The 72,089-nt window shown below is 42.7% G+C and overlaps 1 protein-coding gene across 1 annotated transcript; it reads left to right on the top strand.

The window, feature by feature from the left end:
- Positions 1-14,421: 14,421 nt before the first annotated feature.
- On the top strand, positions 14,422-39,604 carry BAG3 (BAG cochaperone 3). The gene is made up of 4 exons (XM_073354216.2): positions 14,422-14,717; positions 32,417-32,773; positions 34,765-35,151; positions 38,308-39,604. Exons 1-4 carry the CDS (start codon positions 14,541-14,543, stop codon positions 39,076-39,078), a joined length of 1,692 nt encoding a protein of 563 aa, XP_073210317.1. The 5' UTR covers positions 14,422-14,540; the 3' UTR covers positions 39,079-39,604.
- Positions 39,605-72,089: the final 32,485 nt, after the last annotated feature.

Raw genomic sequence — 72,089 nt, 5'->3', positions numbered from 1 at the left:
ACAGTCTCACAGCACATGATCCCCTGAAAATCTTCCAAGCAGACACCTGCTTGGTTCTCAGTAGCACGCCTGCAGAAATATTACTACAGATCTATTTCCAACTAATGGAATATGCACCAGATCCAGAATAAAATCTCTTATTGCAGTGTACAGCTACTAAAATCCTAATGGAATGGGCCAATTCTAGTATGCTCAGAGCTTAGATGTAGACCTCATGTAACCTGTAACCTCATGTTCTTGACTCTAGTTCCAAGTAATCCTTGCCAAATGTGCCAACATCTGGCATATTATTTCTCCAAGTCTGATCATAAAATGTACATCTTATATAACCCCAATCCCTTTGAAAATCTCCTGACACTTGGTCTGGATATTGATCTTCTCAGCCCTTCTCTTCAATATTTCCCCATATCTTTGGATTGATTGTTCCATTGATTTTTAAGAACTCTCCATTGAAGTCAATAGTATGATATGGCATTGTAATCAGATATTCTCTTATTTGATTTTATTACACTGTTCAGGACCATTCCCCAAACTCCCAGGTTTACACCAAGATAAGTTTAAAAAGAGACGTGTATAATACGTAATACTTATCAAATGGATTTGTTTCTATCATGTGTGTTTCATATTTGTTCTTGCCATTTTTGTTAATTGTGAAAAATGTTTGTAGCATCCAATGTGCTGTACTCAGTTCAAATGACTTAGTTATACTCCTTCCTGATTATTCCTGCAGTTAAAAAGTAATGGGTGATCCTGTTATTCCCACAACGGCAGGTACTGTAATATTATAAATGCAGCATATTGGGCCAGATCCTCAGCTGGCATAAATCAGACATGATTCCCAAAAATCATGCTGAGGAACTGGCCTTGTGATCTCAGTGCTGGATCAGGCAGAAGGAAAAGCCGGGCTGTGAGGAAAAAGGCTTTAAAATGTACATAACACAATGGCTTACAAAATAGAAATGACAGGTTTCAGAGTAGAAGCCGTGTTAGTCTGTATTCGCAAAAAGAAAAGGAGTACTTGTGGCACCTTAGAGACTAACAAATTTATTTGAGCATAAGCTTTCGTGAGCTACAGCTCACTTCAATGGGAGCTCAAAACATTTCTGGCATTGTTCTGTGTATGCTATAAAAGCAGCTTATGTTAAGAAAGCATGAAGGTTTCATAGCACTTGAAAGTCAAGGAAAGCCACAACTTTTAGTTATCCATGTGTCGCATTTTTACTGCTCCCTGAAGAGGCACACGGGTAAAGTTACATGGAACAGCTATAGGATTGGGGCCTCAAAGGCTTGATCCTGTTCCCATTGAAGTCAATGGCAAAACTCTCATGGATTCAAAGGCAAAATCGGGGCTTTAATGCGTAGTTTTCAATAGTGGAAGCTAATATTTCAGTCAGTGCACCCCTTAGGAAATGCACAGTTATAGAGTCTGCCTTCTGTGAATAATTGTGTGCGTGCAGCTAAATTAGCCAACACGTGCACACACAGCACCCTTTCCTTCCTAGTGCTCACCATTACAAATATCACTGTCATAAAAAATGACGGGGCATGCAATTTTCAAAGGCTTATAATTCAGTTGTATTACAGCCCACGTCTGCGTCACACTGGGTTATTTCTCTGCCAAACTTAATTTTCTTCCCAGCCATTTTGGTGCAAGAGCTTTTTTTTTTTAAAAAAAATCACCATTTTTATTTATTTATAACAAGGAAGATTATTTTGTAACTTCTTACACAAAAAACAGCTGAATCTTTTTGGATCCAACTTTAAATACAAAAATTCACCTTCAGGCAGGGATAAAATTTGGTAAATTTCAATCTGCTGGTCAGAAGTTTTGGGAAATTATGAATGACTGAAAAGATACAATGGATATATTTTGCAGCTTTAACTATTGATGTTACTAGGGCTACAACTATAACAAATATTCTCTTATTTTTCCTCTTAAACTTGCCCTTTTGTGGAAGTTCCTCTTAAATATATTTTGGGTTCCTTCCCTTATCATTGACTAAGGCCATGTCTACACTGAAGGGAAAAGTCGATCTAAGCTATGCAATTTGAGTTACGTGAATAGTTTAACTCAAATCAACGTAGCTTAGATCTACTTACCACAGGGTCCACACTATGCGACGTCGACTGGAGACACTCTCCCATTGACTCCCCTTACTTTTCTCGATCAGGTGGTGTACAAGAGTCGATGGGAGAGCAATTGGCAGTCGATTTATCAGGTCTCCCGCTAAATCGACCACCGATGCATTGATCGCCGCAGTGTCGATCCTCTGGTAAGTGTAGACAAGCCCTAAGAAACTGAAACTGGTGGGACAAGCAATGTTGAATATATTCTAGGGCAGATCCTCACCTGGCGGGAAATCAGTGTGCTGCCATTTTGTTCAATACAACAAAGTTGATTTACCCCAACTCTATGAGGATTGGGTTCTATGTGAGTGAGCTGTGCACTGCTGTACAGAGTTTTTAAACATATTTTCTGAGAAAGGGGCAATTCAAGAGGAGGATAAAGCAGTGAAAAAAATTAATGAATGTTTGCATTAGTCAAAATGATCTTGACAAACTGAAGACATCGCCTGAAATAAACAGGATGAAATTCAATACAGACAGATGAAAAGTACTACACTTAGGAAGGAATAATCAATTGTAAAAATACAAAATGGGAAATGACTGCCTAGAAAACAGTATTGCAGAAAAGGATCTGGGGCTTATACTGGATTACAAACTAAATATGAATCAACAATGTAATACTGTTGCAAAAAAAAGTGAACATCATTCTCTGGGATGTATTAGCATGAGTTTTGTAAGCAAGACACAAGAGGTAATTCTTCCACTCTCCTCAGCACTGATAAGTCCTCAACTGGAGCATTGTGTCCGGTTCTGGAAACCCCACTTTGGGAAAGATGTGGAGAAATGGGAGAAAGTCCAGAAGAGAGCAGCACAAATGATTAAAGGTCTAGAAAACATGACCTACAAGGAAAGACTGAAAAAATTGGGTTGGTTTAGTCTGAAGAAGAGAAGACTGAGGGGGAACATGATAACAGTCTTCAAGTATGGAAAAGGTTGTTATGAAGAGGGTGATTTTTTTTTTCCTAACCACTGAGGGCAGGACAAGAAGTAATTGGCTCAAACTGCAGCAAGGGAGTGTGATACCATATAAAAAGGAAGTTGACCATTTACACTAGTATTGTTACCACTATTACACAATTGCATTAAATCTTGTACTAAATATGCCATATAAGATATCACTGGAAAAGTTGTGATCTGCTGAACAGTGATATCTTGTTGAAATGGGTATATCATCACTGGGTATGAAGTGATCAAATTTTACTGTATGCTTGTTACCAAACATGTTGTATTCGTGGGTATCCCCACAAGACAGATTTACATCAAGACTAGCCAGCCATGTGTTGATGGGCCATTCAGGAGAATCAACTCTTCCAGTGGGCCCCTCCCAAAGACACCTCAGGCCACCTCTATACACACAGCGCTGCTGCAGGGCAGCTGTACCAGTACAGCTGGACCATGTGTGGTGAAGACGCTCTATGCCGACAGGAGAGAGCTCTCCTGTCAGCATAAAAAAACATTTCCGCCAGTGCCAGAAGCTATATCAGTGGGAGAAGCTCTCCTGCCAACATAGTGCTGTGCACATGAGCGCTTATGCTGGTGTAATTTATGTTGTGTGACAGTACTCCGATACTACCGTGATGGGAAGCCGTACACAACCTTGAGACTCTTAGCATATGTGCAACATGCCTGTGGTGGTCGCCAGCTGAGGAGGTGCCCAGGACGCAACTTGTGGTAGGAAGTGACCCAGGGAAGGTAGTAGAAGCTGATGCCTGAACCCCTAGCATGGAGTTCCCTGACTTCATAGGGCCCTGGGTTGGAACCTGGTGGAGAGGACGGGGCAGGGTTTCCTTACCACTCCACAGGCCACCAGCCGTGACTGCTGTCTGCTTTACGTCCCAGCTCTGAGGCATAGGGGCTATAGACTGTTTGTTTTGCCCTGCCCAGGGGCTACAAATGGATCATTGTTCTGCCCCATCCAGTTGTGGATGTTGATCCCAGCCCAGAGGCTCAAGGGTCATGGACTATTTGTTTATATGGCCCCACCTGGGGACAGGAGCCCACCTGGCTGCAACTCACTGTAGTAGCAGGAAAACCCGACGACAGTGTGTACCAACCCCACACTAGGCCAACGGGGACAGCCTGGCTCGGCACCCAGAGCCCGTCACATGCTGGTCTGCATTTTTTTCTGGATCAGCCTTTTCTAGAAGCACCACTTTTTATCCATTCACAAAAAGAAGTCACTGTTTACAACTGTGCCAAAGCAGCAAAGCAGAGGCCAGAGCAATAGCAGTGACACTGAAAAAAGATTTTTAAAATTTACTGCAGTAATAAGTAGACGAGGATTTTGAACTTGGTGGAAAAGTTGAGAGAAAGACACATACATTACTGTTGGGTCTTGTGCTTCCACATGTGGCCTCCTGCTGTCACTACTTTTAATGATGCTGAAAGAAACCTCTCCCTTTCCCTTTTCAACTGGTTTTCATTTAGGATCTGCGTCTTTCTTAAAGCAGTGACATCACCACGATTGGGCATGCTGAGCTCCTACAATAGTTCTTTTGCTTTGGCTGGGACAATCCAAATTTGCTGTAGTCTCCTGGGATGGCAAAACCGATTCCTAATTATTGTAGCCAGTTGCAGTATGAGTATAGAATAGCAATCTATCCACTAGGTGGAGGCCTGTAACACTAACCCGACGCTGAGAATCTGCTCCCTACATCTCCTAATTTCTTATGAAAGACGGCAGATTTTCCTGATCTCTTTGTAGGCACAAATACTTCCTCCTAAGCCAATAGTTGACTGAGAGAGAGCAACCCAAATTATCCAAGATGAAAGGGACATGGTCAACCTAAAATTAATACATTTTAAATAAACACATGAATTTACCTCTGTTATTAATAACACCTTACATTAGTAAAATGAAAGAATTTCAAAAATCCAGAGTACTTTTCACTGCCATTGTTGTTTGTTTACTTTTTGCATTTTTCTGAGTTTGGACAGTCAGCTTCACTTTGACTTCAGAAATCAGTCAGTTTTACTTTGTTCGCAGGTTCACTTTCGGTGTCTGAGTGCTATGGTGAGTGGGCTGCAAACGCTGCAACGCCACGTTTGTTTGTTTTTTAAAATGCAATGGAAACAAACATAGGAAATATTTTGTATAGCTCTTTGGATACTTTCTACTGGAAAAGACTGATTATACAAAAATCTGAAATTTGGGGCTAAATTTGAGCTGACTGTGTCCCTTGTGAATCCCCATATGCTCTTATTAGGGGAAGCTGTGTACGTGCACTGTGATTACAACATGCAGGCCTGAACAGCTTTGTTCCTGTGTAGTATGTATACTTGGGTGTCTATTCCCCCTTTAGTGTTTATGCAGTTCCCATTAAAGTTAATGGGAGTTCTGTTCAGGCATTAATTCTTTTACAGCTTTACTCTTGTGAACTGGGAGCATGATTAGAAGTACTAGTATTTCAAATGAGGGGCGCCATATACATATTGCAACAGAATACCATGGTAACAACAGACCCTCTAAAGGTAGTGATTTATATTCGTAATTATTCAGCATTGCAGTGGTTGTTTGTAAAAATAAACAACTAAAGCCAAATTGTGCTGCTCTTAGGAACACTACTAAGAACGATGGGGTTACCTGGGGTGTAAATGGGGCAAAATGTGACCTTTACTGTAGACCAGGAAGACAGTTAGAACAGTTATGCATCTTTTAAGCTATTTAAAAGGCGGGGACAAATCAGCTTGATGTCCCTTTAAAAGGAATTGTAAGAATAACCTGTATATTGTAGAGCTGGATTCCCCCTTAAAACTCCGTAGAAGGGGATTAAGGGGGTTGAAATCTCCAGGAAGACCCTTCATGTATTTCCTTCTCAAATATTATGTTGGGAAGTAGGGTTTGCCGCCATGGAATGAACCACAGAGCCAGCCCTTAAATCAGCAAGAGCCAGGGCTGTTCCTGCAAATGCCCCACCTTTCTGCACTGGCTTTGCACTATCCCACTCTCTGACAATGTGCCTCTAATGGAACCATGTGTCTACAGTATCCCTCTGTCAATAGCTGCTGCTTGGACCCTCTTAAAGTGCTCATATATCTTGATTTATCATATGTAGTTCCTAATGTCTCAGGAACTTTTTTCAGGACAGAATTTGTTGTGTCTGTACCAGGAACAAGCTGTGCAGAAGAATGAGTGTTCAGTGTGATGAAAAGTGTTTGAAGTGAAGGAGGCTGCCCAGAGAATAGGTTACAAGAGTTGAAGCAATAGAGATTAGCAAAGTAATAAAACTAGCTTTGACATGTTCTGTGTATGTTTTATGAAGCTATTTTTAAATAGATTCAATTTTCTCAGTGGCCTGTTTATAAGGTACACTGAGTGAAGTATTATCTGTAGAACCCTATGGTTCAAAACAATGCTACAAATGAGACTGATGGGGCACAACCTTAAGTCTATTCTCCCCATGATGAGTGGGTAACTCTTACTAGCATCAATATATGGTATTCCTGGGGTTGGAAAATATGCCTAGATATAGACAATGCAGTGGTATCCTGATTAGCTAAAGGTTTCAGGGGACAACCAAAACCATCAGATAACTAGTGGTTCAGTTAATCCAGGAAGCCTACCTGGAGTTCCCCTCAGTTCCAGGAAGCACAGCAACTCCTCTTTAGCTGTCCACCCTTGGGGCTAGGAGTACTGTCCCCCTTCCTCTTCAGTTGGCCAGCACAGTAAGCCTTTGGGGACATACTAGATTGTATGGGGAAACTTTGGCAAACCAGTAAAGTGCCTGAAACCACTATAGCTTATTGCTAAAAGCAGCCAAGTCAGCAGGCTGTAAATTGGCCATTCAGCAGTCTCAGTTTAACCAAGGCAGGAGGGGAGGGGGTTTTTCGGTGCCACAGAGAGGGAAGCTTGACCCCGCATCCTTCCTGATAAGAATTGTGTTGAAGTTGCTGATACATGCATCTTAGAAGAACAGGATGTGCCCCATGAATGCGCCTCAAGGCTGCAAACTCTGAAAAAACCCACACCTGGTTAATCGATAATCAGAAGGAGCCCCTTGCTTGCCCATTGGAACTGCTTGCTTAACAAGTTTTCTTTAAGGGACATGTCATTCTATTACTAATGTATAAATAAGGGGGGAAAGTTTGAGGTGGTGGGACTCTTCAGGACTGGACTCTCTCTCTGGATGCATCTTGTGTTTCCCACCGGCAGCTGTGCCACTCGAGAGCCACACTTAGCTTTGGTGATTATCAAGGGTTGGAGGTGTTTTACTAACCTGTTGTGGACGTGTATATAGGTGCTTGAGACTAAGTAAAGTTTAGCTTTAAGTGAAAGCACTCTTGTGTTGTCCTGTTTGTGCCAGCCATCTATCGGTCAGACGGCCGTGTCTCCCCTGATATATTTCCTGACACCACCTCGCACAGAGTAAAAGTTACGAAGAGCTTTGAGTTGAAAGAACCCCAGGTAACAAGATCATCAGACTGATACCAGTTCAGATTAATCTTCCAAACCTGATTCCAAGCTACAAGGAGCTTTCTTTAGTTAGCAAAGGACAAAACCCACCAATATAATGAATATGGCTTCATCTTCCCCTTCCATCTGTTCTGTTTTTTCTCTCTCTCGCTTTTCCAGTTCTCATTCACATGCTTCTCTGCTGCAGGGCCTCCTCTCTTCTTGCACTTGTTGCCTGACCTCTTGTCTCCTTTCTCCCCTGCTTTCTTCCCCATGCTGCCTGGCAGCTTGTTCCCCTTCTCTTCTGAATGTGTTCTTATGCTCTCCTTTTCCCGTCGATGGTGCTTCTCTTTGATCTGGTCCCCTCCTCCCTTGCACTTATTGCCCAGTTCCTTTCTTTCCTGAATATTTCTTTCCCACTGGCAGTTGCTGATGGTGGCTGGCAGCTCAAGTGCCAGCCATGGGTCTGTCCCTGGAAAGGACTCTTTTCTCCTTTGTCTCCTTCTCTTATATAGCAGCAACCCCTAGGACTTCCACTGGCTCCTCCTCCTCCTCCTCATTTCCAGCTGTGAAAGCAATAGAGATTAGTAATGTAATAAAACTAGATACCTGGATACATGTAGAAGCAGAAGGAAAGAAGGGGAAGCCAACATCATGTGATCTGAACTGCCTAATGAGTCACCAAAAGGCTTGGCCTATTGACTTTACTCCTTCCTGAATCATCTTCCTGTGACAGTATTGCCAAACCCAAGCATGGGGCCACATTTTACTTTTGGTTACACTAGCATAAGAGCCTGGTTCTGCAAATATTTTAAAGGCAGGTTATTTACTTTATAGTAAGAGGAGTTTTTCATTATTCCTTAGTCTGCACAAATTTGACTGAATATGTGTGCACCTCACGAGAACAAGCTGGGAGTCTTTCAGCCAGTAGCATCCATTGGGGCTATACATGTGCCCTGCACCCCTTTCAGAGAAGGTATAAAAGGCATCTAGAAGAACTTGTAACTGTAAGGTAAGTAACCTATTTTTCTTCTTCAAGCATTTCTCCGCATGGACCCACTGTAGGTAAGTGGCTAGCAACTACCTTCTAAGGAGGTAGCTGATTGAATCCCTATTAAAATAATGACTATACAACAGCTTTGCAAAAGTGAGCATCTGATCTACAAGATGTGACAATGGAGTACTGACAGGAAAACATAGGTACCTAACTCCAGGTAGCTGCTCTACAGATTTCAGGAATAGTAACCTCTCTTCAACAAGCCACGGTTGTTGACTGGTGTCATAAATATAAAGGGAAGGGTAACCACCTTTCAGTATACAATGCTGTAAAATCTCTCCTGGCCAGAGGCAAAACCCTTTCACCTGTAAAGGGTTAAGAAGCTAAGGTAACCTCGCTGGCACCTGACACAAGATGACCAATGAGGAGACAACATACTTTCCAATCTGGAGGGAGGGGGGAACAAAGGGTTCTGTCTGTCTGTGTGATGCTTTTACCGGGAATAGATCAGAAATGCAAGCCTTCCAACTCCTGTTAAGTTACTAAGTAATCTAGCTAGAAAACACATTAGATTTTCTTTTGTTTAATGGCTGGTAAAATAAGCTGTGCTGGAGGGAATGTATATTCCTGTTTTTGTGTCTTTTTGTAACTTAAAGTTTTGCCTAGAGGGATTCTCTATGTTTTGAATCTGATTACCCTGTAAGGTATTTACCATCCTGATCTTATAGAGGTGATTCTTTTGCCTTTTCTTTAATTAAAATTCTTATTTTAAGAACCTGATTGATTTTTCATTGTTCTTAAGATCCAAGGGTTTGGGTCTGTGTTCACCTGAACCAATTGGTGAGGATTCTTATCAAGCCTTCCCCAGGAAAGGGGGTGTAGGGCTTGGGGGGATATTTTGGGGGAAGATGTCTCCAAGTGGTCTCTTTCCCTGTTCTTTGTTTAAAATGCTTCGTGGTGGAAGCATAGGGTTCAAGGACAAGGCAAAGTTTGTACCTTGGGGAAGTTTTTAACCTAAGCTGGTAAGAATAAGCTTAGGGGCTCTTTCATGCAGGTCCCCACATCTGTACCCTAGAGTTCAGAGTGGGGAAGGAACCTTGACAACTGGTACCTAGTAGAATGAGCCCTAACTTGGAATAGGAAGTTTGTACAGAAAGTAGGCAATCTTTAATGCAGCCTGTAATCCATTTAGAAAGTATTTTGAGAGGAAACAGCTTGCCCTTTAGACTTATTAGTAAGAGTCACAAAAAGTCTAGGTGATTTATGAAAATACTTCATCCTAGAAAGATAAAAGGACATAGCCCTGTATACATCTGATCTGTGGAGTTTAATCTCCCCAGGAGAATCGTGAGATTTAAGCGAAATCACTGGTCGGTGTATAAACTGATTCATATGAAAGTCCAAGACTATTTTTGCCAAAAAGCATTGGTTATGGTTTGAGTGTGACTTTGCCTTTTTGAAAGACAATATATGATGGCCCTGCCATTAATGCTTGAATTTCTCCCACTCTGTGGGCCAATAGCTACTAGAAACACTGTCTTAACAAAAGAAATAAAGAACATGTTGCCATTGTCTCAAATGGAGGGTCCATCAACAATGTGAGTATTACATTCAAGTCCCAAAGGGGCAATGATTCCTTAACTGGTGGAAACCATGAATCAGACCTTTTATAAATCTATATACTGCAGGGTGAGAAAAAATTGAGTGACTATCTGCAAGTGGATGATATGCTGATATAGCAGCTAAGTGGATCCCGCTGAAAGTCGAAAGACAATAACACAAGAGGAAGTTTAAAGACAATAAATAGTCCAAGATGACTCATATAGAAAAGTCCAAGGATTCTTGGATGATTCTGAATAGACCATGAAGAGAAATGTGTTCACTTCAATTAATATGTCTTTCTAGTAGAGGTCTTTCTCATGGGCAGTGCGTAATGGAGGCAGGAAAACTCATGCCATCGGGGGAGGGGGACAGTGGTGGATTTGGAGCCCCTGGAAAAATATCCCCCCACCATGGCCCTGAGGCTGGAGAAGCTCTTGGGGCTCCAGTGGGAGCAGCGAACTTTTCCAGTCTTGGGGCCACAGCGGCGGAGGGATGGATGGAGTGAGTGGGGGCGGAGCCTCAGGGGGAAGAGGCGAAGTGCGGGCGGAATGGGGGCATAGGTGCAGGGGAAGGGGCAAAACAGAAGTGGAGCCACGAGGGAAGGGGTGGAATGGGGTGGGTCCACGGGTGGGTCTGTGGGCAGAAGGGGCGGAATGGGGGAGCGGCTCGGGATTTGGAGCTCCAGCCAGGGCCAAGGCTGAGAGCTCAGTCCTGGCTGGGGCAGAGGTCTTAACCCTCTCTGTTTATACAGAGCATAAGAGTCATATTGTCCATCAGAATATGAACAGTGATATCCTCAAAGAGGGAAAGGAAGGACCCTGAGCTCCTAGTATATCTATGTGCAATTGAGACTGTGCTCAGGACCACATGCCTTGAATTCAGAGAGAGTCCAAGTGAGCATCCGAACCTATCTTGGACACATCTGTCTCCAGAGTCCTTGAGGGGGCAGTGGATGAAACAGAACATGTTGGCAGACATTTAAAAGATCTGTCTACCAAATGAGACGTGATAGCATGTGGTGAGAAACTTCCATTGGTAGGTTCCATGTTACATATTTTTGGCTGATAAACTGTCGTCAAACAGTCCAGAAAATTTGGTGCTGCAGGTTTTTTTATTGAGGCGCAGACATGCCCTAAAGTTTCCTAGGCCTGGCCTACAGCTCTTCCACTTTCTCTTTTCCTACAGAAAGGTTCCTTCCTGTACCTTTGTACCCTCTGAGCAGGGGCGGCAGGTTTGTAGAAATTTTGGTGGTGCCCAGAACACCCAGAACCGTCCCCCCTGCAAACTCCCCCCACACACCTGCCTACAGCTCTGGGAGGGAGTTTGGGTGGGGGAGGGGGTCTGGGGTTCAGGCAATTGGGATGCACAAGGGAGTGGGGATGCAGGCTCTGGGAGGGAGTTTGGGTGCAAGGGGTGTGAGGGGTCGGGCTCTGGGAAGGAGTTTGGTAGGGGATGGGGTGTGGGGTGCAGGCTCTGGGATGGAGTTTGGGGGTGAGAGGGGGTGCAGGGGTGGGGGTGCAGGAGGAAATCTGGGGGCCGAAGGGTGTGTTTGCGGAGGGGGTATGGGTGCAGGCTCTGGAAATGGATGGGGGGTTCGATGCTCACCTGGGGCACCCCCTCCGGCAGTGGCTCCTAGGCAGGGCAGTCTGGGGGGTCTCCTCATGCTGCTGTCTCCAGGCACTGCCCCAGCAGCTTCCCATTGGCCGCAGGGGCGTTACAGACAGGGACAGTGTGCAGCAGCACAACCCCCTCACATAGTCTGCAAGGACCTGCTGGCAACCACGTGGAACAAGCATGCAGGAAGCTGCTCGGCCCTGCTGCGCGGCTGGGTGGTGGTGGGAGCCCCCGGGCTGTTTTAAATCGCCTGGGGGCGGCAGGTGGGTCCGGGGGAAGCGCAGGGGGAGTGTGTGGGAAACTTTGCTGGAGCCGGGCCCCTGGGACAGGAATATTCCTGGTGCCCGGGCACCACGGACCCATAGAACTTGCCGCCCATGCCTCTGAATTCATGAGGTAAATAGCTTTTAACTCTCTCCAGTTTATCCTCAATCTATCAATTTGGCACAGTTCCCATATTCAGGTGTGAGTGCTGGATCACCTGCTGTTGTCCAATGCTCTGTCACAATGTTGATATGAGAAAGATGGAGGCTTCTGCCTAGAAAGTGAATAAGATCTTGCTTTCTTCCTCTTATGGACCAAGAGACCAGAGCATCACCCTGGAATCCTTCAGACCATAGCGTGCCTCATCCATCTGAGAATTAAACAGATCTTAATCATAAAAGGTAGGTGTCCAAATAGTGGCCCAAACCTCTTTAGGAATTCCTGATGACTGCAACGAAGATGTTCTTCTCATAGAGACTGCAGTGGCATTGATCTGGCTGCGGTGTCAGAGGCATCCAATGAGGTCTTCAAAGCATTTTTTGTCACAAGTTGGTCTTCTGAAGCCTCTTCTCTCAGTTCACCTCTGGTCTCCTCAGGAAGTTCCTTAGATAGTTGCAGAACTTTGTCCCCATTCAGTGCCAAGCCCAAGCCCATCAGTAGAGCTCTGTTCCTTCCTGCCTTGGGTAGCAGGAGCAACTCACTGACCTGAGGAGGACTGAGTAGGAATGAGCAGGCTCTGAGTGTTTGCCAGCAGCAGATGCTCTCTTAAAAACAGATCTCATGTCCTGGAGTGACATCTCTTAAAGTTAGGTCACTTGAAGAAACTGGCTTCACAGCAAGAAATGGTTGCTCTTGAGGAGGGTACTGTGGAGTCAGACATATTTCACATAGATTTCTATATAAAAAATTACTGTAGAAAGGCATCACAAGTACTCTGTGTGCACTCAGAAAAAGAGCAAAAACTGGCTCACTTATTAGGTATGTGTGATTCTCCCAAACAACAATAAACACTTTCTTAAAATGTACATCATTAGCAGACACAGCAATCTCAGAGGCAGGACAGATTTTGAAGTCCAAAGACCTGCTCTGCACCATCAGACCTATTTCTTGGTGCCAAGGCAAGACTAAAAAGGTTTTATGTTTTTAGCCAATGTGCTTAAATAAAACCTATCAAAATCTACACTAAGCTATTTTACTAACTATAGTCCTAAACTACCTAAGAGCTACAAGGAAGCAGGAGGACACTGTGGGCTCCGACTTGCTACCGTGGTTGGTGAGAAGGAACTGAGTGGGGGTTAAGGCTGCTACACAATTTATACCTTCGCTACAGTGGGTGCAAGAGTGTGCAGGGTGTATGTATGCACAGCCCCAATGGACAGAGCTGGCTAAAACATTCCAGGCTTCCAGCATGCATGAGGTACTTACACCTACAGCGGACAAAGGCATCTCAGAGTAAATTTAAGCATAGACATAAGCATTTCCATGATTAGGGTCTGAGTAGTTCCTCTGAAGTGAATGGAGTTACACCTTGTAAATGAGAGAAGAATCAGGCCAAGTACCTTCATCCTTTGTGCACTGGCCACAATGAAGTTGCTCTAAGGATGAAGTAGGTGCAGGCAGTGGGGTTGCATGGGTGTGATTCAGAGGAGAATATGGCTGTTTAGGTGTCTTAGACGTGTAAGATTTTATCAATCAGAAACTGCTGGTTTATTGCTGTATGCAAAGGTACCCAGCACCCAGATTATTAATCATTTACATTATGGTAAAACCCAAAGACCAGTGCCAGTGTTAGGCATAAGCAGACCAATCAACGGTTAGGGCCCGGGCAGCTCAAATAGGGGTCCCTCTATTTGCTTTTTATTAAGGCTAGGAGTGGATCACAGCAGTCAGGGATTCTGGGATTTTTACATAATCTCCATGACTTCAGCCCCAGCCGGCAGGGCTCTGGCTGTCCGGGGAGGGGGGCCAAAGATTCCTGCTTAGGGCCCCCAATAGGCTAGCGCCACCTCTGCCAAAGCCCCTGATCCGGATTGTGCTAGGCACTGGTTAATCACAGAATTTAAGAGCCTGTCCGCAGAGGAAAGGATGGGATGTAAACATCTGTTAACCCATGAACAAGAAGTTACAAGTGTGGGGAAAGCCTTTCGGCCCCTGGCTCTGCCCCCGCGCCCCCCGGAGAGCGCAGCAGGCGGGTCCGGGGTGGCGGCCAGCGCTGAGGGGCGGCTTTGGCCGCGCATTAACAACAACGACGGTGCCCGGGGGTGACTCAGGCGGGCTCTCTCCGCCCAGCCGCCGCAACCAAGTTGTGCTCGACACAACCAGAAGTTTCCAGCCGAGCCGGCCAGTTGCGCCGTCTCTCCACCTCTTTCTCCTCCCCCAGTTCAGCTCCTCCTCCGCCTGGCCCCTTTGCAGCTATTTCCAGACACTTCCAGCCCCTTCGCTGCCCCCTCCCTCCGCCCATTGATTGATAAAGGTGCCGGCCTGGCCGGCTTCCCCGCCTGACGCCACAGCGCACTGCACGGCGGCCGCTGCGGGAGCCGGAGCATGAGCGCCGCCGCTCACTCGCCCGTGGGGCAGATGGAGGGCAGCGCCGAGCGAGAGCCCCTGCCGCCGGGCTGGGAGGTGAAGATCGACCCGCAGACCGGCTGGCCCTTCTTTGTGGATCACAACAGCCGCACCACCACCTGGAGCGACCCGCGGCTGCTGGCGGAGCCGCACAAGGTGCCCGCTGGGGAGCCACGGGGGGGCGGCGGGAGGGGGCTCCGCGCCGGGAACTTTGTAGTGAAGGGCCCGGAGCTCGTCCTCTGCGCAGCGCCGGGCACGGCAGGGGGCAGAGCAGAGCCCCGGGGGGGGTGGGGGGTGCGTGAAGGGACGGGCTTCTGAGCCCCCCCTCGGTACATGGTCATTGTGGGGGGAACCCCCCCTCGGTACATGTCAATTGCGGGGGGGGGACAGCCTCCCCCCCGGTACATGGAAAATGGGGTGGGGGGAGGCGTAGCCGGGCCTCCCCTCGATACATGGTAAAGGGAGGGGGGCAACAGGCCCTCCCCTCAGTACATGGCAAATTCGGGGAGGGGGAGCAGCCGTCCCTCCTCTCCCTACATGGCAAATGTGGCGGGGGGTCGGCCAGCTGGCCCTCCTCTGGGTACATGCTAATTTCCGGGGGGAGATCGAGGGTCAGTGGCAGAGCCGCCTGCCCTCTCCTCAGTACATGGTAGTGCGGGGGGGGGGGGGGTGAGGGGCAGTGGCAGGGCCATCTGCCCTCTTCTCTCCTCAGTACATGGCAATGTAGTGAGGCCAGGAGCTGCCTTTTGTCTCTGACGCACTGCAGTCCTTTTTTTGTGCATTAAATCATTTGATACCTTAGCCCTGTAATGTTTATTTAAAGGTGGTTAAGTCCACTCAGCCTGTCTGGGGAGACACAAACTCTGATTTATTTTTCAGATGTGTATAGTTTAAACAATGGACATCACTAAAAAAAAACCTTCCTCGTCAAGGTTTTTTTTTTCCTGACTAACTGTCTCAGTAATTTTGCTCTCTGGTTTGGTTTTGTTTTAAAGTATGCTTATGGGAAACCCATCTCTCACTCCAAATATGTCCATGTAAAGAGAAGTAGCTGAGAGGTAGAGAGTAGTCATGATTTTTCTAGGTGCCTTCATAAATGGATCTTTAAAGTAAACCTGTCTTAGTTTAAAGAAATGCTGAATTTATAGTGTCCCTACATTTAATCAAAATAAGTGTTTTTTGTTAGATTTAGGCAATAACCAGGAGAGAAGGAGCTGGAAACTCCCTAGATGAACTAGGAAGTTTTTTTAGAACCTAGTGGAAAATAAGAAGTTTATTGGCAGATGTTTGTTTACTTTGTTTTAAGTGCTGGTATGCTAAACTTTGTCCCTGCCTTTATTTTTGAAACCATATTACTGATGGTCATAAAGCATTACTGTCATAGGACTAACACAGGGACCAATTCTGCTATCTTTACACCCTGAGTTCCCGGCCTACATAGAAGAGGGCTGTACAGAACTCTGCAGCACATCAGAGGAAAGAAAGCTCCCAATAAAATATGGAAGGTGCTGTTCAGGCCAGTGCTGAAAGAAGTTTGGGTGAGCTCTATGTTTCTGTATATTGGACTGGTAGTCTGAACACCTGATTGCTTCAGCTGCGAGGGAAGGTTCCTGACACTTTAGAAATCAGCCAAAACTTCCAACTGTTGCCTTAAAAATGATGCAGTGCTGGTGGTCTGAGGCTTGTAAAGGTAGCAGGTTATTGTAGAGCTCCAAAGTAGTTAGATCATCAGGACAACATTCAGTTCAAACTAATCCTGTAGATAACTATTGTTTCACCATTTTATCAGCACACTGGAAGGACTTAGGGCCTGTTAGTGGACAGTATTGTTGTCTGTGTTGATATATAAGCAGAAGCCTACTGTAACAACGTTTATTTGTTTTTGAATTATGTTTGAAATACTGTAAAATAGACAATTCTGTAGAGGTCTGGAGTGCATTTTTATAAATCAGCCCATGCAAAGTGATTTTTTTTTTTTTTGACTAATGACAACCATTTTTTGTGCAATTCTGACACTTGTAACCTTATTCATTAGTGTAAATATTGGAGCTTCAAACACTAAATGTAACAGGGAATACTTTTTTAAATTCCTCAGTTTTAGAATGATGATTGAATAAAATTTGTTATTACTCATTTTGTGAATGCAGGTCACTCAGAGTACAAGCAATACAGTACATAAGGGAAGCCAGAGGGACTGATTTTTCTTCACACTGGTGTGAATCAGGAGTAACTCCACAGAAGTCAATTGAACTACATGGGTATAGAACCAGTGTGAAAGGAGATTTTCTGTATTTAATCCAGATTTTACAAAACAGTTTTTTCATTTCTATTTTCATTTTTGTAAATGTTCTTCTCAAATGCTTTGATAGGCACTGTTTAACTTAATGACAAAGTAAATTATGTAATTTTGGTGCTATGGTGAAGATCTCAGAAAAATATAAATCGGTCAGTATTAAATAAACACTATATAAACAGCTTTAGTTCATCTTCAGACAGATTGTCTGCATAGTGTAATGGGGTCCCAGACAGCATTGACACTACTATAAACAAATAATAAATATTGATCGGTGTTTTAGGTAACCATAACACTTTCTTGAAGAATAAAGAGTGCAATTTTTGAATTACCTGTTATAAATTTGCCATCTCTTGGGAAATTAACAAATGTCTCCTCTAATTTGTTTAAGATAAAAAGTCAGATTTAAGCAGCTTTTGATAATCATCTGAAAACAGGAAAATTTTGAATTATGGTGGATCAGAGTTCTTCCTTTGTGATTGAAACAAAATAAATTCCAGCCTGATCTGATGTGAAATCTGTAGTAATGGAAAGTAACTCCTTTCCTGTCAGGTTTTAGGGATTATTTTACAAATCCGTTTGGAAGTAGTTTGAAGGGAAAATGTACACGCTTCTATATAAAAACAAGAAACAATTGCACCTACCTTTGAAGAGATATTATGAAATAAATTTTCCTAATAGGAAAACTTGGAAAATACTCTCAAAAACAGGCATTTATATGAACAGCTTATCAAGATAAAGGTTAGTGCTTCCTGAGAAGGAAAGGAAAATTGTTGATTTAATGCTCTATTCTGTTACTGACATCAGACACAAACTCCAGTTGATTTCACTACCAGTTTTGCATGAATGGCCTGCTAGGGCCTTTAGAGTTTGGGCCTGAATTTAGAATCACCTATTCAAATTAGGGAGCAGATTCTGGCACCTTCACTCTGGTTTAAGTAGCATTATATTTCACTAGTAGTCCTATTGACTTCACTGGAACTATTTGTGGAGTAAGGTCATAAAGGTTTTAAATTCTGGCCCTCGAGATATTGTGTGTCCCCCTAAATAAGAATTCTGAGCTGTCAAATTTTGCTACTTAATTGGCATACTTTAACAAACAGAACAAAAAATTAATCTCTGGCTTCACATTCAACTGTAAATACAAAAATATTTCTGAAGGGGCATTCATTATGACGCTTGTGTTAATGAATGGCGGAGATCAGATTTTGTATGCAGTCAAAAGGAGGAAAACTTTCAAACAGCTTCCTTGTTTTCTCACTCCTGTACCTAGTACAACTCAAACAGAAGAGGAAGTTTTTGTTTTGATCTCAAGGATGAGCTGAGGAGTAGAAGAACTAAAATTTTCATTCTTTACCCTGCTACACTTGGATAGTTCAAAAGAGACCAAATGTTTTCTGAGATTTCAGTAATGCCCTGTTCTTTTGGAAAGCTCATAAATGCAGCTAGTGAAACCACTGACGGTGGACCACCCTGGTATTGGTGCTAAAACACCAGTTTCAAATTATCTACATCCTCTTGGTAATTCATCCTTTTGAGTGACCTGTGCAGTGAAATTAACTTACAAGGACTACAGCAGTGAAATGAAACGCAAAGTGAGAAGTCATTTTCTAGCTAACTGAATAATAACTTTTGTGAGACCATTAGTGATAATGAAGCCCCCTTATTTCGGTCATGTTGGGCATGATTCTCCTTTCATTTATTCTGGTTTTACACTGGTGTTACTTCATTGATTTCAATGGTATACTAGACCTATTATCCCTTAAACCCCTAATCCAAGCCCCGTTTAAGTCAATGGAACCAGGCCCTCAATTACCAGTTAACTGTGGAGTACAATACATAGCAGCAACCACGTGAAGATGTTCTGGTTATTTTTTGTTATTTACTGTTGCCCACTTCCCCCACATATATGAAGAGCAGACACAATACGTTTATGCAGTTTATTAGGTTTTGTGGGAGGAGTGGTGGTTGTAGGTAAGTCTCTCAACTTTAACAGTTTATGGCCCAGTTATTTGTATGGAATGAAATGGAATGTCAGAATGGATTTACGGACATTGTCCGGAGATTAAGGAGTGTAAAATCTCCAACTAGACTGAAGTGAACAGAAATAATGTTTTTGGTAATGACTGAAAAGCATTTAGAGTATGAAGGCAAGTTCTTTAATAGTTATTTTCTCCCAGGATACGAACTACTAATTTATTGAATGACTTGCTGGCACTTTCAATACTGTGGACCACATAACTTATTACATTTCTATTAGAGAAGTGTTTTCCAGCAAATACCATTGCTTTTCCTTTAGTTTCTTTGTTAATAACCATCTTCCCTTGGGCATGTATGCCATTTGTTTTCCTGAGTAATTAATGTCATAACTCAGCATGGCTTTTGCCAAGATTATTTGAAATGGTGGGTCAGTCTACTAAGTTGTTCAGTGGGAGCCCCCGAACTTTTGAAAATGGAAATGGACCAAATTTAGCTAGGGAGGATGGTTTCAGGGAAGGGCTTGAATGGTTTCAGGAAAGGGAACACATCGACAAGGCTTAAATAAGTGTTAACTAATGTCCCACTCATATGTATTCTTTTTACATGGACTACTCCCCTTTGATGTTTATTCTAACTAAAGATGGGTCACAGGTGTTAACTGCAGAGAGAGATTCACTGAATAGATGTGATGGTCATCAATGGCTCAGAGGCATAGTAGGTTGGGGATCTTAGTTGTGAATCCCTAGACTCCTCATAGATCATAGAATATCAGGGTTGGAAGGGACGGGACCTCAGGAGGTCATCTAGTCCAGCCCCCTGCTCAAAGCAGGACCAATCCCCAACTAAATCATCAGCCAGGGCTTTGTCAAGTCTGACCTTAAAAACTTCTAAGGAAGGAGATTCCACCACCTCCCTAGGTAACGCATTCCAGTGTTTCGCCACCCTCCTTGTGAAAAAGTTTTTCCTAATATCCAACCTAAACCTCCCTCACTGCAACTTGAGACCATTACTCCTCGTTCTGTCATCTGCTACCACCGAGAATAGTCTAGATCCATCCTCTTTGGAACCCCCCTTTAGGTAGCTGAAAGCAGCTATCAAATCCCCCCTCATTCTTCTCTTCCGCAGACTAAACAATCCCAGTTCCCTCAGCCTCTCCTCATAAGTCATGTGTTCCAGTCCCCTAATCATTTTTGTTGCTCTCCACTGGATGTTTTCCAATTTTTCCACATCCTTCTTGTAGTGTAGGGCCCAAAACTGAACACTGTACTCCAGATGAGGCCTCACCAGTGTCGAATAGAGGGGAACGATCAAGTCCCTTGATCTGCTGGCAATGCCCCTACTTATACATCCCAAAATGCCCTTGGCCTTCTTGGCAACAATGGCACACTGTTGACTCATATCCAGCTTTTCGTCCACTGTAACTCCTAGGTCCTTTTCTCCAGAACTGCTGCCTAGCCATTTGGTCCCTAGTCTGTAGCGGTGCATGGGATTCTTCGGTCCTAAGTGCAGGACTCTGCACTTGTCCTTGTTGAACCTCATCAGATTTCTTTTGGCCCAATCCTCTAATTTGTCTAGGTCCCTCTGTATCCTATCCCTACCCTCTGGCGTATCTACCTCTCCTCCCAGTTTAGTGTCATCTGCAAACTTGCTGAGGGTGCAATCCACACCATCCTCCAGATCATTTATGAAGATATTGAACAAAACCGGCCCCAGGACCGACCCTTGGGGCACTCCACTTGATACCGGCTGCCAACTAGACATTGAGCCATTGGTCACTACCTTTTGAGCCCGACAATCTAGCCAGCTTTCTGTCCACCTTATAGTCCATTCATCCAGCCCATACTTCTTTAACTTGCTGGCAAGAATACTGTGGGAGACAGTGTCAAAAGCTTTGCTAAAGTCAAGGAACAGCACATCCACTGCTTTCCCCTCATCCACAGAACCAGTTATCTCGTCATAGAAGGCAATTAGATTAGTCAGGCATGACTTTCCCTTGGTGAATCCATGCTGACTGTTCCTGATCACTTTCCTCTCCTCTAAGTGCTTCAGAATTGATTCCTTGAGGACCTGCTCCATGATTTTTCCAGGGACTGAGGTGAGGCTGACTGGCCTGTAGTTCCCAGGATCTTCCTTCTTCCCTTTTTTAAATTTGGGCACTACATTAGCCTTTTTCCAGTTGTCCGGGACCTCCCCCGATCGCCACGAGTTTTCAAAGATAATCCTGTCGCATTGAATGGCATCTGCCATGAAAGTAACACTTCTGAAAGCGGCCCTTCTAGCAAAGATCTCACATCACTGGACAATGCTGATTGCCTTGAAGTGATGCAAACAAACTGTCTGCATTGCTTAGAAAGACCGATAGGTGTATGCAACTATGCCCCAGGTGCTCGAATTTCCAAAGTCTCCCACCCCACCACTATAATTCATTTCTGACTGTATTTACATTTGTCCCTTCAATTCCTCATCAAACTCCAATCTTGGTTCACTAGACCCACACATGGGTGGTTTTTTCAAAAATGCTCAGCATTGACCTAACCCTTCTCCCATTCAAGTCAATGGTAAAATTCCCACTGACTCAAATAAGAGAAGAATTTGGCCAGTGGTAAACAGTTTTGAAAATCCCACCCACTGGTTCTGCTTCTCTGTTACCTTGCACCTCATACCATCTCTTACTCCAGTCAAGGTAAGTGCACAGTGGTTGTAACATGCTACCAGATTTTATTTCGCAAACGTTTTATACTCGGTTTGCACTGGTGTGAGTGACTACACAAGGCAGTGGAGAATTAGGGCAATCAAGGTCCACAGATTCACACTTTCATGGGCATAGAAGCTGTATTTTTTTTTAACTCCCTAAATTATACATTTTGGAACTGGATTAGTCGTGATACACCCTCTTACCTACAGGTGGAGGAAAGATTTGTGCCAGTGTTCCTCCTAGTGAGGAGTCTTTAACACCTACAACTGATGCACAAACATGACTGTTCATTATGCCCATGTGATAAATAGCATTGTATTTGATTAGACAATAGTAAACCAGGTGCAGAAAAGTTTGGGCTGGAAGGGACCTTGTGAGATTAATTAGTCTATCGCCTCATGCTGAGGCAGGACCGAGTATACCTAGACCGTCCCTGACATTCCTATGTTTCTTTCAAACATAGATACCTATCGGAAATGAGTTTCAGTGGACTAACAGTACCATTCTTCTATGCTGTGAACTCCTCTTCACTCCTCTTCTGTGGCATCAGTACTACGTTCTTGCCCTGTTTTTACCCCAAATTATACCTCCTGATTCTGCTTCCAAAGAAAATATAAAAGTAAAAGGGGCTGCAAGCCCGAGAGGTGGCTAAAGAGAGGCTTTTTTTGCAACTGGTGCTAGGGAAATCTTATCAGTAAATAGGGTGCGGCATAAGTGTTTTTACAGTGTGGAAAAATTAATCTATGTGGATGAAATGCTATTTTAGGGAGTGATGCCAGAGGACTACCCTATGCACAATTAAATCAAGATGAGAATTCAGGCAGCAGAGATGTCCTGTGAAGTGAATGACTGATCACTTGTTCGCTATTTGCTTTTCTTTCATGAGTGGCAGCATGTTGCTGCGGCTTGAGATTCATCCCGTCTCCTATGCTCTGAGTTCATGGGACACAGCCAGTATTTGGTTAGTCTCTAAGGTGCCACAAGTCCTCCTTTTCTTTTTGAGAAGACAGACTGGCCACCTGCTGCTTAAGGAAAATCACGTAATGAACAGAAGTAGCTTGGTATAGCACGTTGTTATTAGGATCCTTGGCAAGATAACTCCTGTTGGCAGAGTCTTAGTAGGCTTTACTTCAAGTTTATCCCTCTTAGAGACCGTCTCTCTTTGTGGATGTCATTGTTTTCTCAGAACATGTTCAATTCAGCCCAACTGATGCAATCTTCATGTGGGCCAGCTTCTACTTATTGACATAAAGGGCAAGTGTCTTCATGTTTTGTGGAAGGCCAGGATGTGATAGCCTAAGAGGAATCTGCTTGGTGAGCAAGAAAATTATAGCTATAATTCATAAAACAAGATTAGGTCATAGTACAGCCAAGTTGTGACTTTACAGCTAGAAGCATGGATCTCTGCTTTTGAACTACATAGAACTTACCCGTGGTTAGATTCTTTCCTTGCTTTTTTGGTCCACATCAGCATATTGTCACTATCCATCAGATAGAGTATGCATTAATGGAATATTTGCAAGGTATATATTAACTACTTTGGTTAACAGAAAAGCAAACCATAAGCCTTATTTGCCTGCATATGTGAAAGGCATGAAATAAAACCCCAGCATTAAACAAATAAAACATCAAAAGCAAGCAGCCTGTTGTACAAATAATGATGTGACAGATTAGATGCCTTATTAAGACAAATTCATGAGACTAAATATGTTCATGAGTTATCCTATCTTTCTTCAGTCATTAGTTAATGATGCCTCACTCAATATATATGAACACTGACTGTAAGTGAGTGAGAGAATATGAATATGAAAATCCTGAGTAGGTGAACTTTTGAATTACAGCAGTAGAAGCAGTATGGTCCAGTGGACTGAGCACTGGACTGGGACCTAGGAGATGGTAATTCTGCCCTTAAGTGGCTATATGACCTTGGTGAAGTCAACTAACCTCTGCCCCTCTTACCCACCTTTTGTAAAATGCTTTGAGAACTATGAATAAAAAGCACTTTGTAAGCACTTATTATTAATCCATGAAAACATAGCATCGCTGAGGGAACTGGTTAGATTAAAACTTTTAATTAATATTTTTAAGTAAATTACTGTTGACCAGTGGTGCCTAAACTTTTCCTTCATGGGGGCTGACCCAGGCCCCACTGCACCCGTTAGGGTGGCGCACCCCACAGTTTGGGAACCACTGGTATAGGCAGTCTGGGGTGTGCTGATTTTTACTTTTAATAAAGCCTCTTAATACTGATTAGTTAGCTAGCTAGATCAATTGTTATACATTTTTTGGGGGGGGGGATATTGGTTTGGCTGTAACTGAATTCCAAGAGGGCAAGCAGTCAGAATTTTTTGAGTTGCAGACACTTTTGGTTTCCTATAAAGTAAAAAATATTCTCATGTAAATGGAACTGGTGCATCCTTCTTAGTTCAGAAATATGAGCTACTATTATACTATCCTATAATGACACTTCTGTTTGAAAGTGGAATAGATATATGTGCAAAGAATACTACGTTACTAAAATGTCTCAATCAATTTTGGCAGGCACTTTTCCGTTTATTTTATGTTGGTCTCCTGACCTGTGGGACTCCTTGCTCCCTGAAAACATGGGACCAGATCCTGCAACTCTCACTCATGTGAAATAGAGCTTAATCCTGCCTTCATGGACTTCAGTGGGTGCAGAGTCAAATCCATAGCCTCCCTGAAGCTAGTGGCGAGGGTTACCAGAGTGAATTCAAGTTCTGCAACGTAACTTAAAACTTCCTCCTTTGGTGACCCTATAAGAGAAATCCCAAGGGTTTCTGTGAATGTTCATATAACACAGGCACATACAGTACGTACATTTGCCCTTAGTGCCTATCTGTTTCGATCTCTCTGTAAGAGCTATGGAAAAGCTAAGTATTATAATTAATATGTAAATCTTAGAAAGTCTCCCTTCTTTGGGTAGTGTAATTATACTGAACACAGCTTAATAAAATGTTACTGGCCACGTGTTCTGCAAGAAGCAAAAATGTTGCTTTTCAACTTTTTTCCTGTAGATCCTTGTAGTATTGTATATTTTGGAGTTCAGTCCTACTCTTCTTACTCATGCAAATTGTCTCCAATTTAAGAGACCTGCTGTAATGATGTGCATTCTAGTTTGCATCTAGCATGTTCTGGAAAATTTCAACATCTGTTGATAGAACAATATGGAAGAGTTAGAAGTGACTGAAAGCTCAGGCATGACCTCAGGATTTGACTAATTATAATAATTTTGGCCTCTGAAGAATGCCTGAGCAATCAGCTCGATGTGTTGGCCTTACCTCATCCTCCACACCAGGATGAGAATGCTAGTGTGCACAGGCTGTCGTCATAAGGATTCCTTCCCTTTCATCATGCCCTGCTTGCTGAGGGAACTCATTTAAAAGCTGTGAGTAAGGTTGAGAATCTTGATGTCCCTCCTCATCTGAAGCCAAGAGTAGGCTGTGGTGCCATGAAGCATTTGTGCTGGCTGCACTTTTGTTTGTCCTGGTGATGACCTCACAACAGCAGCATATGCCCTCTTCGCCAAGAGGGGTGATCATTGAAATGGCCCTTTAGCAGAGCTACGAGCACTGTGCATCTCTTTCACTTGCAGCTTGTTTGAAATGCAGCCACGCATTTTCCTCCCTGATTCGTGCAAGCATAATATGATCCGATTGCTCACTGTTCTTTAATGTGGTTGCCTATAAAGTGGTGGACTGGCTTTAAATTGCCACTGTTGATTTTAAAGCCATTTATGATGTAGGCTATATTTAAAACCTCTGAACAACTTTCTGAAGGGTTTCTGCATTCACATTCCACCTGCTTTTCAGGTCCCTCCCATCACATATAAGAGAACAGATGATCAGGTTTATCCTATGCCTTTAAGACCACTGTTGGACCTTACTTTTAACCTTCCCTTTTATTCATTTATCTTGGACTCCTCTATTTTTAGTTCTGAGATTTTTTCTTTTTAATTATAATGTTAGTTTTTTTAAAGTACTAAATGTTAATCTGCCCATCCATGACTGGGGATGGGGACTTTATCAATATTATTATGATTAAAAAATATTCGCATACTCTGTGGCACATTTTACCTTTGTAGCAGCAAGATGAGAGAGAGATTCCTTTTAGTCCATTATGCAGCACTGGTGCATAGGACTTGGATTTCTGCTTGCTTTATTTGAATTAGGATGGTCATCGACTAAGTTTTTAATCTCATTGTATTTTGTTTTAAACATTTCTTTTTATACCTGTGTCTTGAGTATGGACTCTGGCCTGTGTAAACATCTGTGTTCAGACATTGTTTATTGTAAGGCAAATAGCACATAAGAACTGAATATAAAAAGTACTGGTAAACATGACTTCTTCCTAAGCTGAACCCTGAGACTGAACATTCTTTAGAGGGGTTCCCATGTTCTCACCTTCATGGTACTACAGTGAAAATTCTGTGGTTGCTAATTCCCCTTCTCTTCCCCCATCCCAGTATCCTAGCTGTGATGTCATTCTTTTTATGTGCTAGAAGATTCCTGTGTGTGAGATGAGAAACTTCAGCCTTTTGTGCATAGCACTGTGAATTACACTTTCAGAAGATCCTTTTTGACCTAAAAACCCAATTATTGAAATCTCTGTTCTTTTAAGATATGCATTTACTATGATTTTGAACAATAATTAAGGATATGATTCTGTCATGGATTCCGTGACTTTCTGGGACCTCCGTGACTTCTTTTGAGGAAGCCCCAGGGCGGCCAGAACTGCTGACCAGCAGTCAGCCCCCAGGCCTGCTGGAGCAGCGATCCTGGAGTGGCTGGAGTTGGGTCAGCCCCCCTGGGGCTGGAACAGCTGCAAGCTCCAGCAGCACTCTGTTTGTCTCCTCTTCTCCCCCCCTCCCCCCACCAGGGTATTTTTAGTAAAGTCAGGGACAGGTCATGGGCTTCTGTGAATTTTTGTTTATTGCCCGCTACCTGTCCCTGACTTACTAAAAATACCCATGACAGAATCTAACCTTAACCGTAATAAAAGGCCAACTGTGCAATGGAACCAAAATCAGTTTGCAGTGATTTAATTTTAAAAAGCCTGTGCTCTTTCTGGGATAGTGTCTTGACTCCCTCTGGATAGATTTTAAAGATGTTTTTTACATACTTAGATTTATTTTTATGCTTAAGGACTTCTCTTTTCACTAGGAAAACCATTTATTTCTAGAGATTCTGAATTAGAGGAATAATCAAGAATCTGATGAATTTCACATTATCATTTAGATCTCATCTTATTTCAGTCTATGCTAAGGCCCAAACATCAATGAGAGAACAGAATTGGACCTAAAAGTAAGTAGTTCGGGGCAGATTGTTCTATCAGCAGACTGAGGTCATGAAAATTCAGAGTTCTGTGCTGGGTGACTCTGCAGCATCATTGTTCCCTTCCCCATGCTGCACAAAAGCTTTTCTGTAGAGATGACCTAGAGATCCAGGTTATCAGGTGTGGAGGGGACAGATGTCAACAAATCATTTCACCTCTCACCCTCCCCTCTACCAACCCTGCAGTAAATCCTTCCCCCCCCCCCCGTTAATATTATTAAAGGCTATGAAATTGTCACTTAGCATGAATTCAGGGGGCATCAGAGAGAGGACAGGAGAGTCCACAGTAGCCTACTTTCAATGAAGCTTTGCTACTATTGGGCCATTACAGGCAGAAAGACAGGGCAGGGGCTGAAACTTCAACACTGATGGTCCTTAGATTCATTCTTAATAAATATAAAAGAAAACAGCAGCTGTGAAAGGAATCAATGCAAACAGATTTTGGGTCCATTGTCTATCTGGGGTGAAATCCAGGCTCTGCTGAAGTCAATGACAGAACTCCTATTGACTACAGCAGCACCATGATGGACGTTATGGCCACTGAAAATCTAGAAAGGGTATCTCATCCGTCTCTTCAAAGTGCCTTTTCCAACTGAATTTACATGGAAAGATCTTGCGTAAAGGACTAAGGTTTAAAATTCTCCTCCATTACTCTGGATGTGAGATTGCACTTGCACTCATAGACCCTGAATGGAGGACCAAAACTTGACGTATTGTAAGGGCTGATCTGCAGTTACGATTTTACCAGCACAGATATTTTGGTAAGGAGTGTGATTTTGTTGTTGTTATTTTTGTTTACAAACATAGTTATGCTTATTTTGCTTCACCAAACCACAATAAACTATGCTGGTATAAGCATTTTTATACCAGTAGAGCTGCATCTACACTAGTGGTTTGTTTTTTTTTTCTCCTCCATTTTAAGGATGCCAGCTTAGTTAAAGCAGCGAACTTAAGCATAGACAAGGCCTTATTAACCCAAGGCCATGCTAAGCTACTGAATTAGCTGGTTGCTGGTATCACAAACCATGCAAAGAGGTTTCAGAAGACCACCGGGAAAAGGAAGTTATTTTTTTAATGTAAATCCATGTTTATTTTTATATGAAAAGAAATTGTTAACTATATTTGCATCAGGAACAATAGCTTCAGACCAAAATCAGCCACCTGTATTGTAAATGATCTTCCAGTATTTCTAGTTAGTTCAAGAAAAGACATCATTTACAGTTTACTTCTACTTCAGTGCTTAAAAAAAGAAATTATTTACATGCTCCTGCTGTTTGTTGACAATGCTAGTTTAAAATTTTATAGCAATGTGTGTATCCTTTGCTGCTGAGAATTACTACCATTTAAAAATCACAAATCAGTAATAAGGTTTTAAAATGCTTTGTGTAACCAGTTTTAAAAAAAAATAAAATTAATGCATTCAATTTGATGATTTCTAGATGTTGTACAAATGTTAAGCCTCCTAACACCCCCGAGACAGGAAATTGTTTTATAGACGGGGAAACTTATAAAGGATAAAGGGAAGTGACTTTGAGAGACACAAATCAGTGGCAGTTGGAAAACAAGTTACATCAATAGGATTGTGATTGCAGCTAGTTACATAGATTTCTTAGTGATGCATCATACATCACATTTGACTTTATTATTATCCAAGGTGCAGTTGCAAGGGCAAGTCAGAAGCATGGGGGAGATGAGGAGTGGGGAGGTGATGAAATAATAGGGATAAAATGAGGGAGGGGGAAGAGCAGCTGGACTAAAGAGGAGATGCTGCCACTGTGTCACTGTAGCACTTCAGTGTAGACGCTCCCTATGCTGATGGGAGGGTCGTTTCTCACATCAGTGTAGGTAATCCAGCTTCCTAAAGGTGGTAGCTAGCTCAATGGAAGAATTCTTCCTTTGACCAATCACTATCTAAGGTGAGGATTAGGTCAGCATAGTTACGAGTCTCGGGCATGTGGATTTTTCATACCCTTGAGAGATGTAGCTATGCAATGGAAGTTTCCAGTGTGGACCAACCCAGTGTTACCGACTAGTAAATTTAAATTAGTATGAATTAAATGCTAAAAAGAATAATCAGGATTATAAAAAATAGTTGTAATTGGATGACCTTCCTTATATTTGTGATTTATGTAATTCACAATTCATGCTACTTCTGGAGGCAGAGGGGGACAGAGAATTTTGTTGCTTTAGTGGGAGGTGCTCAGATGCTACAGTGATGAAGGCCATATAAACACCTTCATAGACAGATACATACATGTAGAAAGACAAATACTTAGCTACAGTTTTTATAATTGACCATGAAGAGAATTTGAGTACAGAGACTAACTATATTTGTAATTTTCCACAGGATGTATTTATACTTATTTACAGCTGTAAGTATAATGACAGATTACAGGAGTACAGTTCATGCTGTTCTGTTTAAGGTGGTGTCAATGTTTCCATTATAAACCCTATTTTCAGGATTTATAAGCGTGCTATAAAATTTCACTCCAGGCAAATCTTGGCATTTAAAAAAAACCCCACACAAACACGCCTCTCAGCCTCTTTGTTGTTGGGCTAGTTGTTTTACATTTCCAACCAGGGTCTGAGCTGTGGAGGCAGGATTTGTCAGATAGCTTTGAGATGGTTCACAAATTTAGGCAGTCTAAAGCGCCTGAAAATAAAACAACAAGGAGTCCAGTGGCACCTTGAAGACTAACCGATTTATTTGAGCATAAGCTTTCGTGGGTAAAAACCACCAGACTACTTGTTTTTGTGGATACAGACTAACACGCCTACCCCCTGATACTTGAAAATAAAATGTGTAGGGCCCTAACATGATCATATAGGATGAGATAAATCATATGGAGTGTGGTTGTGATAGAAGAAACCTTCACAAGGATTCACCTCATTCCGGATTGCTCTGTTGTGGGTTGGAATTGAGGTTGCAAGGCCCACCCTCAAACCTAGCAGGCTTCTGAGATTCCAAGGAAGATTTTTCCTCCGTACCGGCCCCAGCTTCCTGATAAGGTGTCTCAATTGGAGCTTTGCCAATAGGGACTGCCCTGCCATAGATATTCCATGGGAAAGATCCAATACAGCTTCAGGAGGCATCTTGTTTGGGGTCCTCCTGGCCCACCCAGGCTCTAAGCTCTCCATAGCACTGATCTTATACCCTGTGGGTCATCTTCTACAAGGTCCACAGGAGGAAAGGACAATACCACAGAGGTGGACAGATCGCCCCTTCCACACTAGTGTGGGGAAATCTGCACATGAGTCATCCCAGCTGGGTAGTATAATTCAGGCAGACATATCTAGCTACCCATAGATCTCTATCTATGGCAGCGTTTCTCAAACTGTGGCTCAGGACCCCAAAGTGGGTCACGACCCCATTAAAATGGGGTCCCCAGGGCTGGCTTAGACTTACTGGGGTACAGGGCTGAAGCTGAAGCCTGAGTCCTACTGTCTGGGGCCAAAGCTGAAGCCCGGGATCAAAGCCACGCCCAAGGGCTTCAGCCCTGGATGGTGGAGCTCAGGTTACAGGCTCCTTGCCTAGGGCTGAAGCCCTTGGGCTTTGCCACCCCTGTCCTGGGCGGGTGGGGGGGCTCAGGTTTCAGTCCCCCCTCCCAGGGTCACGTACTAATTTTTGTTGTCAGAAGGGGGTGACGGTGCAATGAAGCTTGAGAACCCCTCCTCTATAGAAAGGAATTTTCTTCAGAAGGATTGTGTGGAGCAGCTGTTGCAAATCAGGCATGGAATCTAATGACTCAGCCTAATCAGCAAGGTGTTTCTTCCGAGCACTGAATCATCTATTTTCCTGACTGCTAGGCAGCATGGTTGGCTTCACTCACTTGGCAGAAATTCTGCTTTGCACATGGTTTCAGTTGCCACTTGCTGACTGTTCTTGATTTTTCAGGTAAACTCAGTTTGCCAACATAAGTGTATGTCCCTCCAGTGCCTAGAGGGGAATTACTGCCAGTAGCGCTAAAAACATACTGGGTTGATCTAGATTTATATTTGCAGGGGTAAATCCATTGATACAGCAGGGAGGGTAAATTGGTGAAGAGGACCTAGTTGTTTCTACTAAGCTCCAGCAGCCCCAAGACCATCCATATGCAGGTGCTGATTCTTCTCTTGCATCTATTAAATCTGAAATAATAAATAGTTACACTAATATAAAACCTTTTCGAGATAAAATCAAACCCATAGTCTTTAATTGTATGCTAACCTAAAATTATTTTTCTCTGAAAACTTTTTGGGCCCAGTTTTCCTTTCTGACTTCAGTGGAGTTTCTCTTAATTTACACCAGTGAAAAAAAATTCAGGCTCTCTGACTCGAGCCCCTTCCCTCCTGGAAGCACTTCATATATGTGGTCCCATTAACTTTGTTAAAACAAATATAATTTATTCTCTGCAATTTTATAGCTTGCTGAGTTTCTTCAGTACTCTTTGTTTTAAGGAGACACTGGCATATGGGAGGCTCACTCAGTATCTAATTAGAAAATAATTAATTTTCATTTAGTGAATTGGTCTGCTTACATATGACCGTGCTACATAACTAAGTAATTTTTCTGATTACAACAGCACTTAATACTACAATAGAAATGTTAGAAATCCTATTATGTCCTCTTATTAAACTCTCCCTTTACTGAATAATGACATTACCGTCTTGTGTAGTAGAGTGCTTGTTATATGATCTTACTCAAATACATCTGGAACTTGGCCCTTAGGAGGGCCTCAAAATAGAATGACAGTTGCAGGAAGAACTTTATTAGAGGACTTATGAGGGATCTTGGTACAAACCTCTTCCGTCTTATGCAGAGTATTAGTATAAGCATAATCCAGCACCATAAATACTTATCTTTCATTAGCTTTGTTAGATTTCCTTTGGGTATCCTCCCTTTACTACTCTAGTCTTTTGTTATTCTCCCCTTAGCAGCTATTACAGCTGAATCACATTTAGCTGAAAGCAGATACATTTTTCAGTATCCAGCATCAAGAATACTCTTTTAATAGCCAGTGGAAAGAACAATACTGACAAACATTGCTTTTCTGATCATCTCCTGTTTTCTTGAGAATTGCTTTGTCTACAAATGGCCTTGATTCTAAAAGGTGCTGAGGGATCTCTTTCTGATCTCGCACTGTTGTAAATCAGACACATCTCCACTGAAGTCAGTGGAGTTACACTAGTATAAAGCTTCTGTGTGTCAGATCAGAATTACAATCATGAAATGTGAAACATTTGGATATGTTTAAGCTGAAAGTTGCTGTCTATGAGAAGTGAAAACTTTAAAAATATCCCTAGACAAATAATTTGTTCATCTTTTTTCCCTGCTGCCCACAATTCTGAATGATTAGCAGCTGTAGTTATCCTCTGCATTAGAATGTGATACCAGTTGCTCATGCAAAGGAATTTAATTAGAAATAAAGGAAGTTTTAAAGTTCTGACATACAGTTCTTTCATTACTTTAAAGATGGAGGTTTAAGGTTACTTGTTCTTATGAGTTGCATTGGTCCTAACTTCTAAACTTTTCCCATGTGGTGTTTTTAATTTTTAGGAGGGCCAGTCATCAGCAAATGGTCCTTCTCAGGATACTCCAAGGCAGCCACAAGTAAGAGAAGGAAGCTTGGGATACCCTCAACTTCGTGCTGGCTACATCCCTATTCCAGTTATCCATGAAGGTGCTGAGAACAGACAGCAGCATCCGTATTACTCCGTTCATCAACCTGGCATGCAACGATACAAAGCAGAAACTGTTCCCACCACAAAGCGGGCACAGTCACCTTTAAGGGGGGCTTACACCCACTCAGAATCCCCTGCTAGAGGACCAGCTGAAGCTGCTCAGACAGATAAACAATGTGGACAGACAACAGCAGCTGCAACAGCCCAAACTCCAGCCTCACATGGGCCTGAGGTAACTTGACAGTAGTGCAGGGGTGTGTTTTGGATTACTCTCCAACATTTGTGACCTAAAATGGCATTACAGCGGATTTATCCCTCAAAAGTCCAAAATTACCATAGAATTACATTTCCCCCAAATACTTTTGAAGTATTAATACAAACACAAAAATGTACTTTTTAATGATTCTACTAAGTCACTTCATTGTAAATGTTTACATTTTCTCTAGCATCACAGTGTCTCACTCACAAATGACTGTGCAGAAAGAATTGCACATAGATTGATTCTGTCTCTTGTCTCAGAAACAGAGGCACGTAGAGCCTGATTCTCCTCTCACACTGGTTGACTTAATGGAGTTATTCCTGATTTGCACCAATGTAAATGAGAGCAGAACTGAGCTTACGGTGTCCTGTGACATAACTATGAAACAATGTAAGTGCAAAAGCTAAAAACAAAACAAACCTGACAAAAAATAAAGGCTGTTAATAAATGAGACCATTTTAGAATCCACCAAACTGAACTATTTGCAGCTGAATATTTTTAAAGTGCATATTCTTTTTAAATGTATGTCATTTGAATTCGTTTAAAGCTTTTTTTAAAAGATGAACTGAAAAATAATTTTTCTGCCTATGCCCTTTACTAATTTGTTACTATATATTCATAATCAAAGATTTTTCATAAAAAAGATTCTGCTTGCTTTGTATCTCAGAAGTACCAGGACTTGGTTTCCTATTTTCTTTGGAGAGTTGGAGTTGAGATAATATCCTCACAACAGACTGAACCCTGAGCTTGAGTTTTCCCAGCCCTGAGTTGAATGGGGAGTGAATGTTGAATTTGAGCCATATTACATCTTTTAACTGAGTTTGTACTCAAATAGTGGCAGGATTCACTCTAAATATGATTGGCCCATACACCACATGATTTTAAAATTCTGCTAGCCACTATCTCGGCTAACAGTGTTTTGTCCGTGAAGCCCAGGGAGGCACAAGATAGAAGAATGAACCACTTACTGGGTTTTGGGGTTTTTTTGTTTGTTTGTTCAGTATGGCCAGAACCCCTAAACCATATTTGTGTAACCACTTTGGCCAGTCCTTTTTCCTCACAGTACGTTGTGCAAAAGGACTTCCAAAAGTATATTGCCCCTGTAATGTTGATGCCACTCTATGTGCATGTCTTCCAAGCAGTATCCCTTACTGAAGCACTTTGGGTCAGCTGTCCAGATTCTCAGAATTCCTTGATACAAACGGTAGCTGGTAGGGATACACAAAAACAGTGTGGCCACAAACTAAAGTGTGTTACCTGTAACGAGAGAACTGCAGCTGTGCCTTTAAGTGTGATGTAGCCAAGGTCTTATTTTCCCAAAATATCCAGCTAGTGCAGCTCTACCGATAGTACCAATGGTGGAAGCACTGGTGTAGACAAGGTGCCACCAGCATTTTAACTGTTCTGTTACTTAAACTCATTCTGAGCAGCGTTCAGACAACCGTGGATTAAAATGCTAAAACCACATTAGTATTGCTACCACCAGTGGAGTTACACCCCTGGGAAATTAAAGTCATTCTAGCATTCGCACCCCTATCCTAACAAGATACAAAACCACAGGAAGAAGTCCTAGTGTGGCAAAGGCAACATTGTTTATGTGACTGGGGGTTCTTTTCCCCCCTTTTGTTTGCTTAACTTTTTGCCCCACATCCAACCAGTTTAAACAAGAACAAAGTTTCAGAAAGAGTCTGATTAAATGTCCCCTCCCTCCTCAGGGAATGTTGCAGCTCAGGTTTCACCTGTTACAGTGATGCTTTCTCACTAGTTCTGCAGTTGTCCCGCAGGTCCCCTAGCAAAACCCGGGAAACCAAATCCTGATGTGCAAACAGATTCCACCACTACTCCTGTGTCTCTCCCCCTTTTTGGGGCGTGGGGGAGAAACAAATGTTGAGGCTGCCTGACAACATATTAATAAAATATAAATGTGAAACAGTTAACACTAATTAATAATCTTGTTTTTACAGCAACCTCAGTCTCCTACAACTTCTGACTCGCAGTCAGTTTCCCATCAGTCATCAGGTAGACCCGGTGCAGGAAGCCACCAGGTCCGTCGAGGTTATATTCCAATTCCTGTGATCCATGAGGAAAAAGGCCTTAGGCAACCACCACAAATATATCATCAGGCACAGAAGACACACTATCCTGCACAGCAAAGTGATTATCATGTCCACCAACCAGTGTATCACAAAATTCAAGCTGATGAGCGGGAGCCCAAACCAGCACGAGAGCAGTCCCCATTCAGAATGTCTCAGAAGGGTTCGTCAAGTCGTGAAAGTTCACCAGCCAGAGTTACCACTCAGATACAATCCCCAGTTCCCATCAGAGTACAGACAGTTGTGGACAGACCCCAGGTATGCAGGAAGATCAGAAAAATCTGATTTTTCTATAGTAATTGTGCTTTGTGTTAATAAAGTTAAAGATCTGGATTATACTAATAAGCACATAGAATTTCACAAACATAATGCCAGCATTAGATCCTCAGATCATGTAAATCCAGTATACACCAGCTGAGGACCTGGCCTTCAGTATTGTTGTTGACAGTGCCACCATGTTACTGAGGCACTATATTCTCATCAAAGCTAGCATTTCACGCAATAGGGTGCTAAAATTCTCATTCTCAAATGGGAAACTGTCAAAATTAGAGATTAAATAAAGAAGAAAAATTCAGGGATACTCTAAATCAATTCTGATTAAAACCCAGAACCTGATTCTCTTTTCACTTGCACCCTATGTAAATCTCAGTCAGTGGTGTAAGGGACATATACACTAGCGGAGAATTAGGCCCATGGGCTTTATAGTTACAATGCAACTTTGTCTCATTTATCATTGATTACAGCAGCAAATCCAGAAAGTAACTATTATTTATCATGATGAAAGGGGATTGGTAAAATCTACTCTACAGTCTGTTTCTACATACTGTACTTTCTCACTAAACTTGATTCATTCAGGGACAATGTGTACAATTCTGCAATTTGTTCAAGACCGTGAATTTCCACCATACAGACAGTAATTTTCTACAATGTAGTCCCGTGTATAGTATCCTAGACAAATTCTAAAATACAATACTATTTAGTGCTTGTCATCCAAAAGATTTTACAACATCTTACATTCACTAATTAAGAATCACAGCTTTAGTCAAGTGGGTATTATAATATCCATTTTACAGATAGGTAAACTCACATAGCAAGACACAGGACTAGAAACTAGGAGTGCTGACCAAGATTAGCACTTACTAGACTACAGTGCTTTTTACGTGCCTTTTCTGAAGTATAGTCACATGAGAGTCAGAGTGGTGTCTGATTTAGTGAAGGGGAGGACTATATTTTGATTAGATGCATTTACTGAAAAGAGCTGTATTTGTTTGATTTACAGTCAGCCATTCTGGAACAGTACTTGGGGGTCAAATTCTGCCCTCAGATACAGTTGCTCACAATATCTGAATATAGAATTAGGCCACTTGTACAGATCTGAATATAATTAAGCTTCTTACAGAGGCCACAAAGCAAGGATATTTAGAGTTGATATGACTTCAGCATTAAACAAAGATTGACGTATTCTCGGATTTCCATCACTTAAATCTGTAAGATAACTCTAAACCTCTCAAAGGTGCGCTTTTCCCATTGAAGTCAAAGGGAACAGAATTAAGTCAACCCTCAGCCCTTTTGAAAATCCCACCTAGAACATGAACAAAATAGTTAAAGGGGGTTGGGGGAAGCAAAATCCAGAATTAATGACGTGCTAAGTTTCACTGCTTGCTTTTTTTTTATTTATTTTTTTAAGGGCCAAACCTTAAGGCACTTAATTAGATTTTATCCAGTCTTTACTCAGGCAAAAATACTCTCTTCGGTGCATATCAGCTCTGAAAATTGGCCCATTTACTTAGGTACCCTACATCAATATTTAAACACCTAACTTTAGGAACCTATATCCAAAATAATTAGTCTAAGTGACTTTCCCAATGCCACACCATGAATCAGTGAAGGAAATGGGAAAAGAACTCTGGCTCTCGTGACCCCCAATCCTGTGTCCAGACCACAAAGCCTTGCTACCTTTGGTTTTTATGGCAATACATTGTAATTTGTTTTGATGCCCTTTTGTCTCATTCTGACAATTCGGTGACTTTCCACTTTTCTGCAGCAGCTGCACCAGGCAGGCACCGGCTACTGCTGGGGCAGTCTCGGGCCATTGCACCCCCACCAACAGAAGTTGGGCCTGGGAGGGGGCCAGGGTTTGGGGCATTGGATGGGGTGAGGCAGACTCTGGGTGGCGCCTACCTGGGGGGCTCCCCAGAAGCAGTGACATCCCCCTCACTCAGCTGCTAGGCAGAGACATGGCCAGGCAGCTCTGCGTGCTGCCTCTGCCCAGAGCACTGGCTTCACAGCTCCCATTGGCTGGGAACCACAGCCAATGGGAGCTGCAGGGGCAGTGCCTGCAGGTGGAGGCAATGTGCAGAGCTGCCTGGTGATGCCTCCGCCTAGGAGCTGAGTGAGGGGGGATGTCACCGCTTCTGGGAGCCCCCCAGGTAAGCACCACCCAGAGCCTGCCTCACATCGTCCTGTACCCTTGCCCCCTCCCACACCCAAACTCTGCTGCTGCTGGGGTGGGGATGCGCGGACACAGGTAGGGAGCCTGCCAGCCCCACCAACCCACCCCTCCACCAGCACGGGTCCTGAGGTGCGCGCAGCTACCCTATCTGCCCTTCCCCAGCACCTGCAGGGCCCCTGGGCAGTGCCCTCCAAGTTTTAGTCATGGGTATTTTTAATAAAAGTCTGAGACAGGTCACAGTCCATAAATTTTTGTTTACTGCCCATGACGTGTCCGTGATTTTTACTCAAAATACCCATGACTAAAACATAGCCTTAATTATAGTATATGAGCTTACTTATTTGTTGCAGCTGAGATCCACCATATTACTTCCTGCCCTTGGCGCATCCCCCCCAGGCCCAATGCTGAGTTGAGATTAGGGGGTAGATGCAGGGACCAGATCTTGCAGAATGGATAAGGGGTCTCTGTGCTGGCCCATTGCAGTCCATGTCTGGTCCCACTGCATCTCCTGAATGAAACAAAGGGGATGGATCTCAGTAGGAGAACAAATCTCCCAATAAAAAGACCAAGTTAAAGCTAATAAGATTTGGAAATAGTCTTAGGTCGGTAATGGCAATGTTTGCAAATCTGGATTTTACCAGTGCTAGTTGTCTATTAAGAAGTTGGTGTTAATACTAATATTTTTAAGCAGCATCTTTCAATTAAGCCTCAGTATGATGGAAAAGATTTGAGACCTAGATTTTTCCAAAGGGACTAGTGATGTTTAGGTGGCTGAGTTTTTTGGATACCTGACCTGAGACAGCACATTCTGAAAATCAGGCCTGTTTAAGGTGTCTCAAATTGAGCAGCCAAAATCACTAGTCACTTTTTTGAAAATCTTTTGACCTGAAAATTGTATTTTTTGTTTACAAATGAAGTAGCATTGTTTTCATGTCTCAGAATAATAAACTTTCTTCCTTCAGGTTTCTCTGCAACAAATCCCACCCCAAGAAACACTACATGAAAGCATACCTGAAAACAAGGCAAGCCCATCAGGAACTGAGATGCCTTCATCTTATATCCCAATTCAAGTCATTCACAAAGAACCAGATTCTAAACCACCACCACAGAAACCTCCGCCCACTGCAGAAAAGGTTGATGAAAAGGTTGATAAAACGATTCCCTGTCCTGCTAAAAGTGCACATCCAGAGGAGAGGCTTGCTTCTGAAGAAACTTCACCACAGAAGATGATGGATGTGGAAGAGACACAGAAACATCCTGGTGTCTTGAAAGTGGAAGCAATTCTAGAGAATGTTCAAATGCTTGAACAGGCAGTTGATTCTTTCAAAGGCAAGAAAAATGACAAAAAATACTTGATGATTGAAGAGTATTTGACCAAAGAGTTGCTAGCCCTAGATTCAGTGGACCCCGAGGGTCGTGCAGATGTGCGCCAGGCCAGGAGAGATGGTGTAAGGAAGGTTCAGAATATTTTGGAAAGACTTGAACAGAAAGCAGAAGACGTCCCAGAGGTAGTTCATGTTTATGGACTTCAGTCAACCTTGATGGAGAATAATAAGCCACCACAGGAAATCATGGAGATTGATCCTGTGGCGGACAAAACCAGGAAAGATACAAGTAATGAAGGTGCCAAAGAGGAAACCAAAATGGAAACACATCAACCTGAAACTAAGGAAGAAGTATTTACCAATCTTGCCAGCACAACAAACACAGTTAATAACCCAACTGAACCATAGCCACATGTTGAACTTTAAAGCTCTCAGACTTTATAACTAGAAATGTGTTAAGTGAATTTTAAGTTGCATGCATTTCAGAAGCTTTTCATCCATTGGTTTTTAAATCAACATAGCAGCTTGGGACACACACACTTGCGGGGGGGAGAGGCTATAAAGAAAATGATGCATTTATCCTGTATTCTTACACTTTATAAAGAGACATGTTTCAAGAACGAGTCTTGTTCTTAAGATACTTTCGTGCCAGCTGGATGCAAAAAATGCCTCTGGGTTAACATTGATACGTGTTGTATTTTAATGTTTCTTCTGCAGGTAATTTTTGTAAAATCAAAGCCCTGCCTCACCAGAATACCAAACCCTTCTACAAATGTAGCCACTCTAGCAAGAATATTTTATTTTTAATGTTCACAAATGGGCACTTTAAGTAAAGATGCATAGAAAGTGTGTAAGAAATTGTAGAGCTATTTATATGTGTGAAAGACTTCAGTGCTATATTTTAAAAGGGAAATAAAATAATATAGAAATCTGACTTAGTCTTTTGGTTTATAAACTAGAAAGATGAGTATTTGCATTCTAAAAATAGATATTTTTAATATCCTATTCTGGTTTAGATAATGTCTGCTTACACCTGCTTTCTGATGAGGGCAATGACTTGCCTTTGCCCAACTCCCTCTTTCAGCTGTGTTTTATCAGCTGTCTGCACTTTTTGTTGTATGGAGACTTTATATTTGCTGCTTGACCTGCTGGTATTAACAGAGTTAGTCCTTTTAGGGTATTTTTATATGAAATCTTGCCAAAGCAAATCATGTCACTAACTGTATAGTTGACTCAAGTTCACTGTCATTCCACGCACTGTATTCGCATCCAGTTTCTATAACAGCAAATCAATGGGATCAACAAAAACCCATCTTCTGTTCAGTGAGTTTATTTCAGGGCCAGCTGCACACATTGTATCTGGCAAAACAATACAATGCAATCACTTTTCCAAGCAATCTGCTTTCCTGTATAATTTAAACAATGGGCCTAATTATTCTTTCAGTTACAACCATGTAAATCAGAAGTAAATCCACTAAAGGCAGCAGAGCCCGACCACTGCAAGTGAGAAGATTCAGGCCCAATGGGTTTTCAGCTATTTGTTCTTTCAAATTATAAAATGGACAAGAAAAATATTTTTTTATAAGCTAACATTTTGTATTTATAATGTGGGAGACCCTCATCTAGTGTAAATGATGAACGTGAAATCAGTTGATCCAAGTTGGAAGGGGATTAGATTGGACGTTAAGATTGTGTCATAAATTAAACGGATTTTAAATCTTGGTTATGAAAGACTTGTAGCCATTAAGAATTTGGAGTTGTCATTACATAATTTATTCCAACAGAATAATATAGCCTGCAAATTGCAGTAAACAGGTCTCTTAAAAAAATCAAAGCTAAAGTCTATGATCTGTCTACTGACTTTTTAATCTATAGGCAGATTGTTGATGTTTGCCTTAGTTTCATTTTGATAATCAACCCCACCACATAAATATGCACAACAATTTGTAACCAGTTGGCTATTCTTAGCTTTATGACGAGCACTGTAGTCATTCTGGTAAAAGAGGTGCAAATTAAATTAATCTGCCTGCATAATTCTTGCAGGAACTCACTTCAGTGGCACATCCTCCTGCAAGATTACATCTCTGAGGAGACATACCTCTGACATCATAAAACACAAATACTTTAAAGCAGGGATGCTTCTAGCAAATCAACTATAAACGAGCTTCTAGTTAGACTCCCCTTTTTTCTTTCCCCTCAGTGGGACATTAAAAAAATCTTGTTATTAAATGTCATTGATTAGCTGAGACAGTAATCTGAGAATTTAGGCTATTGTCATTACTGAAGCATATTATTTCTTCACTGGAAGTTAGATACATTAAGGTTATAATTACCTTTGAAATAGAAGCATTACACTACCAATCAAGTATGTAATGAGTCATGTAATGCTATTTAAGATTATGCAGAGTCAAAACTTCATGACAAATATATTGACAAGTGGAGCAGGAGCCAGACTTTGATTCCCCTATTCCCAATGAAGAGAACTCATGGAGAACGGTATTGATCATCGGACTGTAGTCAGTGGCTCTCAAACTTTTGTACTGGGGATCCCTTTCACATAGAATGCTTCTGAGTGTGACCCCCCCCTTATAAATTAAAAACAGTTTTTTTATATATTTAACACCATTATAAATGCTGGAGGCAAAGTGGGGTTTGGGGTGGAGGCTGACAGAACCCCTAGACTATATCATGAGAGAAGGATCAGTCCTGAATGAGGGGCAGGGCATTGTGTTGTCCATGTCTAGCTATCTTCCCCCTCAGTTCCCCTGCTGCTAAAAGGGAGTAAACTGCACCCACCATTAGTATATGCAGCCTGACATACCAACTACCCAGCATCTGGGAGGAGGTGGTGAGGAAGCCAAGCCACGCATTTCAAGTCAAATTCTGTCCCTCTTGCTCACTTGCAGCTCTGCAGAGCCTGTTTCAGTTCCTGGGTTAATACCCATGATGTTGGTAGCCAGCACAGGAGAGTAAGGGCGTGCCTTATATCTCATCATGACTGTGCTATCATACTAGTGCCAGAGCGTGACCCTGCTAAGTGATTAGTTATGGAAGTTTGCTATTGACTTCCACAAGCAGCAGTATCGGGTACTTACACACTTGCCCTCACCAGTCAATCCAAGTAGTGCTATGCTCTACAAACTGGGAATGTGCTTTGGAATGCAGAGCGTATGCAGTTATTTATGTTTAAGGGTTACTATTTTTGGAGGTTTTTCAGTAACAAATGTTGCCTAGTAGTTACTATCAACTACTGGCCACTACATTTAATTTTGTTAAACAAAACCAAACCAAACTCTCCAAAATAGACCCCAAAATCTGAGAAGTTCCAGTATGCTTCTCCCCACCCCCTAAAAAGTAGCAATAAGAATATATGAAGCCTGTAGACAGAATCACAGTCAAGGCTTGGGCTATTTTCTGATTGCACTATCTTGTCCAGCCAGTGACATTTTAAATGCCGGTAGTGGCCTGTTCTCTATATTTAAACTACCACCACAGACAGGCATTGTGTTTCTCATAAATATAGCCTTTTGACTATTTACATATGGCTACACTGTATAATCACTACCCTGAACGAGGGGCCACATGCAGTTAACGCTGACTAGGAACAGACTGGGGATGACACTGATGCAATTCATCACCTAGTTCCCCCTTACTTCAGAGGGGAAGTAAGTTTCACCAGCCCTTTTCTTAGTGCCAATTATTTCCCTGCCTTCATGTCTGTTTAATTGTGCTTGGAAGCTACTTCCACTCCCCAACCACAAGGAGAGGAAGTCTAATAGCTGCATGGAGTCTACTAGAGAAAGTGCTCTCTCTCCCCCACACTGAGCCCCAGGATGTGGGCAGCCTTCGTAGGGTACCAAGGGGAGCACTTTACATCCTCTTACTTCCCTGCCTGAGGACGTAACGTGGATCATGATTTAGTCCATTTTTTAATAAACACATGGATTTTAAAAAAAAGTTAATGTAGCTGGCATTTAAAACTATATTTAAAAATAGTTTTAGCCACAAATAAAATCATCCTATTAACACTTTTCCCTCCTATTTTTATTGACAGAGATATCTCAGCATGTCCATATGAAACAAAAAGTCTATGCAAAAGACTTTCCTCTTAAAAAGGGATCCTCTGCATGAAGAGCATATGAACACCATAAAACATGTTATTTGTGCTGCCTCGGAAAGCTGTACCTCTTTAAATCAGATTCTTTTTAGAATTTCTTGGCAGTTAACTCTACAGAGCAGCACATTCTTAATACTGTATTCATGTACCATCCCATAGGCCACTATGCAAATTGAACGGTTTGTCCAGTGTTCTGTAACACTAGATACAAATGTAATCATATGCCAACGAATGGCATCCCAAGTGGGAGTTATTTTAGGAAAGGCAGGAGCCTAGTGGGAAAACAGCGGAACATGTACTGACTCCCTTTGTCAAATACCTTTCTTTCCTTGTTCTAGAATGTTTCAAAGTAATCAGTAATTTCCAAGACTCAAAAAAGAGAGAATTTGGGAGCTAGTCCTGCATTTCTTGCACACTCAAACTAACACTGTGGCCACTGGGAATTTGGGCATGTGCAAAATGTAGGCACAGGCCGGATCTTCTGGAGTCCAGTACTACTAGGTGCTAAATACCCACAGTACTTTGCAGAACTGGAACCACTTTGGAGTTTTTTCCAAATAATGTTACTATTATGATATTACCAGTTTTCAGATAAACAAAGGATGGACACTCTCAAACCGAGAGTTCAAAAGAAGTTTCTACATATCAACTATCAATTCATTTTGAACAAATGCACAGGATCCTAATATTCCATTTCTTTTACATCTGAGAACAAAAACCACCTATTTCCATGCTCACTCAACATCCTATTGACATAAGCACTGATTTTATGAAGGGGCACTGCATGATTGGGATTTGGGATTGATTGGGGCTATGGAGTTTGTGATGGGTTGGATCACAGTAACCCCCTGGGGGTTGCCACCTAATGTGCCAAGACTACTTCTGCTCCTGTTTTCCTGCCTTGTCAGCTTAGGACTTCAGTGCCCTGCCTGGTTTGAGCCAGACCTGCTAGCCTGCTGCAAACCCAGACCCAGGTCTGAACCACGTCCCCTAACAGCTGTAGGCTTAACTGAAAGCAGCTTACAGAAGTGTTCCTGTCTTTAACACTCAGATGCCCAACTCCCAGTGGGGTCCAAGCCCTAAATAGATCCGTTTTATCCTGTATAAAGCTTATATAAAAACCTCACCAATTCCAGTAAGCTTTCTTTTACAGACTAATCTCCTTCTAGTCTGGGTCCAGCAATCACTCACACCCTCTGTAGTTCCTGTCCTTTGTTCCAGTTTCTTTCAGGTATCTTTGGGGGTGGAGAGGCTCTTTCTTTAGCCAGCTGAAGACAAAATGGAGGGGTCTCCCACGGGTTTAAATAGACTCTCTCTTGTGGGTGGAGACCCCCTCCTTTCTCCTATGCAAAGTCCAGCTACAAAATGGAGTTTTGGAGTCACCTGGGCAAGTCCCATGTCCATGCATGACTGAGTTCCTTACCAGCCAAGCCACATTCCTGGGAAAGCGCAGATGTGGATTGGCATCTCCAAGTTCATTGTTGGTTTAAGGGCTTCTTGATTGGGCACTTACTGAGAATAGCCTTTTCTCAGGAAGCTGACCAACTGCTTCACTAAAACCTATTCAGAATCAAACGAGTATGCAGCCACTATTCATAACTTCGAATACAAAAATGGTACATGCATACAATAGGATTAATAGATTCAGTAGATCATAATCTTTACAGAGATATGTTACATGGAATATGTAGCATAAAACCCATTCTAGTTATGTCATATATACATTCATAAGTATATTTCCATAAAGCCTTATGGGGGGCATTGTCACAAGTTTTTCAACATTTGGTCAGGAGTTCAAATCCGGCCTGGGATGAGAGTCACCTATTGTCAAGGTTCCTTCCCCACTCTGAACTCTAGGGTACAGATGTGGGCACCTGCATGAAAAACCCCCTAAGCTTATTTTTACCAGCATAGATTAAAACTTCCCCAAGGTACAAACTATTTTACCTTTTGTCCCTGGACCTTATTGCTGCCACCACCAAGCGTCTAACAAAAATAACAGGGAAAGACCCCACTTGGAAATGTCTTTCCCCACAAAATCACCCCAAGCCCTACATCCCCTTTGCTGGGGAAGGCTTGATAAAAATCCTCACCAATTTGCATAGGTGAACACAGACCCAAACCCTTGGATCTTAAGAACAATGAAAAAGCAATCAGGTTCTTAAAAGAAGAATTTTAATTAAAAAGTAAAAGAATCACCTCTGTAAAATCAGGATGGTAAATACCTTACAGGGTAATCAGATTCAAAACATAGAGAATCCCTCTAAGCAAAACCTTAAGTTACAAAAAGAAACAAAAACAGGAATATACATTCCATTCAGCACAACTTATTTTATCAGCCATTTAAACAAAACAGAATCTAACACATATCTAACTAAATTACTTATTAACTCTTTACAGGAGTTCTGACCTGCATTCCTGCTCTGGTCCCGGCAAAAGCAACACACAGACAGAGAGAACCCTTTCTTCCCTACCCCTCCCTCCAGCTTTGAAAGTATCTTGTCTCCTCATTGGTCATTTTGGTCAGGTGCCAGCGAGGTTACCTTAGCTTCTTAAGCCTTTACAGGTGAAAAGACGAAAAGTAGCTAAAAAGACGAAGTAGCTAAAAAGCTAAAAAACACAGGTTTGAACTCACACTAACCTTGTACTGACAGGGGAGGAGCATTAACTTGGAAATGAGAGACTAATACATATGTATAAGAAAAGATAAAAAAATATAAATAAGTTTGTGTAACAAAGGGAAGCTGAAGCTGTAGTGTCCAGTTCTGGTGGGGACTGTAATGAGATTTCCACTTGTGAGTAATTGATCACTACTCACCGAGTGTTTTGCCTTAATAAATTTTATTTATTAGACCTATCTGCTGAATAAGTGAACCCTTAATCCAACACTTTGCTGACCTATTACTGCTCAGCAGATTTATCAAAATATTATTTCAAAAAGGTTAAGGGATCCACGATCACTGTTTTGGTGCAGATTCTCTGTCCTGTGCTGCTCAGGCATGCAAAGGGAGGAGAGACGATCTGCATACAGTTCCTCTGCCGGGAGGTCCTCAGCATTGTTCACTTCTGTGCCTTGTTCCCTGCATGGAAACATGTAGGGGACAGGAAGGGAGAGTGGCCATAGACACCTGTGCAAGTTACCCCTGCTGCTTTAACCTGCAACATGGCTGAGACAGATAATCAGGGAATTGTTATTGGTTGTTGGTTCTCAGTTTCTACACCCCACCCCAGCCTGCCCCCTCAATCTCCCCCTGGTTGCTCTGGGTGATCATGTTGGGGAGGAACACCACCTTTTGCTAGGTTTCAGAGTAGGAGCTGTGTAAGTCTGTATCAGCAAAAAGAACAGGAGTACTTGTGGCACCTTAGAGACTAACACATTTATTTGAGCATAAGCTTTCGTGAGCTACAGCTCACTTCATCGGATGCATTCAGTGGAAAATACAGTGGGGAGATTTATATACACAGAACACGAAACAATGGGTGTTATCATACACACTGTAACGAGAGTGATCAGGTAAGGTGAGATATTACCAGCAGGAGAGCAGGGGTGGGGGAAAAAACCTTTTGTAGTGATAATCAAGGTGGGCCACTTCCAGCATCTGAGGAACATCAACATCTGAGGAACGGTGGGGGGGGGGGGAAGGGAGAGAATAAACATGGGGAAATAGTTTTACTTTGTGTAATGACACATCCACTCCCAGTCTTTATTCAAGCCTAAGTTAATTGTATCCAGTTTGCAAATTAATTCCAATTCTGCAGTCTCTCTTTGGAGTTTGTTTCTGAAGTTTTTTTGTCGAAGAATTGGCACTTTTAGGTCTGTAATTGAGTGACCAAAGAGATTGAAGTGTTCTCCGACTGGTTTTTGAATGTTATAATTCTTGACGTCTGATTTGTGTCCATTTATTCTTTTACGTGGAGACTGTCCAGTTTGGCCAATGTAAATGGCAGAGGGGCATTGCTGGCACATGATGGCATATATCACATTGGTGGATGTGCAGGTGAACGAGCCCCTGATAGTGTGGCTGATGTGATTAGGCCCTGTGATGGTGTCCCCTGAATAGATATGTGGGCACAGTTGGCAATGGGCTTTGTTGCAAGGATAGGTTCCTGGGTTAGTGGTTCTGTTGTGTGGTATGTGGTTGTTGGTGAGTATTTGCTTCAGGTTGGGGGGCTGTCTGTAGGCAAGGATTGGCCTGTCTCCTAAGATCTGTGAGAGTGATGGGTCATCCTTCAGGATAGGTTGTAGGCACTCCTTGTGGCTTAGGCAGAGCCAGTTGAGTTCCTACCCTGTTCTCTTTGGGGCTCCTCCCACAGCCCAGCAAGGCAGCTGCAATGGAGCATCTAGAGCTATTCTCTGTTTCCTCTTCTGTGATGTAGCAGGCAGCCAGCGAAGCAGCTGCAGCAGAAAAGGGGCAACAGAGCTGTTCCTGGGGCTTGAAGTGAGGTGGTTGGAGACAACTGGGGAAGCAACAGAGGGGTTTCAGAATCAGGATTCTGGTTTGGGCCCTTATGCTCAGCTGAATTACTCAAAAAGACCAGAATTTTGTACTTTGCATTCTGTGCACACACACACACTCTCTCTCTCTCTCTCTCTCTTCCCCCCCCCCCCCAAAAAAAAAGGAAGAGAGAAAAACCTTGGCAATAGATGGTGGAGAGGCACATATACCTGATCAATTTTAACAAGTCCTTATTCTGGTTCCTGTAAACATCCCCCAGCCCTAAGGTTTCACCAGAATATGCTATTGAGATAGCGTCCCAAAACAAAGCACACGCTAGTCTGGGACTCAAACATGCCATAGCACCATGCAAAGCAGCACAAGATGTCTGACCCATAGAGTACATCCTCAACCTGAAGCATATATTTTATGATGATTATCACTACATGGCATTAGTCACCCTACACTATGGAAATATAAAAGTAATCTCTCTATTTTAAAATACCAGGTTTGGAAATTAAAAATCCATAGAGCTCAGAATGCCCTATCTCTATTAGGCAGGGCAAAGGATTTCAGTTTTGCGTTAATTTACAGGGTGGAAAGGATTATATAATAATAACAAACAAATATTGCTGCCTAGATACTGCAGTTATAGGTATATTAAAATATTTAATGTACCTTAGAAACTAGCCATGTAATCACAAGTTCCCAGTCATTTGGGAGGGAGTGTATAGTACTTACCTGAAGACAGACATAACAACAATAATTATTATTATTAGGGCTGCAGGTTTGTCATTGTGGGAAAGACATCATGGATAGCTCTTGCATTTCCTGTCCTGGGGAGCTGGACCCAGAGCCCACCCTGCTCTGGGCATTGATACCTGGCACATGGGGTCACAGCAGCACTCAGGTTTGGCCCAATCACCCCCCGTTATGATCCCTCCAACATGCACCAGGTCACAATACCCAGAGTGGGGCACCAGGCCCAGACGCACAGGACAGGAGCCACCACTGCCAAGGCTTGCTCTCCCGTCCTCTCCCCTCCCCAAAACCAGCATTCAGGTTGCGGTGCCAGGAAAGGGTGCTGCTGCAGGTGGTCGGTGTCCACTCTGCCAGGTGAGGAGGCGGGCATTTTTAAAGAAGTCACAGTAAATTTACTCACCCGTGATTTTTGCTAAGGTGGCTTTTCTGTGATTTTTGATAAAAATAATGCTGTGGCATGTCTGCAGCCCTAATGATCATTATCTAATATTTTTAGTACAGTAGCACCCAATCAGGCTCAAAGCCTCTTTGTGCTAGGCACTGTACAGACACATCTGGAGACACAGTCCCTGTCTTGGAGAGTTTACAGTCTCATACAGAAACCAACAAGTGCTGACCATGACATTAAATATTTGGGAGGGAGCATGACTAATGGTTAAAACAGAGGAATATGCCGTCAGAGTCACTGAGTTTACATTCTGGCTCTGCCACTGAATTACTGTGTGGCCTTAGGCAATTCACTGATGTCTTAATTTTCATGCCAACAATTAGGTACCAGAATCCTTATTTCAGTGCATGTCAGTGTGTCTGAAAAGCAGGCTGCTTTTGTTTAGGTGTCTAAATATAAATTTACAATAAGTGCCTAACTTTAAGCATCCAAGTTTGAAAATTCTGGCCTTACCCTATTTGTAAAATGCAGCTAATACAGCTACATCACAGACATGTTGAAAGTTTTAATTAGTGTTTGTAAAATGCTTTGAGAGTCATTGATGAAAGGCACCATAAGAGCAAATGTTATTATCGTGCCTTCCAAACCCACACCTGTCCCTGAGATCTAAAACTACAAGGTCTGCGGTGATGCATCTTTGAGCTTCTTGGAACATCAAGTATAATTATTAAGAACTTAGGTAGAAGATTCCATTATGATGCAACTACACAGAGTTGGAGCCTGCTGTAGGCTGTGCTATGACATGAGGATTTAAAGGGCGTAGGCAGTCCCCAAATCCTTTGTAGTCAGCATAACACTTTTGTTCTATATGTACAATGCCTACCACAGTGAAGTCCTGGGTCATAACTAGGGCTCCTACGTGGTGCAGTGACATAAGTAATATTAACCACCTGGCAACATTATTATTTTGTTCTGTGGTAGCAACAAGGATCCCCAGCCCTGGACCAGGATCCCACTATGTCAAGTGCTGTACAAACAGAAAGAAGGTCCCTCCCCAATCTACCCTTACAAATGAAGTAAATACCTTCAGGGGTGCACGTCTGTACTAGGAACTGGAAGTATGTTCAACAAACACGCCTGGCTGAGCACCTTCATCTGATGCAAGCACCAGTGCCTGGAGCAGTATTGTTTGTGGGCTATATGGATCTGGTTTGCCCAACAAGCCAGTGAACAATATTTACCAGCCACCAGGAGTAATAAAAAGAAAAGGAGGACTTGTGACACCTTAGAGACTAACCAATTTATTTGAGCATAAGCTTTTGTGAGCTACAGCTCACTTCATCGGTGAAGTGAGCTGTAGCTCACGAAAGCTTATGCTCAAATAAATTGGTTAGTCTCTAAGGTGCCACAAGTCCTCCTTTTCTTTTTGCGAATACAGACTAACACGGCTGTTACTCTGAAATCAGGAGTAATAAGTGACTCAGGATGTATTGTTATGGTCCACTGTCTAGAATCCTGCCTTGAGTTGTCAGGATTCCCACTGCATCCCCTTTCTGGGCAGGCTTATGGCCCAAAGATAAGATGTGTCGCACAATATTTGTAGAGCAGCCCAATGTGTTGTGTTAAAATAAACAAAATTTGGTGTTTTCCAATAGTACCTAATCTTTCTAGGCCCATGTGTGTTGATTAAGGCTGCAACTGGATAGGATGCAAGGACATGGGTGTTTTGGTCATGGTTAGTGAGTGCTTTAACAATGCATGATGATAGCACGGGCTCATCACATTTTTATGTTTCTACTTTTTTTAAATAAATGAATGCAGTGCTCATGAAAGGTGTCAGGTGGACAGCAAGTCCCCTGGCTGCACAGCTAGCAAAAGTGCAAGCGTCCACATACTGCTCCACCCGGGCACCATGTCTCTGGGGAAGAGGGTAGTGCAGTCTTCCTGTTCGTTTATCCTAACCATCTCTTCTGAGGCTGCAGTTAAGAGTGTCAATGAATAAAATACATGAAGATGCTTTTTTATATTAACGCTAGCTTACAGACCTAAAACTATTCATGGATCATTTCAATTCAAGCCACCAAAATGGCCTTCCCCTGCAGGCCTAATTTTCAACTTTTGTTTTTTTCCCCTCAGAAAAAGAGAGATTAGGCCAGATTCACTCCCTGAATTGTGCTGGTATCCAATAAACTGGTGGAACCTAGGCTCTGGTCCCCGGTGGCAGAAAGTTTACTAGGACTGCTAGCACAGCAGCGTAAGCCTCCCACAACCTTGCTCTGCCAGTACATCCAGAGCAAGCATATACACCTGCAGAAATGGGTGTGGTCATCTCTGGAGTGGGGTGAGGATAGACTGGCTGGGAGCTGATTCAGTGCTTCAGTCTAGTAACATCCTCTGGCAGGGCGTCTATGGAGATCCAGCTGGATTTTAAAGTTTCTCTGCTGAAACCTGTGGGGGGAAGATGTCAACACTACTGCTACCTGACCTCCGTTGGGGTGTATCTCTTCCCTGGTACAGCCTGCTTGCAAGAGTACTCCCTTATTATTCCAGATGAATCTGGCTCATCGTGTGGGCCATTTCCATGGCTGTTTGCTTAGGTTTCTCTGGCAGCCAAGTGCAAAGAAGCTTTGGGAGTGTACACTAGTCTTTCCCTGAAGCTTGCACATCAGACCCAATGTAAAGTATGTGAAAATCATTTTGCCCTCAGGCTGCACCAGGATTCTTTGAAGAACTTTTTTTAAAAAATACTCTGCTATAAGTAGTAAAATGACTTTCACTGAAAATAATCTTTTGGCTCTTGCTGAAAACCTTTGACACCGTGTCACTGTGAAGATTTCTGGTGGGGGGTTAGGGGAGGGGTTATGTCCATTATATTTCTCAAAATAAAGCAGTAGATGGCTACCTTCTGGTCAATTATCATCTCAACACCTGCCTATACTTTAGGTTAGTACAAGGGGAATCATGAGGAGTGATACTATGAAATTAAGGAAGGAAAATATAAGGCTGAATATCATGAAGATCTCCCTGATGGAGTAATTAATTAGCATCTCAAGGGAGGGAGTGGAAGCACCATTATTTGGAACAGTTAAAATTGGACTGGAAAAATGGTAGAAAATTAACTATAGGGAAGAATCCTGTCCTGGGGGTAGTGACAAGATTATTTAATGTGGCTTTTCCAACCTGAACTGATAGGATTCTATGATCTACTGAAAATGGGTCAGCTATAATCCTTTTTTTACCCAGAGCTAGGATTTGGCAAGTGCTAATGCATTAAGCACTTGTATAAGAAATCCTGGCCCTGAGAATGAATTAATTTATAGTAAAGTAAGTTTTCTGCATTATAATCGTGATACAAAAGTGATATAACTTAGATATTTAGCTACCTGTACATTTGGGAACAAGTCTCAGAGTTACTAAACTTACACAGCCCCTGCAATTCCTGATGACTCCAGTGGAAAACACAGACACACAGAGTGGGGGGAAGGATAGCTCAGTGGTTTGAGCTTTGGTCTGCTTAAACCCAGGGTTGTAAATTCAATCCTTGAGGGGGCCATTTAGGGATATAGGGCAAAAATTGGGGATTGGTCCTACTTTGAGCAGGGGGTTGGACTAGATGACTTCCTGAGGTCCCTTCCAACCCTGATATTCTATGACCTCTCAGATTTAGCCCATAGTTAGACAGCAATCAGTTTGAAACGGCTCTTGATTTGGGTGCCAAATTGAGGCCTCCTTAGATATTTTTCTCTAAATGCATATTTGGAACCTAGATCTTTGGCACTGGTGAATTAAAGCTGGAATTTTCAAAACCCAGCTTAAAATTGCCACAGAAACTTCCAAAGGGCCAAGGGCTAATTTACCAGAAGAGTCACAATCAAGTGCCAAATGTAGATCTGATGCAACATTGTATTATTAATAACTGAATGAAATCATGGCATTCATAAGTATCAAGGAGCCTTACGGGAAAGCATATAGAAGCAATTTAAAGGCACATTTCAGAGTGACGAGAGGAAAAATGGCAAATATAAATTGAAAAATATTGAGCAAGGTTGTAGTTTCAGTTTCCTCATTATTATTAAATGGGGCTAATACCTGTTTACAACCCTTACAAAAGTGTTGTGAGGATTAATTAACATCTACATGGTGCTTTGAAAAAGTAAAGCACAGTGGGCCTAATGTTTAGAAGAGCTGAGCCCCCGTACCTCCTATGGAAGTAAATAGAAGGGGAAGATGATCAATGCTTTTGAAAATCAGGCCCTACATAAATGCTTACTGGGCCAAAGCCTATAGTCCTTGCTCAGTCACTTGAATTAGAGATTTTATGGAACAAATTCTGTAGGATTTGGACCATTAGTAAACATGAGGACATTGCATCAGATAGGAGCTAAACAGAGAACGTTTGTCTGGTGTACGTAACAAAATAATATATTGGACTGACAATTTCCATGGAGCAAGTGAGGCAAGACCCACACACCCTACTTCCCCATGAGTTTGGTCAGAATCTGCTGTGGGAATTGCGCTAGCTGCTTCTTTTTAGGGGGGCTGGGAAGGAATTTTCCCCTCACCATCAGATTGGCCTAGGTGGAAGGGGTTTCGCCTTCTCCACAGCAGGTTCCGGGAGGGCTTTGTTATGGTGAGCAGTGAAGGGAGTTAGGCTGTATGTTGCAACTCATGATGTAAGTGCGGGGGTGGATGTGCAGTGCAGGTACTCCTTAGGGAAGGGATACAGTGACCAGATAAATGGCTTGATAAAGGACTTTAAAAGGAGGTGGTGGTTAAAGGAATGCGGGAAAGGGGTGTTTCAGGCCTCCTATGAATTGTACAGCAGGGAGCCTACCCCTCTTTCTTATAGCCCACCTTAACCCTTGTACGAGGTGGGGATGGATGGTAAGGTCCCAGCAGTGGGTTGTCTGGGGGATGTGGCTAGAAAAAAAGTGGTGGGGTGGCAGAAACCACTGAGATAGTTATTGAATGAACATGCAGTTACCTGCACTGTGCACGTTTATCTGCTGGGTAGTTCCAGACATCTAATAATAAAGTTGCGGCCTGATTAAAAAAAATATATATCAAGTGTCTCCTCTCCTTCTTTCGGTATACCCAGCAATATACTGGGTTGGCAACTGATATTATAAAGAGTTAGTGTGTTTTGACTGCCTGATGTTCATTCATCCATAAGGATGGAGAGTGCACCTACATCTTATGTAGAAAAGCATTCACTATTATCAAAATGCCCTATTACTAGTTACTCTCTAGTTCTGATGTGCCCCTATGCTTGCAGGTGTCATCCTGTAACAGTAATGTCTCTCTACTCACTCCCCGTAAGCAAATGTCCACTGACTAAACACATTACTAAACAAATTCATCTCCAGCATTTCCCATCAGAACCATTTCCACAGTGTGTCATTTCAAAGGATCCACAGGAGTAAGCCTCTTAAACATGCGGAGTGGGATTATGTTGTTACCACTCTGTGATGTTCCATAAATCAACAGGGCCAGTCCCAAGGCTTTTGTGGGATTCCATTTCTACTCTTGTGGTGTGGTTCCTAGGGTGGAAGCACTGTGATACACATACCAGGAGACAGGCCTCAATTTGATGCGTGAAAGATGTAAGACAAAAATACTATAATAGATTCAGAATAAAACATAATTTTATATGGGTGTCATCTCATGATAAGCCAACAATGTATTTATTTACATTGAATAATGTGCTTTCTCAATAAGTCAGTTCCATTCATTTAAGTGATTCTTCCTTAAAATATATTATATTTATTAAGAATAATCTATGGTTTTTATACAGCAGTGCTCTTTTCCAAAGCACTTTACAAACTTTAAAAATTGTTTTATAATTCCCAAACTACCCTTGAACTTTGGTTGTTCTGATAAAATGGGACCTGGATCCAAACCACTGCTGGTTCTGATTCTACAGAATCAAAACTCTCTCTCCTTTTGCTTATCTCTAATATATGCATAAAATATGGAAGAAAACATTACATTTATTGGCTTGTTCTCCAGCTCTTTTCTCTCTTCTCCAATGCTGCTTCCTCACCTGTTTCAGGTTAACATCAAGAATAAATATAAATCTGCATGAAAGAAAAGTTGAAGTTAATGACCTTGCTCCCTGCATCTTCCCTCCTTAAGTGCCACCCAGTCTTCATGCTCCACCATCTTTCAGGGAGACACCATATTGCACACTCACCAAGTAAGAACTGCTAAATTGAAGCAGGAGTCACGCACCAGATTTAATCATTTAATCATGTAATTATAACTGGTGAGCATTCCAAAGTGATATTTTGAATACAAATCTGTCTCTTATTGTGCTTCAGTTTCACAGATTTCACAGACATTCGCAAAGCTAAGTCCCGGATTCATCACACGCTACAGCTCTGCCAACATTATCCTTTATTTCTGACCCTATTCTGTTATATATAGGCTCTTTTAACCCCTTATCACCATAGTATCTGAGTGCCTTCCTGTAGTGCATTAAGGGATGTGACTAACATCTGTCACATGTAGCTTGTTCTCTCTCTGATCCTCTGCCCAGGGACAGCACTGTGTGTGCAGTGGAGTATTTTGCTTTGATAGGGTTTGGATACCCCTCCCTGTAGCTCAGAGGTGGGCAAACTACAGACTGTGGGCCACATCCGGCCGTGGGACCATCCTGCCTGGCCCTTGAGCTTCCGGCCGGATAGGCTAGCCCCCGGGCCCTACCCGCAGCCTCCGCTTGCCATGCCACCAGCGCTCTGGGCAGTGGGGCTGCGAGCTCCTGCCAGGCAGCACGGCTGCGAGAGCCGCCAGGTGTTGTGTTGTCATAAATATAAAGGGAAGGGTAAACCCCTTTGAAATCCCTCCTGGCCAGGGGAAAGCTCCTCTCACCTGTAAAGGGTTAAGAAGCTAAAGGTAACCTCGCTGGCACCTGACCAAAATGACCAATGAGGAGACAAGATACTTTCAAAAGCTGGGAGGAGGGAGAGAAACAATGGGTCTGGGTCTGTCTGTAGTCATCTTGGCCGGGGATAGACCAGGAATGGAGTCTTAGAACTTTAGTAAGTAATCTAGCTAGGTATGTGTTAGATTATGCTTTCTTTAAATGGCTGAGAAAAGAATTGTGCTGAATAGAATAACTATTTCTGTCTGTGTATCTTTTTTGTAACTTAAGGTTTGCCTAGAGGGGTTCTCTATGTTTTGGAATCTAATTACCCTGTAAGATATCTACCATCCTGATTTTACAGGGGGGATTTCTTCATTTCTATTTACTTCTATTTTTTATTAAAAGTCTTCTTGTAAAACACTGAATGCTTTTTCATTGTTCTCAGATCCAAGGGTTTGGGTCTGTGGTCACCTATGCAAATTGGTGAGGCTTTTTATCCAACATTTCCCAGGAAAGGGGGGGTGCAAGTGTTGGGAGGATTGTTCATTGTTCTTAAGATCCAAGGGTCTGGGTCTGTAGTCACCTAGGCAAATTGGTGAGGCTTTTTACCAAACCTTGTCCAGGAAGTGGGGTGCAAGGTTTTGGGAAGTATTTTGGGGGGAAGGACGCGTCCAAACAGCTCTTCCCCAGTAACCAGTATTAGTTTGGTGGTGGTAGCGGCCAGTCCAAGGACAACGGGGGGAATATTTTGTACCTTGGGGAAGTTTTGACCTAAGCTGGTAAGAATAAGCTTAGGAGGTTTTTCATGCAGGTCCCCACATCTGTACCCTAGAGTTCAGAGTGGGGGAGGAACCTTGACAAGTGTATTAAATTGCTCCCCGTAGGAATGTGCTACTTATGGAGCACCAGGACTGGCAGCTGTAAGTAGCACACTATAAGTAACACATTCCTATGGGGAGCAATTTAATACACTACACCCCCGGTAGGGAAGGCTGTGCCTCCCCAGTCTGGCCCCCACCCCCTATCCACCCTCTCCCACTTCCCGCTCCCTGACTGCCCCCCTCAGAACACCCAACCCATCCAAACCCCGCTGCTCCTTGTCTCCTGACTGCTCCCTCCCAGGACCCCCCGCCCCTAACCGTCCTCCTGGGACCCCACCCCCTATCCAACCCCCCCTGCTCCCTGTCCCCTGACTGCCCCGACCCCTATCCACACCCCTGCCCCCTGACAGGCCCCTCAGGACTCCCACACCTATCCAACCACCCCCTGCTCCCTGTCCCCGACTGCCCCCCGGGAGTCCCTGCCCCTTATCCACTCCCCCCCTCCTCCCCCTCCCCATGCTGCTCAGAGCACCAGGACTGGGAGTTGTAAGTTGTACACCGTAAGTAGCACACGCCTACATTTAATACACTACACCGGCCCTCCATACAGTTTCAGAACCCCGATGTGGCCCTCAGGCCAAAAAGTTTGCCCACCCCTGCTGTAGCCCCTTCCACTGGAGGGTGAGTGCTCCCCTAGAGGTGGCAGGTGATATCCAACAGGTTTTCTGCTGGGTACTCCACAGGATCCTGCCAGCGGAAATTGTTGAGACAGTGCACCAAATCAACGCATCCTTGCCACACTTGATACGCCCCTTGTTGGCTGCCTAGCACCACACACTTTTTGGGTTGCACTGGCTGTGTAAGGCCTGCTCCCACTCAGTGGAAGGAAGGTAAAGGTCACTTTCTACTACTGTAATCTCTCACCCTGCTTCTGCCCCCACCCCTGCAGATTTTCCGCCTCCATTGTCCTGTAGCAGAAGCTGCCTACGTTGGCAGATGCTGGCATTGACCTGAGGTAAATTTATGCCAGTAAAGCCGAGTGGAAACAGTTTTTAGTGAGAGCACTTACTGCCATTTGAGTGGATTATGTGCTTCAGATATATCTTGGCAAATCAGTTCCTAGGCTTTCCCGTTCAAAACCTTCTAAAACACTGGAAGTCAGGCGTGTGTATGAGTGAAGTAGCATATTTCTAGTGCACTTTATTTGCTGCAGGTTACCCTGACAATGCAGGCATTTAGGGTAGCAGGCAAACAGTGAGAAGATTACTATGATGTATTTAGTTCAGTATTCATTGTCTAGCCAACAGTTAAATAAAGAACAATAGACTATTAAAACGTACTTAACAAATGTCTTCTATATAATTTTATATGATGGCAGTGGCTCTCAAACTTTTTTACTGGTGACCCCTTTCACATAGCAAGTCTCTTAGTGCAATGCCCCCTTATAAATTAAAAACACTTTTTAAAATATTTAACACCATTATAAATGCTGGAGGCAAAGTGGGGTTTGGGGTGGAGGTTGACAGCTCGTGACCCCCCCCCCACATAATAACCTCATGACCCCCTGGGGGGTCCTGACCTCCAGTTTGAAAACCCCTGTACTATGGACAAAAATCCGCTTTTCAGTTATGCCATTGCAACCCCATTAACTTCAATGGGATTGCACTAGTGTAACTGAATGAAGAATATGGCCTTATGTCCTTATAAATCAGTAAGTGCTTAATAATTATGCTAGTAGTATAAGGGGCCTACCATCGATCAAATGTAGGCCCCGCCCCCTCAGTCCCCTCCCACCTGCCACCCTAAGACTCAGCCCCTGTGGATATTACTTCTGGGGTCAAGATGGACACATGACTGGAAGCAAAGGATGACATGTGACCTCTCTACGAACTCATCCCACTGCTCTCTACCAATCAGGATGGGTTTCACACCCTGTAGGACTGCCCTGAGAGGAGATTTGAGCAATCAGGGGGTGTTCTGGGGTGGAGTGATCTTTTTTTTTTTTCACTATGAGGGTGGTGAAACACTGGAATGCGTTACCTAGGGAGGTGGTAGAATCTCCTTCCTTAGAGGTTTTTAAGGTCAGGCTTGACAAAGCCCTGGCTGGGATGATTTAACTGGGAATTGGTCCTGCTTCGAGCAGGGGGTTGGACTAGATGACCTTCTGGGGTCCCTTCCAACCCTGATATTCTATGATTCTATGATCCATAAGTGGGTCACGTGACCCCTCTAAGAACTCTTGCCACTGCCCTCTACCAATCAGGATGGGTTTCAGCACAGAGGACCTCCCAAAGAGTGGATTTGACCAATCAGGGGGGAGTTTCGCAGTAGTGTGACCCGCCCAGAAGAAGGTAGTGTGACCCCTCTAAGAGCTCCCCCTACTTCCCTCTACCAATCAGAGTATAGCACCACCCCTGGAAGTCCCAGCACCATGTGGAAGAGGCCATTTCATTCCAAGAACGAGTGTTTTAGAAATCATGGAAATGCTGAGAGTAAACATGGACGCCTTCACCACCCTGGTGAGAACTTCAGACTTTGTTTTAGCTCTGAGGGCCCTTGACCATCCATGGAGGAAACACTACATCAGCAACAGTTCCAAGGAGGAGGAGGAGGAGGAGGGAGTGGCCATGGGGAGCCCTTTGGCCCAGCTGTTGATGGATACTCTGGAACCCGATCCTGAAACCTAAGCACTCATGAGGCAGCCCAACAAGCATGACAGTCTCTCGTTGTGCACCCCTACGGAGGAAGGTAACCATGGCTCATGGGAGTCACCAGTGGACACAGTGAACAAAAAGATATCGCTTGGGTAAATGAACAATTAAGAATTGACGGTCGAGGATGGGGTGTAATGGGGTTAGGAACCAATTCAGGGTTGCATAAATCTAAAAACAAGCAGTGGGGGACTTACAGTGTTTCTTTTCTGAAAATCTCTTGACAGCTCAATGATGCCTTTCCAGATGCCTTTGAGAATTTACACATCAGTAGCCCTGTGGGAGTAAACCTATCATGCATCAGCTGTTTTTGCTTGTGTCTGAGACACAGATCTCAAGAGGAAAATCCAGAAAAGGACAAAATGGAAGAATGAATCAGCTCAGACTTCGTAATGGTAGGGGTCATGGCATCCATTTTCACAGGTGGCTGTAAAAGGGCATGATGGGTTGGGTCACAGAAAGCCCCTTGGAAGTGCCACCTGATGTGCTGAGACAACTTCTCAGCCCATTTTCCCTGGCAGCTTGGGACTTCAATACCCTGTCTTGTTGAGCCAGACATGCTAGCCTGCTACAAACACAGACCCAGGTCTGAACCACGTCCCCCAAAAGCTGCAGACTTAACTAAAAACGGCTTAGAAAGTGCTCTTGTCTCCAGCACCCAGATACCCAGTTCCCAATGGGGTCCAAACCCCAAATAAATCCGTTTTACTCTGTATAAAGCTTATACAGAGTAAACTCATAAATTGTCCGCCCTCTATAACACTGATAGAGAGATATGCACAGCTGTTTGCTCCCCCAGGTATTAGTCACTAACTCTGGGTTAGTGAAAAGTGATTTTATTAAATATAAAAAGTAGGATTTAAGTGGCTCCAAGTAATGACAGTCAGAACAAAGTAAATTACCAAGCAAGTCTAAGCCTAATACAGTAGGAAACTAAATGCAGGTAAATTTCACCCTCCGAGATGTTCCAATAAGCTTCTTTCACAGACTAGACTCCTTTCTAGTCTCAGCCCAATCCTTCCCCTGGTACAGTCCTTGTTCCAGCTCAGGTGGTAGTTAGGGGATTTCTCATGACTGCACCCCTCTTTATTCTGTTCCACCCCCTTATATATTTTTTGCACAAGGCGGGAATACTTTGTCCCTCTCTCGGTCCCCACCGTCCTTCTAAATGGAAAAGCCCCAGGCTGCAGATGGATTCCAGTACCAGGTGACATGGTCACATGTCCTGTGAGACCCCAAGTCTTCATTCTTCCTGGCCTGACTCACAGGAAGGCTTGCAAGTAAACAGAGCCATCTACAGTCAATTATCCTGGTTAATGGGAGCCATCAAGATTCCAAACCACCATTAATGGCCCACACTTTGCATAATTACAATAGGACCTGAGAGTTATATTTCATATTTCTAGTTTCAGATACAAGAATGATGCATTTATACACATAGGATGAACACACTCAGTAGATAAGCTTTTTAATGATACCTTACAAGAGATGTTTTGCATGAAGCATATTCCAGTTACATTATATTCACACTCATTATTTTCATAACATCATGTGGAGTGCAACGTCACAGGCATGTTATACCAGGCCATTAATAAAACTTGTTTAAATTTGTCAATATGAATGTGTCACCTCCATACTCGTGTTAGTAAAAGACGGTACAAGTAACAGTCATGTCTACGCAGACAGTTTTAAAAAAGAAAATATATTACACTCCCGGGGAAGTTGGGAGCTTTGGCGGGGTGAACCTTCTTTTTCAAGTGGTCAAAAAGCCTAGTAAAACTTTGAATAGAAGACAGGTAACAGCTTGGCTTTCAGACCAGGATGTTTACAGTTACCACAAACCGGCTCAAATACGTTTTAAAAGAAACAAGATCATTGTTTCAGATGTGGATGTGCAATGGCAGGCAGATTTGATGGGGGTTTTAAGCACATCTTAACAGTGATAGACATTCTATCCAAATATGCCTGGGTCTTAGGCCTAAAAGACAAGATGGGTGGTGAGGTATCCAAGGCCTCTAAAGCTATTTTCGGCAAAGGTCACATGCCTCAAAAATTACAAATTGATCGAGGGAAAGAATTTTTAAACAAACCTTTAAGCAGATTGTTGAAGTGGTATCGCATTCACCATTTTGTTACTAACAATGAAGTCAAAGCCAGGGTGTAGAGCACTTTAACAGAACTTTAAAAACTAGGATGTGGAGATATTTTACAGCCCATAATACCTTTTGCTACATCAACGTGTTACCTGACTTTATAAAGAGTTACAACCAGAGCTTTCACAGAACTATACGTACCAGACCTGCTGATGTTAACCCTTCAAATTCTCTGAAAAAATGGAAAACGGGGAGCACACGTATTTTTAGAAAAGGGGAGCACATGAGACTATCTAAAACCAAAGGAGCTTTTGAAAAAGATTATGAACAAACATTTACCGATGAGATAATCATAGTGGATGAAGCCTTAACCAGGGGCCAGAGACCTGTATATCGATTAAAAGATTACGAGGGTGAGACAGTTACTGTATCTTTTTACCCTGAAGAATTACAAAAAGTAAACCCCAAATGCGACAGGATTTTAAAAAGTTCTAGTGGAGAAAGGAAAAGGGAGAAAAAAGCAGCTATTGGTGAAATGGTTGGGGTGGCCCGATAAGTTTAACAGCTGGGTGGAAGCTTCTCAACTCTGTGACATTTAGATGCGAACAAAAACGATTCCTCCTGCAAAGAGAGAGACAGAGAGGGAGAGAAATGAGCGACAGCAGGTTTTACATCACTTTGCCCAGAAATGCCAGCTCTGGGGTTTTTCCCCAAAACACCAGCTTGAACATTACAATACGGCTAATTAAGGCCTTGGATCTCCTGGGTGCCTGGGACATGGGGTTAGTGGAAATACAATACCAGCACAGCTGCAACACTATCAGTGAAGACACCCCTTTTGAAATCACTTTTGGAGGTTCGTGTAGAGTTTCATCCTATGACGGGGTTATTACTCGTCCATTCCTGAATTACTGGATCATATGAACAGTACCGTGGCTCATCATCCCGGACTGCCTGAGGTAGTCATGAACTACGACCCTGTGGGTAGAAAAGTTAGAAGTAAAATCGGCAAATTTAAGTCTAACTTTTCTACTGGCGGTGAGCTAGCTAATATTCTGGGTTTGGGCCCCAAGCACAGTGTCCAAAAAATCCCCTTCTCAGCAGACATCACAACTCCTTGTATTAATTAGCCATATTGTAAAGTTCAAGGTGGTGTTTTGGGGAAAAACCCCAGAGCTGGTGTTGCTGGGCAAAGTGATGTAAAACCTGCTGATCGGTTTGTAATTTTTGAGGCATAGTACTTATGCTGTAAGACATCAAGTAATATTTCACATACAATTTTTATCCTCTTAAAACTGATTTGAATAAGATGCTTGTAAATCATTACCCACTGTTCATGAGAGATTTAGAGTTTGTCTCACACCCTTAGCCATCATGTGGCTCCTACAATGTATTTAATACATTAATAACTAGTTTGAATGTGGGAAGGGAGAATTGCACCACTGTAACCAGCAGAGGGCAATTTATTACCACGATATTCTGTAACATATGCATTTCTGTTTGGAAGAGACTTCTTTCTTTCACTACTCTGCCCCTGTCCCTCCACTCTTTTCTCTTCAGATTGTTCTCTGGAGATTTGACTCCTGAACTACTGGGCTTGGGTGTCTCACTTCAGAGTAGACAAAATGAAGGATGAATGTTTGTTGGACTAACCTCTGGGGTCCTTACTCATTAAGAGCTGCTTTGGAGGAGCTATTATGAGGTCAGGTTAGCCTCACACATCTGTGCCAAGAGCAGCTTTTTAATACAAATATTGTAAGGAAACATGATGGGTTCAAAGTATAATTCTGCTCCACAACCACTTTAATGATCAGTGACATAATACAAGTAATTTGTGCTGATACCATGTTATGCGTCCATGTTGGAGAAACTTCCCAGCAGCCTCAGAATTTCACCTCCACAGCCTACCATTGCTATGGAGGATTCTCTTGAAACAAGCAAGACCCATTTGTTTTCTCCTACCTTACTCACATCCATTATAACTCTCAACAATATGGGATCTTACTCTTACTTGGCTGCCTGGAGATTTGAATCATCTCATTTTGAGACCCGTGAAAGCAACTATGATACCAGACGCAACCACTGCCAGGGCAGAGCAAGAGCAAGCTTGCTCTGCCCTGGCAGTGGTTGCGTCTGGTATCATAGTTGCTTTCCCTACCCGTAATATCCCTACCCGTAATAGAATCCCTATATCCCTATATCCCTACCCGTAATAGAATCCAAGCGTCATTCTCAGCTCATTACAGGTGAAATTCACCCTTGGCCAGAGGGTCAGCACAAGGCCTGTGAACCCCATTAGTCCACAAAAATAAAACAAGCAGAACTTAACTAGTGCATAGGCCACGTTCTGGCACTCTGCACAAGGGTCAATTTTTCCTCTAACGAGCTGGAATGATTCTCGCATGCTGCAGAGGACTAGAGGGAGCGTAGGATTCCAGCCTTCTTCACTCATGTTTCTATATTTTAATTTCCTGCAATTACCCTCTTAAAATAGGCATGCATAGTAGACCACTGCCAAACATCATCCTTAATATGTAGGAGGAAGAAGTGCACAGCAGCAGTATCATTAAACACAATGACAGCTGTGAATAGGACATACTCCTCCGAAGCATCGCACCAAGTAGGACAACCTGTTTATTTCCATGACACTATAAAAGCACAATTAATTATGTAGTTATCCCTTTAGAATTTTGTTATTTTGTCACTACCATAATTTACCAAAGCCTGTTCAGTGTCCAGAATTGGTACATTTTCCTTAGAGCTAAACTGCTTACACATCAGCTTCCAAGTCACTCCACTAACCTGAAGTCTAAACAGCATAACAGCACCTGAGCCTGATAAAAGGGCATCAGTTGCCTCCAGTGAGCCCTGATGGCCTTTTATCAGTCCCACATGCCTGTCATTCAATTAGCAGCCCAGCTAGGCTCTTTCTCTTAAATTAGCTTGCCATGAGTGGCCTGGATCCAGATTCCCCTTACAGAGCCAGTAAGCCCATGATTGTTAGGGGGCTTATTCCTTTACCCTCTTACTTCCCTGGTCCTTCTCGCATGAACAGAGAGCAACAGTACCTGAAGTCCAAAGATGCTAACAATTCAATGTTTATTAGGGTGAACTTCCAGCAAGAATGATTCCAGTTTCCTTCCTTAGTGTCCCCCTTCCCAGCTCCGACACCACAGAGCCTTACCTGTGTCCCTGTTCCCGTACCCATTCCCCCACTTAGCAAAATATGATTCCAATTCCCCACTCCCCGTTCGCATTCTCTCCCCCTTACTTCCTGATTGACTGCAGACTATATAGTAAAACTTGAGTTCTGCTTAGCTATACCTTAACCAATCATTTTCCTGAAATTTAACTAACCAATCCTAACATATTGTAACATGATTATTCAACCAATCATATCCCACCACCTTAATTAGTTTACACCCAGCAAAAGTAATTATACAGCAGACAGAAACAATTACAGAACCAGACAGAGACCATGCAAATAAACAATAGCAAAGTGGGAACTATAATGACAAAACAATACAGAAGTGAGGATTTCACAACTAGATCTATAACGACATAAGGGTTTCCCAGCTGTGTCTATTGATAAGTGAGTTCTTACTGAACAGAAAACTATCAAATTAAACTTCCTTTTACATCCTCTAGGCTCTTCCCTTTCTCTGGAGGTGATAGATCAGATCACCTTTCTAACAGCCCCAGATTGCCTTATTTCAATGTGATTAGGTTGGAATGTGAGGATGTGACTGGTCGCTTCCCAGCTTATGGCTGCCTCTGCTGCTTAGCCAGAGATCTTAGCCTAAGAACAGGGCCTCAGACTGTCACAGTAAGAGAAGGCCCTTACACCGGCAGACAGTGATTTTGATTCTTTCTTTTATACCTCTATAACTAGCTAAGTGATAAGAATACACCTAAATTAGAGTATAGGCCTTTACCGACAGGCCTGAATATCTATATCCTAACAATGATACTACTCAGTTCTTTTTTGATTTAATAGCTGATGTGACCCTTCCTCAAAGGGATGGGGTTGTAAATAGAGGACAAGTTAGTGTTAGACAAGGGGGGGTCAAAGGAGTGAATCAATAGTCAAAGAGACTATAAAATAGTACAACGTTTACAAGGTCACATTTCCATCAGCCTAATGATCATTTCTGCAGCCATTCGACTCATCCTGTTTGTAGAAGTTTTAATTTTGACTTCACAGTTCAGATGAGACATAAAACTGAAGCCCTAATCAGCTGGTTCTGTGGCATTTTGGTGTCCTACCACCATTCCAGTTGGGGGTAATTAAGCAATGTCCACCCAAAATTCCCATTCTCATCCCAATTAAAGGAGTTATTCCTCAGCAGCTCTCCTGCTGTGCCATGCTGTGGGCTGTACTTTGTACTTGCATAGCATTTTTGATTCTATGCTTTCAAACCACTGTACAAACTTGAATGAACTAAACCCCAAAACATCACACAGATACAAGGTGGGGGGGACACATTATTCCAATTTTGCAGATGTGTAAAGGCAGAGCTGTTCAGTAACTCATTGGTAGAGTCAGGAACAGAACCCAGCAGAGCCGACTCCAGATTGAACAAAGCACATGGGGCTACATTGATTTACACCAACTGAGGATCTAATCCATGACCTCTCTTGCTTTGGTCAGAGTTAAAATGCACAAGCATGCAGATGTTGTGCTTGAATTAATTTGTATAAACATAGGGTAGTGGTTTATGTTTATAATATTCTTAGCATATTTTCAATGCTGAATCTGTATTTATCCTTTTCACTGTAATTAACACTAGAGGCCTGAGGCTGAGTTATCAGCTAAGCAGAAAATTTCAGTGGATAATGCTCAAGCTAAAGAGATTCAGAAACCTCTTTACATTTAGAATGTTTTATCTGTAGAGGAGAAATACTACTTGGAGGCTTGCACATAGTTGTTTCCTTTTTTGACATCTTCATAGATAGCACTTCTGATATGCTGTAGGGCTGGCTGAGTGGAGAAACAGGATGACAACTATTATTTCCTGTGTAGTTTGGATGTGAACATTTTTCTTTGCACTGCTTAATCATTGCTTTTTGGACAAAATATTTTTAAAAAAATATCTTAGTTTAAAGTCAGTGGCTGAAAAACAGACACCCAAAAGGAAAGAGCGAGTGAACTGAGCTCAGCAATAAATATAACTTTCATGAAGCCTTGAAGGAGGTCAATAAATTAAGACAACATGGCCCAAATTTTAAAACTAGGTGCTTATGAATTAAATAGCTAAATCCATATGTAAGGGTGTCATAAATATAAAGGGAAGGGTAAACACCTTTAAAATCCCTCCCGGCCAGAGGAAAAACCCTTTCACCTGTAAAGGGTTAAGAAGCAAGGATAACTTTTTTTTTTCATAGATATTTAGGTCAGAAGGGACCATTATGTTCATCTAGTCTGACCTCCTGCACAACGCAGGCCACAGAATTTCACCCACCACTCCTGCAAAAAACCTCACACCTATATCTGTGCTATTGAAGTCCTCAAATCGTAGTTTAAAGACTTCAAGGAGCAGAGAATCCTCCAGCAAGTGACCCGTGCCCCATGCTACAGAGGAAGCCAAAAAACCTCCAGGGCCTCTTCCAATCTGCCCTGGAGGAGAATTCCTTCCCGACCCCAAATTTGGCGATCAGCTAAACCCTGAGCATATGGGCAAGATTCATCAGCCAGATACTACAGAAAATTCTTTCCTGGGTAACTCAGATCCCACCCCATCTAATATCCCATCACAGGCCATTGGGCCTATTTACCATGAATATTTAATTACCAAAACCATGTTATCCCATCATACCATCTCCTCCATAAACTTATCGAGTTTAATCTTAAAGCTAGATAGATCTTTTGCCCCCACTGCTTCCCTTGGAAGGCTATTCCAAAACTTCACTCCTCTGATGTTAAGAAACCTTTGTCTAATTTCTAGTCTAAATTTCCTGGTGGCCAGTTTATATCCATTTGTTCTTGTGTCCACATTGGTACTGAGCTTAAATAATTCCTCTCACTCTCCGGTATTTATCCCTCTGATATATTTATAGAGAGCAATCATATCTCCCCTCAACCTTCTTTTAGTTAGGCTAAACAAGCCAAGCTCCTTGAGTCTCCTTTCATGAAACAAGTTTTCCATTCCTCGGATCATCCTAGTAGCCCTTCTCTGTACCTGTTCCAGTTTGAATTCATCCTTCTTAAACATGGGAGACCAGAACTGCACACAGTGTTCCAGGTGAGGTCTCACCAGTGCCTTGTATAATGGTACTAAAACCTCCTTATTCCTACTGGAAATACCTCTCCGGATGCATCCCAAGACCACATTAGCTTTTTTCATGGCCATAACACATTGGCAACTCATAGTCATCCTGTGGTCAACCAATACTCCAAGGTCCTTCTTCTCCTCCGTTACATCTAATTGATGCATCCCTAGCTTATAACTAAAATTCTTGTTATTAATCCCTAAATGCATGACCTTACACTTCTCACTATTAAATTTCATCCTATTACTATTACTCAGTTTACAACGTCATCTAGATCCTCCTGTAGGATATCCCTGTCCTTCTCTAAATTGCAATACCTCCCAGTTTTGTATCATCCGCAAACTTTATTAGCATACTCCCACTTTTTGTGCCAAGGTCAGTAATAAAAAGATTAAATAAGATTGGTCCCAAAACCGATCCTTGAGGAACTCCACTGGTAACCTCCCTCCAGCCTGACAGTTCACCTTTCAGTAGGACCCATTGTAGTCTCCCCTTTAACCAATTCCTTATCCACCTTTCAATTTTCCTATTGATCCCCACCTTATCCAATTTAACTAATAATTCCCCATGTGGCACGGTATCAAATGCCTTACTGAAATCTAGGTAAATTAGATCCACTGCGTTTCCTTTGTCTAAAAAATCTGTTACTTTCTCAAAGAAGGAGATCAGGTTGGTTTGGCACGATCTACCTTTTGTAAAACCATGTTGTATTTTGTCCCATTTACCATTGACTTCAATGTCCTTAACTATCTTCTCCTTCAAAAAAAATTTTTTCCAAGACCTTGCATACTACAGATGTCAAACTAACTGGCCTATAATTACCCGGATCACTTTTTTTCCCTTTCTTAAAAATAGGAACTATGTTAGCAATTCTCCAATCATACGGTACAACCCCTGAGTTTACAGATTCATTAAAAATTCTTGCTAATGGGCTTGCAATTTCATGTGCCAATTCCTTTAATATTCGTGGATGAAGATTATCTGGGCCCCCCGATTTAGTCCCATTAAGCTGTTTGAGTTTCACTTCTACCTCAAATATGGTAATGTCTTCCTCCATATCCTCATTCCCATTTGTCATGCTACCATTATCCCTAAGATCCTCTTTAGTCTTATTAAAGACTGAGGCAAAGTATTTGTTTAGATATTGGGCCATGCCTAGATTATCCTTGACTCCATCCTCAGTGTTTAGCGGTCCCACTTCTTCTTTCTTTGTTTTCTTCTTATTTATATGGCTATAGAACTTTTTACTATTGGTTTTAATTCCCTTTGCAAGGTCCAACTCTACTTGACTTTTAGCCTGTCTGACTTTATCCCTACATGTTCTGACCTCAATAAGGTAGCTTTCCCTGCTGATCCCTCCCTTCTTCCACTCCCTGTATGCTTTCTGCTTTTTCTTAATCACCTCTCTGAGATGCTTGCTCATCCAGCTTGGTCTACAATTCCTGCCTATGAATTTTTTCCCCTTTCTTGGGATGCAGGCTTCCAATAGCTTCTGCAGCTTTGATTTAAAATAATCCCAGGCCTCCTCTACCTTTAGATCCATAAATTCTTCAGTCCAATCCACTTCCCAAACTAATTTCCTTAATTTTTGAAAGTCAGCCCTTTTGAAATCAAAAACCCTAGTGGCAGATTTATTTTTGTTAATCCTTCCGTTCAGTTTGAACTGAATTAGCTCATGATCACTTGAACCAAGATTATCCCCTGCAACCATTTCTTCTATGTGGTCCTCACTACTCACCAAAACCAAATCTAAAATGGCATCCCCTCTAGTCGGTTCAGCAACTACTTGATGAAGGAATCCATCAGCTATCGCTTCTAGGAAAATCTGAGCCCTATTATTATTACTAGCACTCGTCCTCCGGTCTGTATCTGGGAAGTTAAAGTCTCCCATGATCACACAGTTTCCATTAGTATTTACTTTATTAAAAACATTAAAAAGGGCTCTATCCATATCCAAATTAGATCCCGGCGGTCTATAGCACACCCCAAGCACTATCCCAGGGGAGGCTCTAATAGTTTTCTTCCCCAATGTAATTTTTGCCCAGACGGACTCTGTCTTATCCATTCCATCGCTTCTTATTTCTTTACATTCTACCTCATCATTGATATACAGTGCTACTCCACCACCTTTACCTTTATTTCAGTCTTTCCTAAACAGCACGTACCCTTCAATACCCGTAGCCCAGTCATGACGACTATTCCACCAGGTCTCTGTTCTCCCTACAATATCTGGTTTCACTTCCTGCACCAGTAGCTCTAGTTCCTCCATTTTGTTGCCTAGGCTCCTCGCATGGGTGTACAAACATCTTAATTTTTGCTGTTTGGCCTCACTCACATTCTGTGCCCTATTAGGCACGGTCATTCTACAGCCAGTATAACCTATCAGACTGGTATCTACACTACCCTTCCCCCTACCCACGGCTGTATCCTCTCTTACTTCGTTTTCTTTCCTCTCAATGCTAAATTCTGGCGTGGAGATTACCTGGACATCTCCCAACCATCTCCCCCAGATTCCTAGTTTAAAGCTCTCTTAATCAGTTGTGCCAGCCTCCATCCTAGAAGTCTATTTCCTTCCCTACTCAGATGAAGTCCATCCCGAGAGAACTGTCCTCTGTCCATAAATGCCTCCCAGTGGCCATACATCCCAAAGCCCTCCTTATAGCACCACTGCCTGAGCCATCTGTTGATAGTCATAATCTTGTCACACCTTTGTTGCCCTTCTCTAGGAACAGGCAGAATCCCACTAAAGATCACCTGAGCCTCGATTTCCTTAAGCGTCTTCCCCAGCCTAGCATAGTCTCTCTTAATACTTTCCAGCGAGAGTCTAGCCGTATCATTTGTTCCCACATGAAGGATAATTAGGGGATTCTTTCCTGCTCCCTTTAGAATCCTTTTCAACCTCAGGTCTACATCCCGTATCTTAGCACCTGGAAGACAGCACACCCTCCTATTCTCTGGATCAGCTCTGGTTACAGGCCTGTCTATTCTTCTCAGTAAAGAGTCCCCGATCACATGAACCGGCCTTTTCCTGGTTCCGGTGCTATTCTCCATTCTATCCCCTGTTCCCTCTGGCTGCAAGTTCTTTCCATTCCTATTCTCCCTTGTAATCCTCTTCAACCCATCCTGTATCCTCCTGGGGCTCATATTTGGTGTAGTCTCCATTAACTCTTCCCCTTGCTGGCACCTGACCAAAATGGCCAATGAGGAGACAAGATACTTTCAAAAGCAGGGGGGAGGGAGAAACAAAGCCTCTCTCTCTGTCTGTGTGATGCTTTTGCCGGGGACAGAACAGGAATGGAGTCTTAAAACTTAGTAAGTAATCTAGCTAGATATGCATTAGATTCTGATTTCTTTAAATGGCTGAGAAAATAAGCTGTGCTGAATGGAATGCAGATTCCTGTTTTTGTGTCTTTTTGTAACTTAAGGTTTTGTCTGGAGGGATTCTCTATGTTTTGAATCTAACTACCCTGTAAGGTATTTACCATCCTGATTTTACAGAGGTGATTCTTTTTACTTTCTCTTCTATTAAAATTCTTCTTTTAAGAAACTGAGTGCTTTTTCATTGTTCTTAAGATCCAAGGGTTTGGGTCTTTGTTCACCTATGCAAATTGATGAGGACTTTTATCAAGCCTTCCCCAGGAAAGGAGGGTGTAACGTTTGTGAAGATTTTGGGGGGAAAGATGTTTCCAAATGGACTCTTTCCAAATTATATCCCTGTTAGATGTTTGGTCGTGGCAGCGATAAGTCCAAGGGCAATAGGTAAAATAGTTTGTACCTTGGGGAAGTTTTAACCTAAGCTGGTAAAAGTAAGCTTAGGAGGTTTTCATGCAGGTCCCCACATCTGTACCCTAGAATTCAGAGTGGGGAAGGAACCTTAACAAAGGGCTTTAAGAACTTGTCTGATTTTCAGAAGTACTCAGCAGTAGCAAATTTCACTGATTTCAGCTCTTCTGAAAACGAGGCCACTGATTTGGCTACCTAACTGAGAGCACCCAAGTTTGCACATTTTGGTCTACAAATAGATCATATGCTAGAAACATCTATCATGAAGAAGTGATAACTCAAAAGTAACCTCAAAAGAAGTAACCTCAAAAGAAGTAACCTCAAAAGTCCTGGGCCTATGATGTTAGGAGGAGCATTTTGGAGTCAGCCAAGCAGGCAAGCAAGTAGCAGTAACAAGGGTAATTGGGCTGCCTGCCTCCTAGGCAGAAGGACCTTGAGTATCTGGCTGGCTAGCAGGTATTTAGCCACTCTAAGTGCATTGGTCTGCCTAGGGGAGGAGCTGTTTCCATTTGCTGGCTCTGCACAGTGGAGGAGAAGGGTGTGATCTGGTGGAAGAGGAACAAAGAAGTAGATTGGGGAGAGGTGGATGGGGGAGGAGAAGCAGAGCTGGACTGGACATAGAAGGGAGCTCTGACAGATGAGAAGGCTGGAGCATATTCAGAGAGAACATGTGGAAGGAAAAGCACACAAAATGTTGGGGCTATGGGAGTTCATTAGATTGATCTGGCCATTCTGCTTAAAGGAATCCTAGCTTGTACCTAGTAAAATATGGTTGGTAGCCTGAGGAACAGGGAACTATAAAGGGGGTTTTACATTATATTTGCAGTCCCCAGTCCTCCCTGCTGCTTTAGCCACAAAAGAATCAATCCTGAGGATCTGGTCCCATAAGTTCAATCAAAACAGCTGGACTTTCCAAAGAAGAAAATATGTGCAACAAACTACTCACAGACCTGCTCAGGGAATTTTTTCAGCATTTTAAAATAAATACCTTTGTGAAAACTACAATCTACTTCTGGACTTCTACAAACAGGGGAAGATGTGAAATTCATTAACTTTTTTTTAAAGCAAGTTACTTTTCCAAGTCTAATCTTGTCCCAAACCATTATAATAGTTGACTTCTGTGAAGAAAACGTTTAATGTTACATTTCTATGCGACAGACTTTATATTGATAA

Source organism: Lepidochelys kempii, chromosome 7 (assembly GCF_965140285.1).
Source record: "Lepidochelys kempii isolate rLepKem1 chromosome 7, rLepKem1.hap1, whole genome shotgun sequence".
NCBI classification, from domain to species: domain Eukaryota; kingdom Metazoa; phylum Chordata; order Testudines; family Cheloniidae; genus Lepidochelys; species Lepidochelys kempii.
This window is presented reverse-complemented; position numbering and strand designations above follow the sequence as displayed.

Bases quoted from the DNA above. Each gene is read 5' to 3' on its own strand.
- BAG3 (XM_073354216.2), top strand. From the start codon at position 14,541: ATGAGCGCCGCCGCTCACTCGCCCGTGGGGCAGATGGAGGGCAGCGCC. The intron at 14,718-32,416 runs GTGCCCGCTGGG...TTTAATTTTTAG, and splicing joins TGCTGGCGGAGCCGCACAAG to GAGGGCCAGTCATCAGCAAA. The intron at 32,774-34,764 runs GTAACTTGACAG...TTGTTTTTACAG, and splicing joins CAGCCTCACATGGGCCTGAG to CAACCTCAGTCTCCTACAAC.